At 40.3% G+C, this 72,089-nt stretch overlaps 2 protein-coding genes across 2 annotated transcripts in view; both read right to left on the bottom strand.

Moving 5' to 3' along the window:
* ptger3 (prostaglandin E receptor 3 (subtype EP3)) overlaps nucleotides 1-9,913 on the bottom strand; it is a 13,526-nt gene extending 3,613 nt beyond the window's left edge. The window contains exons 1-2 of the mRNA XM_059984345.1: nucleotides 8,991-9,913; nucleotides 1-7 (exon numbers count right to left, since the gene is read on the bottom strand). The exon at nucleotides 1-7 is cut by the window's left edge and continues 3,613 nt beyond it. Coding sequence (XP_059840328.1) covers nucleotides 1-7; nucleotides 8,991-9,785 — 802 coding nt within the window. The 5' untranslated portion in view covers nucleotides 9,786-9,913. The remainder of the gene's footprint in view (nucleotides 8-8,990) is intronic.
* Nucleotides 9,914-35,898: 25,985 nt separating this feature from the next.
* On the bottom strand, nucleotides 35,899-71,818 carry zranb2 (zinc finger, RAN-binding domain containing 2). The gene is made up of 10 exons (XM_059984344.1): nucleotides 71,488-71,818; nucleotides 63,452-63,504; nucleotides 61,826-61,934; nucleotides 61,402-61,484; nucleotides 59,964-60,040; nucleotides 53,288-53,419; nucleotides 45,702-45,856; nucleotides 43,905-43,991; nucleotides 38,542-38,709; nucleotides 35,899-38,301 (listed from the first exon to the last, which is right to left on the bottom strand). Exons 1-10 carry the CDS (start codon nucleotides 71,556-71,558, stop codon nucleotides 38,238-38,240), a joined length of 999 nt encoding a protein of 332 aa, XP_059840327.1. The 5' UTR covers nucleotides 71,559-71,818; the 3' UTR covers nucleotides 35,899-38,237.
* Nucleotides 71,819-72,089: the final 271 nt, after the last annotated feature.

Below are 72,089 nucleotides of genomic sequence, written 5' to 3'. Positions count from 1 at the left end.
TCAATATCTGAGGAAGATATGATTAAAGGATATCAATCAAAAGCAAAAGTTTGTGATACAAAACATTATATACATAGATATTTATATATAGAGTGCCTTGACAAAGTATTCAGTTTCCCCAACAATTTTCACATTTTACTGCCTCATTTTCTAAATTTAAAATACATTGAAGTTGGATTTTTGAGCTAATCTACAAAACATGTCAGATCAAAAGAAAAATTCCAAAACCTGTCAACCATTTACTAAGAATTAAAAACCAAAATTGTGAGGCAAAGAACATATTCATTCCTATGTTAACTTTCCTCAGGTGCAATATACTGTATCACCTTACCAACTCACCCAACTTGTTGATGTAGAAAACTGGAGGATCACCTGCTTTCAATGAATTCATAAGAATAAATACGTCCTCTCTCTGTAAGGTCCAACAATATGGTAGATTTTCAACAGACCAAACCAAAATGAAGACAAAAGAACATTCAGGACAAGTCAGGGAAATGATAATAGAGAAGTAGAAATTTGGGGAAGGATACAAGACCATCTCAAAGGCACTGAACATATGCTGGAGCTCAGTGCAGTCCATAGTGAAAACGCGGAAAGAATATTAAACCACAGACATGTTATCTAGGTCAGGTTGCCCTTCTAAACTTAATTGCCAGAGAAGAATGGCACTTGTAAGAGAGGCTACTGTGACACCAACAGTCACTGAATGAACTGTAGAAGTCAATAGCTGCAACTGGAGATGAGGTTCATGACTCCACAATCTCTGAAGGTTTGCAAAACAATGCTGTTTTAAGGAAGAGTGGCAAGGAAGAACCCCTGGCTAAAAATAAAACATATCCTTGCCTGTAAAGACTTCCCATACTGTAAAGACGAGACTACAGTGGAACTTTTTGGCCTCAACGCTAAGCAGTACATGTGGCGTAAATAATACTGTGCATCAGCCAGATAACCCTAACACTACTTACTGTAAAAGATGACGGAGATTGCATCATGCTCTGGGAATGCTTTTCAGCAGCTGGAACTGGAAATATGGTCAGAATTGGTGGGAAAATGAATGTTGCTAAATACGGAGATATCCTGAATAAAAGCCTGCCAGCCTCTGCCAGAAAGCTTAAACTGGGGAGGAAATTTTCAGCTGCACAATGACCCAAAACACAATGCACACTGCCAGAGCAACTATGGAGTGGCTTCAAGTGAAGAAAATTGATGTCCTTGAGTGGCCCAGTCAGAGTTTTGACCTTAACCCGGTCGAATAGCTCCGGTAAGACCTCAAGATTGCAGTCCACTGCCACTCCCCAACTAACCTGGCACAGTTTCAGCAATTTTGCAAGAATGGGCAAATCTTGCTCCAAAATGTTGTGTAAAGCTAATAACGACTTATCCAAAAAGCTGTTATAGCTGCGAGAGGAGGTTCTAATAAGTAGTGAGCAAAGAAGGAGGAATACTTTTGAAGTGCTGACATGTTAGTTTAGGATTTTTAGTTTTTCCTGCTTTACAATCGTTCCTCTTTTTTGGAGCCTACTGTGGAAAAAAAGGCGCAAGTGAATAAAAATTCTCAGTTAAATTGATCAAAATCCTTGACTGTAATACTCATGTATGTGAACAAAGGGTTGGGAGTTGAATACTTTTGCAAGGCACAGCATAGCTTCAAATATTTCCTGAATAATCTACTGATCTGAGTGTGATTTGTGACGAGGATAATGTCTCTACCGTATTTTACAACATCACTGTAAGAATCTCAAACTTCCCACCAATGGCTGTATATTTCAGGAATGAAGAAAGTATATAGAAACAAGTTTCTGCAAAGCATTTTAAGCTCATCTAAATAAACTGATATTCAAAAGAGATAAAGTTTAGTGTCTGGAGCATCTTTAAAGTTAGATTTGGCTGCATTGCTCGGAGAAAGAAGCAGCTGGGTGTAAGTATCATTATTGATCATACTGATTGAACTCCCAGCGATGAGTTTCACTTTATACTAAATGAGTTTCATTAAGACAGGAATTAGTTAGTGAAGAAACATATAAATGTGGATGACATTCTGTGAAATTAGTTTTGGGTGGTGGAGTGATGTTGAGGGTAGTACAGTTGTCTCAGTTTCACAATCCAGACTTGACCTACTTCAGGTGCTGTCTGTGTTCAGTTGCACATTCTCCTGTGACTGCTTGGTTGCTCCAGTTTCCTCCTGTCTCCTAAAGATGTGCTGACTATTAGGTTAGTTGGTCACTGTAAGTTGCCCCTTATGTTAGTGGCCTACAAGCTACTCTCCCTCACATGCCCACTGACATCCCCCGGTTCTCCAACTTCAGTGGGATGTTAGTGGGCATGCAAGGGAAAGTAGGTTAAAGGGAAATAAGTGGAGAATTCAGATTGATTGGATTGTACTGACATGAAGAATAGATTCAAAGCTCTTTTTCTATATTATTATAAGGGAGTACAAGTAAGAGGACCTGAGTGCAGTGAAATAAGCCAGGCTCACTCTACCATTTGGGAATGACACAATAACTCAGCTAGTGGAACTGCTGCCTTGTAGCTCGAATAACCTGGTTTCAAACCTGACAACCAATGATATCTGTGTAATTTCCCTAGTCCTCCAGTTTTCTCCCCCATTCCAGAGATATACAGGTTGATATGCTAATTAACCCAAATGGTAGATCTGGGGGAGTTGATGGGAAAGTGGGGAGAAGAATGGGATTAGTGTTAGATAAGTCAAATGGCTAATTGATAGTTGGCGCAGACTTGGTAGACCAAATGGCCCGTGTCTGTTCTGCATGAATTAATGCCCTCCATTGGCTTTCACAATGAACCACTGTGAGATGATGTAGCTCATTTTAGTCTTTCCATTCAAGAGTATTTTGCATTTCCACCACAGCAATAGTAGGATACATCCTTAAAAATGTACTTTCTTCTACACCACTCCACTCTAAATGTTAATGTTTTGCATGGAAATGTAGACCCCAAGCTGTAATGTTATGTTTCGTGATTTTGTATCTACGGCCATTTGCTCTCTTTTAAGTTAAAACCAATATTCACCAATAAAGTTAACAGTAGTCTATATACCCTAACTATCAAATGTCCCCTTAGCAGAATAAATAACAAGTGTTCCTTCAGCTTTTTCTTGAACTGTGACTTCTCCAAGAGGTTAAAATTCCCACAATATCAATTAGTGTCTAAGATTGGGCACAGCATTTGAGATTTGAAAACTGTCCACTCTGATCATGATGTCTTGGGATATCTTCTATTTTAGTTATGTCTTTCAATATTCAATAGACTTTCTTGATTGCTATTTTGCAATAATTGGATATGTTCAGTGAACTTCTACCAGGATTCACAAGTCATTCTGTGCTTATCCAAAGTTGTATCAGCACCATTCATAAACTTTGTTCATGGCTTTTATTTCCTTTCCTACATCCAGTTATTTGCAATTTAGTGCATTAATTTTTTTCTACCAATTATTGGCCTACATATTTATTTTGTTATTCTCAATATAGTTTTAAGATGCTTGTTCCATCCTCACGACATTTTTGCGCTATTTGCTCTGTGTTTCCAAACTTATTACTTTAAGCCTGTTGGCATTCCAGGGACAGAGGATAATGAATCATCTTGGCAAAGTGAAAATATTACACACCCAACTGGGCAGACCGATTTATTTATTTTGAGCTACACAAAATCAATAAGAGAAGCCATTTCCCAGAAAGCTTATCCTTCAGATGGGAAGAAATAAGTACGTTATCAAAAAGCAATTATAATCATACAAAAAGGCCTCACTGATATTATAAAGGTCAAGATAAAGTGGAAGATAATTTAAACAGAATATAGCATCAAAAGTATTTTCAAGTTCTCTTGAACCAATGATGGACAAGCAGCATCCCGAAAAGACCAATTTTCTAATTATTCATTCATAACCAGGAGGAAGGCTTCCAGCTGAGGATTCTTAATAAATAAATGAGCTAAAAACAAAATTAGAAATCTTCTGAGGCTCAAAATAGACTAACAAAATCAATAGGACAATTCAATGTGTGACTCCCAATCAAAACATAATTTACCAGAAGCCAGAAATGACAACCATATATTCTCTACAAAGCTGCTGACTTTTTCTTTGGCATACATACAAAATGCTGGAGGAACTCAGCAGGCCAGGCAGCATCTATGGAAAAGAGTAAACAGTCGATGTTTCGGGCTGAGACCCTTCATTGGGACTGGAGGTAAAAGATGAGATGGGAGTAGGCAGGTGGGGGAGGGAAGAACAGGGTACAAGGTAGTAGGTGGTAGGTGAAACTGGGAGGGTGAGAGATGAAGTAAAGAGCTGGTAAGTCTACTATTAAAGAGATAAAGGGATGGAGAAGGAGAATCTGATAGGAGAGGAAAGACAGCCATGGAATAAAGGGAAGGAGGAGGAGCATCAGAGGGAGGTAATGGACAGGTAAAGCAGAGGGGTGTGGGGCAATTACCAGAAGTTCAAGAAATCAATGCTCATGCCAGCAGGTTGGAGACTACCCAGACGGAATATAAGATGTTGCTCCTCCACCTGAGTGTGGCCTCATCGCAACAGCAGAGGAGGCCATGGACTAACTTGTCTGAATGGGAACGGGAAGTAGAATTAAAATGGTGGCCACCGGGGATCATCCTTTTTCTGGCAGATGGAGTGTAGGTGCTCGGTGAAGCAATCTCCCAATCTATGTCGTGTCCTATTGATATAAAAGAGGCCACACTGGGAGCACCGGATACACTAGGTAATCCCAACAGAACTGTTGCCTCTCTTGGAAGGACTATCTGGGACCCTGAATGGTAGTGAGGGAGGAGGTGTAGGAGCAGGTGTAGTTTTTTTCTTTGTGCTTTTTCTTTCTCTGCTTTTTTGTCTTCATTGGGATTAAAATAAACCACTATTGGGTGTTTATTATCACCTGCATGTGACATGAAATTTGTTAACTGAGCTGGAGCAGTTCAATGCAATACATAATCTAGCAGAGAGAGAGAAAATAATAATAAATTGAAGCATAATAAACAAGTAAATAAATTACGTATATTGAATAGATTTTAAAATGTTCAAAAACAGAAATACTGTATACTGTATTAAAAAAAGTGAGGTCGTGTCCAAAGATTCAAAGTCCATTTAGGAATCGGATGGCAGATGGGAAGAAGCTGTTCCTGAATCGCTGTGTGTGAGCCTTCAGGCTTCTGTACCTCCTACCTGATGGTAACGGTTTGAAAAGGGCATGCGCTGGGTGCCAGAGGTACTTAATAATGGACACTGTCTTTCACCACTCCCTAAAGCTGTCCTGGGTACTGCATAGGCTAGTGCCCAAGATGGAGCTGACTGGATTTATAACCTTCTGCAGCTTCTTTTGGTCCTGTGCAGTAGCCCCTCCATACCAGACAGTGATGCAGCCTGTCAGAATGCTCTCCACGGTACAGTTATAGAAGTTTTTGAATGTATCTGTTGACATGCCAAATCTCTTCAAACTCCTAATAAGTTATAACAGCTGTCTTGCCTTCTTGATAACTACATCAATATGTTGGGACCAGGTTAGATCCTCAGAGATCCTGACACCCAGGAACTTGAAGCTGCTCTTAGATACCCCATCCCAAAGATTTCTCTTCTGGAAACTTAATGTTACACAAGAACTAGTGAATGATTGTTTAGATTTGTATAGACGAATCTCTAGGGAGGGAATTAGAAGTTGCAACCTTCAATTGTGAAGAGTGCTACGAACTGACCCATGAAAGAAAGTAAAAATAAATTATTTGTGCTCTGAGTTGGTCAGGTGTGTAAAGTGTTAATTCCCATGGATATCTAATGGATTCACAGCTTTTCTGTATTTCCATCATTAGCTTGGCTTAAAAAGTAGAGAGTTAATAATCTAAGCGTACAAATGGCATAAAATAATCATTAATATACTGTATTTAGGAAGATACAAAGGGACACAGGAGGACAAAATGGTGCCTGAAACAATAGAAAATTGAGTTCAAAATGGAGGTTTAACCTTTTTCTAATCTAAGTTAGAGAAAGATAGTTTAGAAAAATTCATTTTCAGTAAAATATGCAGCATGTTGGAATTTCAATTTAGAAATTCAGATCAGAATCAGGCTTGCCATTGTTTTCTTACTGTATATGGTGTGAAATTTGTTGTTTTGTGACAATTGCACATGAATACAAAAAAATGACTCTAAATTACCGAATAAATAGTACAAAAAATGTTATAAAGTAGTGTTTGTGAGTTCATGGACCATTCAGAAGTCTGATGACAGAGGTGAAGAAGCTGTTAATGAATCATTGTGCATGGGTCTTCAGGCTCTTGTGTCTCACACTGAAGGTAGTGTTGAGAAGAGGACATTGCAAGTTGATCATAAAAATGGCATCAAAGATTTATCATATCAGTACTTACTCTTTCAACATCAACAAGGTATAACATCAAATTATAGATTTCACACAATTACATAGTCACACACCACTGCATGAAAAACAAAGTAACTATGCAATTAGCAAAATACTTGATTTAGTGAGATGAAGGTTAATTTGCATCTAATTCCAACCATCACTAAACCCTTTGCCAGCAAAATATATTGATATTAATTGGTTTTGACTTTAAAGTTACACTTTCTTGACCAAGCCATATGAAGTTAATTAATCTCAGTCAAATCAACCTTCTCATCTGGAAAAGCCAAGGCCAGTTTTTGTAATTGCTCAACCTAATAGATGAAATCCTGATAATATGTGGTGAGTCTGCATATATTCAATGCCAATATGTCCCAAGATAGTCTTAGAAATTACAATATCTCAAGCATATATAATTTCATTCGCTTTTGATCTAGCCCTGCAATACTTTTATTAATTTATGGACCTAATCACATCTACATTAATCAGCAAACACATTTACTTGAGGAACATACCAAGAGCTTTGGTATCGTGTCTTCTTCACCAGACCACAGATCGGTTTACACGAAGTTTTCGTTTGAATAAGAACGATAGCCAGAAAAAGGCAGACGACAGGCATCTATTTCAAAGGGTCGCCCACACCAACCTACTACCTTGAGTGACGGCCCATCTCCTTGCCCACCCGCCCTGCTTCTTCTCGGTGCGAAAGGTCGCAGATTCCGGTCACTCCCGCCTGCACAGCTCGATTTTTACAGATAACCGATAAGGGGCTGTGACAGAACGTATGGAGACTTGCCGGCAGCATCGGGTGGTGCGCTGGGCTGTCGAAACTTGCCTGAATAACTACTCAAAAGAATGAATTTTTAAACAAAACTATTTGAATCTCATCTACAATCTTAACGCCGAACAAATAACTTTAAACAGTAAATAAAATAAAATAAGGGAAGTATTCATCTGTAAGCGACCTGATTTAAGTGCGAATATCTGGAAGCCCAAGACGTCCAGGACCGAGCACTGGCCGGCCGACATATGGCCACAGCTATTCGCCTTGTAAATTGCCTTTCCCTTCCCAAATTACGCCCGACTTGCTGAGCAGCTCCCGCATCTGAAATCTAAAGCTTCCTTTTAGATTAACTTAGCAAAGCGTCTGCGAACAAAATAACACTGTAAAATATCCTTACATCCACGTTATCTAACTATCCTCAGAACTATCCTTGTTGGTCTAATTTTGACTTCGATCCATCTAATTCAAGGTGCCGTAACTAATCCTTGCGGGAGCACATGACAGGTTCTAGGGTAAATAATTTGCTCCTGAATCCCCTCTATCTTGCATTCGTCTCTATCTTGAAGAAATATCCCCTGTCTTTTCTATCAAGTCCTTTCAAAATCTTAATATTTTGTAGCTCACGACTCATCTATTCGTTGTTAGATGACAGAGCAGCCCTCCGTGCCCCTCTACAGACAGGCACAGCCTGGTAGCTCCAGTAACTTCCAGAACAATTCGAGTAATTGTTGGATTCGAGTTGGATCTGCATGTACCCAAAGGGGACACATACACTCCGTACCTAATAAAGTGGCCCCTGACTGTATGTTCGTGTCTTCTGCTGCTCCAGCCCATCCGCCTTAAGTTTCAGCACGTCATGCGTACAGAGATGCTCCGCTGGTGCAGCGCGTTTGAGCTCCTGTCACCTTCCCGCCAGCTTGAACCACTGACAAGGTGTTTTCGCCCCCAGAACTGCAGCTCACTGGACTTCTATTTTGTTTTTCGAACCATTCTCTGTAAACTCTAAGAGACTGTTAAGTGTCAAAATCCCAGGAGATCAGTCGTTTCTGAGGTACCCTAACCACCCAGTCTGGCACCAACGGTCAAAATCACTTGGGTTACATTTCTTCCCAGCCGTGAGGCTTGGTAACAACAGCTGAACCTGTCGTTGTTTGCTACTTTTACGCATGGAGTTACTGCCACGTGATTGGCTGATTAAATATTTGCATTAATGAACAGGTGCACAGATGCACCTAATACAGTAGCCACTGAGCTTATTTAGGAGCGTAAATCACATCAACGTGACAAGTCTGAAGATGATGAAGATAATACACTTCAATGGGTGTTTATCGATTGTGCGCTTTTGATGACTTGATATTTACAAGGCTGTTATCATCCCTCCCGCCCAACACACACACACACACACACACACACACATCAACATTTTATGTTCGCGTGCTTCATTTATTCAAAGTCTTCAGTCTAATCTTGCTGATGTGCGGATGGGACAAAAGTTCGTTTCTGTACCGCACATGCCGCCACAATAACGTCGCATCCAAAATGACCTACCGAGAAGAACTGAAATGCAAACTTCCTTTTGATAACCGGCGAATAACTAAGCTGAAAAATATCACTTCCTTTCAAGACCACATTATCTACAAAGGACATTCCGCAAAAGTGAATTTGGTTGATATTAAGACACAGAATGGGCCAACTGGCCCAATCCTGCTCCTTTGATCTTAAGGGTGGCAATCCCGGCAGCCGGTGTTGGCTGGACCTCGCCCACTTCTGAACACTGATAAAAATTGTTCTGATTACTGTAAGATATTTTCAACGAGGGTTCAATTTACTCACCAGGAGAGGGGACCAGCACACAGTGAGCACGCACATGATCCCCAACAGCTGGATCAGAGTCTCCACTGCGATCCTTTCCCACTGCGTATTGGAGGACGGCACCTTCCTCCTGCAGCGAACGACCAGACCCCGGATCGTGGCGACATTGCAGGCCAGTGTGGCCAGCAAGGAAATGATGCCCAGCACGGTGAACGCCGAAGCAAAGAAGTTGATGCCCGAGGCAGGCTTTCCAATATTGATGAAACACCAAGTACCCGGCCATTGTAGGGAGTATTTCCCAACGCCGACGACCGGCAGCATGGCAAAGAACACCACGGCGACCCAGATGGAAAGCACCACCAGCTTGGTGAGCCTGGTGGACACGTGGTTGGAATAATAGTGGGGTGCATAGATGGCCAACGTCCTCTCAATCGCCATAGCATTAGCTAAAAGTAAGGGGCAAAGCCCAAACATAGTCATGCATGCGCCGAAGTAAGCGCACAAATTACCCGATGAGTCCACTCTGTCCCACTGCCGGTTGGCTAGATACACTGAAATGACGACGGGACTAGTGAGAAGTTTGCCGGTCAGGTCGGTTAGAGCCAGAGCTCCAATAATTATCAAGAAGGACTTCTTCTTCTTGTTCCCCTGCTTGTGATAGGAACTGTACGCTAGGAGCAAGGCAAGCGTGTTGCCCACGATGCCGGTGACCATCATGGTGACCGGGAAGGCGATAGACACCGAAGTACATTGTTCGGCCCCTGTCACGGAATCGTTGCTGCGCTCACCGGAGCTGAGGGTAGTGTTGCTCCACATCCCGGGCTCCCCACAGGTCCACTGGCTGCGATGAGTACAGATGTGCGGGGCAAGGCAAGATCATCACCGCGTGGAGGGGCTGAGCACACGAGACATTTTCATAGTCTGCTTTATTCCTGTCGGCGAGCAGTAAGGTTTAAGTCTGGCAGTTCCCCAACCAATGAATTTAGTATTTGTTTCAGGGTTGCTTACGGCGAAGGGGCGTGTTCACCAACCACGCCAATCGTGTCTCGATCGATCTGAGATCTCTAGTTGGAGGAGTTGGGGGAAGGGAGGGCTGGGTTAGATCAAAATAGTATATATACATATTTATTATATAAATATACACACATATATTACACGCACATCAGTTTCGAAGTGTGAAGAGCTTCGAAATTATTTCTTTAAAATGCATTTACGAGTTTAAAATCAGAATAATCATAAACAGTAACACGCTGTGTAAACCCCGGTAGATGGTTCTGTAACATTCCTGACGCATCTCGCTTTTGGTTATTATAATATCTGATGCTTTCTGATACAGTAGTCCTTTGGCGCATAGTTTGCGATTCTAAGCATGGAGATGATTGCTTGGGTCCCGCTGTTATGATTGCAGTACCACAATGCACTGATTTAAGAAGGAAAAAATGCCCAAAGGACTTTTTAGATTTTGTCCAATATAGACGAAAGCGGAACGTGCGGCATTTACTTCGGTGAAAAGTCGAGGTCGGTCGATGATGCTCGTTCTTTTATCAGATAAAACTGACCCCAAAATTTTGGTAAATTGTTTTATTATTGTTACATCTACCGAGATACAGCGCAAAAAAAAACTTCTCTTGCATACCGTTCATCCTGATCAATGCAATACGAGGTGCATTGAGGTAGAGCGAAGTAAAATAATAATAGAGAATTAAGTGCTACAGTACTGTACAGTGAAGTGTAAAGTCACAACTAAGCAGACTGTGGGATAAGAGCTCATCCTCATGTTCTTGGGAATCTTCAATAGTCTTACAGCAGCGGGATGGAAGCTGTCTTTGATCCTCGTGCACGTGCTTTCCGCCATTTGTATCTTCTGCCGAATGGGAGTGGAAAGAGGTGAGGAACAAGAGAGAAACTACAGGTGCTGGAAATCGAAGCAACGCACAGGCAGAGTGCCGGGGGAGTTCAGCAGGCCAGGCGAGTACAGTCGAGGTTCCGAGCCGAGACCCTTTATCAGGACAGAATGTCCCGGGTGGATGGGGGCATGTTGGCTGCTTGACTGAAGTAGTGAGATGAGTAGGCAGAGTACAGGTAGGGGAGGCTGGTTTCCCCGCCGTGCTGAGCTCTGACCACAACTCTACCGTTTCTTGAAGTCGCAACCCGTGATACACCCGAAAGCCTTTTATGCTGCCATTGACAAAAAAAAACCCGATGAGGCCAGAGAGAACATGCCAAATGTCTTTAGCCTCGGAGGAAGTAGTCAATGGTGAGGTTTCTTGGCCATAGCGACAGTGGGGAAAATTAATGCAATGTTAGCATTCATTTTGAGAGAACTAGAATACAAAAGCAAGGGTGTAATGCCGAGGCTTTATATGGCATTGATTAGCCCACACTTGGAGTATTGTGAGCAATTTTGTGCCCCATATCTAAGAAAGGATGCGCCTGCATTGGGGAGGGTCCAGAGGAGAATTAACCCAGGAATGAAAGGGTTAACATTTGAGGAGCATTGATGGTTCTGGGCCTTTCTTCGTTGGGGTTTAGAATAATGAAGGGGGCTCTCTTTGAAACTTATCAAATATAGTAAAGCCATTATAGAGTGGACATGGAGAGGATGTTTCCAATAGTAGGGGAGTTTGGTACTGGAAGGCACAGCCTCAAAATACAAGGAAGTTCCTTTAAAACAGAGATGAGAAATGTCTTCAGCTAGAGGTAGTGAATCTGTGGAATTCATTGCCAAGATGGCTGTAGAGGTCAAGTCATTGGGTATATTTAAAGTGGAAGATGATAAGATCATGATTAAGCAGGGCATCAAAGCATATGTTGAGAAGGCAGGAGAATATGGTTGAGAGGGTTAATAAATCAGCCATGATGAATGGTGGAGCAGGCCTGATGGGTCAAATGGCTTAATCCTGCTCCTCTATCTTATAGTGGCTGGACCAGGGCAGACTATGTATGATGTTCATTCTTAAGAACTTGAAACTCTCAATCTTCTTGACTTAAGGATGGTTAACATGCTAATATGAACATAGTCCTGAAGTCATTGCTTGGCTCTTTGCTGACATTAAAGATAGATTGTTGTTAGGACACCATGCCACTAGGCTCTCTGATCTCCTTCCTGTACTCAAACTTATGTTATTTGAGGTTTTCACCCATTATGGTGGTGTATAAGGAGTAGAGTAAGGGGTTATTGGTACAGTCTTGTGGGGCTGCCTATCTCTATGGTGGCATGTTGGTCAGGGAGTCAAGGATCTAATTTCAGGGAAGTAAGGGGTCTAATAGTTTGGGGATGAGATTGTTTGAAGTTGAAGGCAGAGCTGTGGTTACTAATCATTAGTCTAAATACTGTAGGTGTCTTTACTAAGCCTGTGCTACAGAGATGAGAGTTGAGCCAGGGAAGCAGCATTAACCACAGACCAGTTTTTGCAGAAGGTGAATTGCTGTGGGTTGAGGGTGTCTGTGAGACTGGAGTTAATGCACATTATGATCCGTCTCTGAAAGCACCTCATAATGATGCATGGCAGAGCCACTGGATGGTAGTCATTAAGGCACATTATCTTGGTATCCAGATGATTGTGGTCTTCTTAAAGCAGGTGGGATGTCTGTACACATCCGTGCTAGCTGATCTAGGACACAGGATCTAAGTACATGACCAGAGACACCACCTGGGCCAAATGCTTGCCACAGGTTCACACTCTGAAGACTGATATTGCATTCACAATACCGACTGTGGGCTCATGTACATTGGAGACTGTCAATTTGGATAATGTTATTTTAATCTTTTCCTGTTCAAAATGTACATGGAATGCATTAAGCTCACCGAGAAGGGAAGTCTGTTCTGCCCTTCTTCATTTTGCAGTCTTTTACATCATCTGAACCCTGCCACAATGGGGGGGGGGGGGGGGGGGCTGCTGATCCAGGACTCTATAGTGGACTGGTATTGTCTTTTGGCATCCCTGCTAGAGTTTGAGGTCATATCTTGATTTCTCACAAGCATCAGCATATTCTGATTTGAAGGCTGCAACCCTAGACATTAGTAGGTAGTGAATCACCTGATTCATTCATTGTTTCTGACTTGAAAACTCTCACTTTGCCCTCTTTGGTACACAGTCCTCAACATACTTGCTAAAAAAAGTCCATGATGATGGTGACATATTCATCTCAACTGGCTGCTGAGTCTTTGAACATGAACCAGTCTATCAACTCAAAGCAGTCATGTAGAATCTCGTCCATTTCCTCAGAGCTGCACTGTATGGCTCTCTGTACTGAGAGTGCATATGCAGTGGCATGGAGCATAGCCTGGTAGTCTGACTAACTTGGTGGACAGGGGTAGAAGGGTGCATTGGTGACTTGCAAGACACCTTTGATGATCCTCATCCAAGGAAATGTGTGCTGGCACTGGCATTGGATAGAGTCCAGAGGTGATTTATGAAAATGATCCTGAGAATGAAAAGCTTAATGCTTGAGGAGTGTTTGTTGGCTTTGGGCTGTACTCACCGGAGTTTAGAGCAATAACAAGGAATCTCATTGAATCCTCTCAAATATTGAAAGGTCTATATCGACTGGACATAAGAAGATATTTCCAATAGCAGGGAGTTCAGGACATGAGAGTGCAGCCTCAGATTACAAGGATGTCCCTTTAGAACATCTGCATTTTCTTCACTTCCACACAACTAGAATTTCCTGTTCAGGTCACAATCAATTAGTTTGAATGCAAGCCCATCAGAAGTAGGAACAGGAGTAGGCCACTCTGTCGTTCTATAAGATTGCATCTGATCCAAAGTTCTTCAACTCCATTTTCCTGCCCTACCCCTACAATCCTTAATTCTCCTACCAATTGGAAATTTTCTTCAGCCATAAATATACACAAGCACTGTGCTCCCACTGCACTCTTGTGACAGTAAGTTCTGAAGCTTCAACTGCTGAGAGAATAAATTCTTTTTCAAGTCAATCTTAAATGGGTACCGACTAACTCTGGTACCCCATCCACTGGTTCTGGGCTTTCTGATTAGACGAAACATGCTTTCAGACTTACCCTATCTAGCCCACCAAGAATCTTGTACGTTTCAGCAAGGTCACCTCATATTCTTCTAAACTCCAATGAACAGGGCCCAAACTTGTTTACTTATCCCTCAAAGGATAACCCCTCACTATCTGGGACCATCCGAGTGAAACTTCTCAAAATCATGCCCAGTGGAATAATATCATTCCTTAAACATTGGCACAATATTGTTCACAATATTCTAGATGTAGACTCACACTTGTATAGCTGCAGTAAGATATTTTACTTTTATACTCCCACTTCCCTTGAAATAGGGTAAGGGTTCCATTAGCTTTCCCTATTAAATATTGCACTTGTGGTCTAGCTTTCTGTGTTGCATACACAAAGACCCACCAATCCCTTTAGTTGCAGTTTCCTGCAATCTCTATTTCAGTTACACGGTTCTTATATTCTTCCATTTAATATACACAACTTGATAATTTCCCACATTATTTTCCTTCATTCATTTAATCTACAATTGTTTATTCACCTCAGTTTAATCTTTTCACACATTCTGCCTATTTTGATGAGTCGGAACAGCATGCTCTTTTTATTTGGAACTGCAATGTTTCCTATTAGTTCCAGCATGTATTTTCCTTTTTTCTTGATTGCCCATTTAATCTGTCATTGAAAGTTTAGTGTCACCTAGACAACCTTGGACTCCATTGTACACAAATTAGATCTTCGTTCTTTCCAATCCTTTTTCTGCAACTTAACGCATTTGTTTTCTCATGTTTCTGGTTCTAATAAAGGGTCTTTGAACCACATTAACTTTTATTTCAAGCTCTATACAAATGCTGCCTCACTGTTGAGTATTTCCAGTACTTTACATAGATATCTAAATATGTTGACACAATATTTAGTTCACTTTGGGAGCACAACACCAGAATTAAGAGCAGGAGTAGACTATTTGAACCTGCTTTCTAGATCAGTTCTCTGGCCCTGCATTACCCCTATATCACTCAAATTCTTTTAATACTGTATCCAGAAATTTATTGGTCCTTAAAATGAATTAACTCAACGGCTGTGTCTCTCAAGACAGAATGTTACAATAACTCAGGATGCAGAGTGAAAAATTCTTCCCATTTCAAATGTAAATAGTCTACTCCTTTTTCTGAGATTTCTGGCTTGAGGCTTTTCAGCCAAGAGAAGCATGCTCCCTGGATCCATCCTGTAGTGCTCTGCCAGAATTTTGTACATTTCAGTGAGATTACCTCTCATTCTTCTAAACACCCAAGAATATAGATCCACTGTACTCAATATATATCCATAGAGGAAACCCACCATATCTAGAACATGTATAATACACATTTGTTTCACTCTCTGCATGATGCGCATCCTTTTTGTTGTAAAGAGGTCATATTTCCACCAGGTGTTCGCTCATCAAGACCCAATATAATTACAGCAAGATATTGTTACTTCTAAACTACAGGGCAGCATAGTAGTGTAGCATTTAGCATAAGACTTTACAGCGCCAGCAACATGAGTTAAATTCCCACTGCTCTTTGTACGGTCACATTCTCTCTGTGACCACATACACTTCCTCCAGACATTCTGGTTTCCTTCCACATTTAAAAGACATATGGTTTAGAGTTACTAAGTTGTGGGCAAGCTATGATGGCATTTTTGCTGACTGAGTTTGTTGTTGATGGGGTGTTTGAATATGTTAGCTGCTTTACTAAGGCAGCAAGGAGAGTAGACAGAGGCCATGGAAGGGAGGGGAGGGAGGCGGGCAGACTGGTTTCCCTGCTGTGCTGAGCTGTGTCTGTCACAACACTCCGTAGTTTCTTGCAATCATAGGCTTTCTATGGTGCATCAATAAAAATTGATGAGGCTTGAAGGGAACATGCTAAATTTCTTAGGCTGCTGAGGAGTTACAGGTAAGTTTTCTTGGCCGTGACATACAAGTCATTCGAGCCAGACAAATTATTGGTGATGTTCGCTCTTAGGAACCTGAAGCTCTCAATCCGCTCAAACTCGATGTAAACTGTCCTCTCCTGGATCAGCTGTTTTTGTCTCCTCCTTGTACTCATCGTTATTTGTGATCTGACCTTCTACAGTGGTGTCATCTGTAAACTTGTAGATGGAGTTTGAGCAGAATATGGCCACACAGTCACAAATCTGTAGGGAGTAAAGTTAGGGCTGAAGACGCAGGATTGTGGGGCACTAGAGTAGAAGAAAGTCATGGGAAAGGTGTTGCTGCCACCCAAGAAGTCAAGAATCCTGGTGTAAAAGGAGGGGTAGGGTTCTAGATCTAGGAGTTTCTACAATATTCAGTAATGCAAGGACATTTGACCACAAGAGCTAATATGAACCTTATGTTGCCTTTGCCCGAGTAATAAGCCAAGTACAGGGAGGAGTGTTTCTCAGATGACAGGACTGAGGAGAACCGATAGAAGACATTATTACCTGTGCTTGAGGGGCTTTAGAGACCAGCAGCAGCACACGGCTTGGCACACATTAAACCACTGCGGCAAAATGCACCGGCTCCACCCAAGAACTGGTTTTGAGTCGGCTGGCCATGGGAGGCAATGCAGGTGCTCAACTCTAAGGTACCCCTTGCTGCTGCAGTGTTTGTGACCATTGCTGGGGACTGATAGGTGCTGGTCCATGTGCTGATTAACACACACAAAATGCTGGAGGAACTCAGCATCTGTGAAAGGAGATAAGCAATCAACATTTCAGGCTGGGACACTAAAATGTTTATATTCCTTCATAGATGCTGCCTCACTTGCTGAGTTCCTCCAGCATTCTGCATATGGGGCATGCCCTGGTCCCCAGAAATGTTTTGCTCAAGATTTCTAGCATGTGGAGATTCTCTTGTCCCTCCATACATTGACTAATCGCTTGGATCATTTCTTCTCTGCCATCACCTCCCACTTCTGTTTGGTTGGACAGCTCAAGCCAGACTAGAAATATCTCTATGGTAACAAGTGTATTGGATGATGAGCTTGTTAGCACATGCTTGGGATACAGAAAGCTGATGCAACTATTGGGAACCTGACTGATGCTTCAAACGTGGAGATGCTGCATTAGATGGCAAGCACTTTTTTGCAGCTCCTGAGTAAGATGAAACTGCAATTTGAACTGCAAATCCTCGATCACAAATGGAGCAGCTACTCCAAATAAAAAGTCTTCCCAATCTGATGTTTGAATTGAATTAGATTTCATGAAGTCATGATTTTGTGGAGATATGCAGCACAGAAATAGGCCCCCCACCTTTCCATGTATATGCTGATATTTTTGTCCATGTACAGTAACTCTAATTGCCCACACTACTTTTATATCCTTCTTTTACTTACCTATCTGAATGTCTCTTAAGCATAGTGCTTGAATCCGATTCCATCACCTACTCTGGCAGCAACTACTCTCTGTAAAAAAAATCATTTCCCTGAAATCCCTTTAAAACCTCTTCCTTTCATCTTAAACCTACGCCTTCTTGTCACCTAACCAGTATTTTATAAAGTTGTACAATAAACAACATTCATGAACATCATATTCTCTGCCCCAGCTACAGCCTATATATCTTCTTCATAACATTATCTGTTTGTGCTGCCACTTTCAGGAATCCTTGTACTTCTACATGCAAATTCCTGTCTCTCAAGTCTCACAAGGGTCCCACTGTTCATTGTGGATGCCATATCCTTTTAAGTTTCTCCCACCACCGATTTTTATTGATGTATCATAGAAAGCATTCTATTTGGATGCATCGTGGCTTGGGTTATCAACTACTCCACCCACGATCACAAGCAATTGCAGTGTCATGGACACAGCTCAGCACAGCATAAGTTTCTCCCACCACCGATTGTTATTGATGTATCATAGAAAGCATTCTATTTGGATGCATGGTGGCTTGGGTTATCAACTACTCCACCCACGATCACAAGCAACTGCAGCGTCATGGACACAGCTCAGCACATCATGGAACCCAGTCACTCCTCACTGCCTCGGTAAAGCAGGTCAAGGTGGTCGAAGTCCCTACCCACCCAGACATTCTCTCACCAATTTCCCACAAACCCCCACACAAGCAGAAGATACAGATGCATTCTGGCAGGATGGTTTCTAATCCACTGTTATAAGACCATTGATTGGATTGCTGATAAAATTAGATGGACTTTTGACTGCTTAACACATCTTATTGTGACCTTGCACTTCAACACTTTGCACACTTACTGTTCTACCTAGAGCTACGTTGCAATGGATCCATCTATATGGGCAGCAGGCAAAACAAGTTTTGCACTCTAAACACAAGACATTCTACAGCTACTGGAAATCTAAAGCAACGCACACAAAATGCTGGGAGAACTCAGAAGATCAGGCATTATCTTTGGAAATGAACATTAGCATCTGCTGACTTCCTCGTGTTTAAAATGAACAAACAGTTAATATTTTGGTCTGAGACTTCTCTTCAGGATAGGAGAGGACAGAGGAAGATGCCAGAATAAACAGGTGGGTGTGTCAGTGGGGGCAGAATATCTAGGTGATAGGTGAAGCCAGGTTGGGTGGGGAAGGCAAAGGGCTGGAAATGAAGGTATCTGAAAGGAGAGCAGAGTGGACCATAGGAGAAAGGGAAGGAGGAGGGACATCAAGCAAAGGTGACAGGTAGGTCAGAAGAGGTAAACCAGTGGGGAATAGAAGGAGGAGAGGGAGGAAAGGGAAAGATATTTTTACCGGTAGGAGAAAGTGATATTCATGCCATCAGGTTGGAGGCTACCTAGAGGGAATACAAGCCGCTGCTCCTCCATCCTGAGAGTGGCCTCATTGTGGCAAGAGAGGAAGCCATGGACACATATGTGGGAATGGGATCAGAAATAAAATGTTGGTCCACTTTTGCTGGGTAAAGCAGAGGTTCTCTATGAAGTGGCCCACAGTTTATAACAGGTATCACCAAATAGAGGCTGCATCAGGAGTACCGGATACAATAGACAACTCCAGCAGATTCACAGGTGAAGTGGTGCCTCAGCTGGAAGCACCATTAGGGGTCCTGAATAAGGTGAATGGGAAGATGTAGCAGTTTGGTTGCTTGCAGAGATAAGTGCCAGCAGGGAGATTAATGGGGAAGGAGTGATCCCTGTGGAAAGCAGAGAGTGGGGGAGGGGTTGGAAGAGGTAAAGATATGCTTGGTGGTAAGATTCCTTTGGAGATGGTGGAGGTTGCGGAGAATGATGTGTTGGATACAGAGGCTTATATGGTGGTAAGTAAGGTCAAGAGAACGCCATCACTATTAAGACAGTGGGAAGATGAGGTGAGCGCAGATGTCTGTGAAATAGAGGAGACATGGGTGAGGACAGCATCAATGGTGGAGAGAGGAAACCCTGTTCTTTGAAGGAGAATGACATCTGATGTCCTGGAAAGATGCAGTAAAGATGAAGGAACTGAAAAAAGGGAACAGCATTTTTACAGGAGACAGGGTGGGAAGAGATATAGCTAAGATAGCTGTGTGAATCAGTAGTTATATAAAAGATGTCAATCGATAGTTCATGTCCAGAGATGGAGACAGAGAGATTGGGAAAGGGGAGGGAGGTGTCAGAAATGGACCAAGTGAATTTAAGGGCAGGGTGGAAGTTGGAGGCAAAATTGATGAAAACTATCAAATTCAGTATGGGTGCATGAAGCAGCAGCAATCACCAATGTAGCAGAGAAAGAGTTGTGTAGCATTACTGGGGAAGGCTTGGAACATGAACTGTTCTACATAGCCGACAGAAAAAGCAGGCATAGCTGGAGCCCATGGCTACCTCTCGAAAGTGGAGAAAGTGCGAGGAGCTGAAGGAGAAATTCTTCAGGGTGAGACCAGTTCTGCCAGATGGAGGAGGGTGGTGGTGGAGGGAAACTGGTCGATTCTTTTATTAAGAAAGAAGCAGAGAGTTTTAAGGCCTTATTATTGGGTAACAGAAGTGAATAGGCCCTGGGGTTTCATGATGAAAATGAGATGGTCAAAGCCAGGGAATTGAAAGCTAGTAAAGAGACCAAAAGCATGCAAGGTGGTGCAAAAGTAGGTGGGAAGGAACTGAAACAAGGGGGATAGAATGGAGTCGATATATGAGGAGATGTGTTCAGTGGGGCAGAAACATGCAGAGACAATGGGCTTTCCCAGACAATCAGGTTTGTGGAACCTGGCTAGGAGGTTGAAGCCACCAATGTGGGGTAAGGGAACTATGAGATTGATGGCAGTGGATAGGAGTTCTCGAGTTGATGAGGTCAGTGATGGTGTTGGACACAGTTTTATGATGATCCATAGTGTGGACCTCTTCAAGAAAGAATGAAGTATGAGGAAATGCCTGCGAGTTGCCATATGACTTCAGCAAGGTAGGGGTCAGTCCCCCACACTACAACAGCAACCCCTTTGTGGGTTTGATGGTAAGCTTGTGATTGGTGTAGAGAGAGTGGAGGGCAGAGTGTTACAAAAGGGCAAGGTTCAAGGAGGACAGAGCAGTGCAGAAGTTGAGCCGGTTGATGTCTCGTCGGCAATTAGAGATGAATCAAGTTTTGTGCTGTACCTTATTACATGTGATAATAAAACAATTTAAATTTATCATAAGGTTATCTCTGGACTGCAGAAAACTATTGCAAATTATGAGAATAATGACTCATGCTTTAAAGATGGAAATGCTGCATTAAACAGTAAAGCTTTACTACAGCTCAGCTAGTTAAAGTGCATTATCCTCAATCTCAAAAGGCAAAGGTACACTACCAAATAGTAAATTTTCCTAAACTGATATTGAATTGAACTAAATTTCATAGTCAAGTAGTCATGGAGATATACGGCACAGAAACAGGCCCTTTGGCCCATGACATCCATTCTGATCATATTATCCTTGTACAGTAATTCTATTTTCCCAGACTATGTTCATATCCTTCTTCACCTCACCTATTGGAATACCTGTGGAACTGTCCCTTACACACAGTGACTGTATCTGACTCCACCACCTTCTCTGGCAGCAAGTTCAAGATATCATCTGCTGTGCAAAAAATCTATTTACCCTCAAACCTGCTTTAATTCTTCCTTTCACCTTAAGCTTACACCATGTTGTCTTACGTACGTATACCACAGGGAAAGATGGCTACTATCTACCCATTCAATGCTTCCATACCTTTATCAGGTTGCCTCTCTGCCTTCCTTTGCTCCATAGAAGCAAGCTTATCTAACTTTTCTCAAGGCAACATCCTGATGAATCTCCTCCGCACCTTTGCCAAAGTAATCACATCTTTCCTGTAATATGACAATCAGAAATGTAGCTGTGGTCTAACCAATGTTCTCCAAAATTGTATTCTTTGTCCCACCTGAAGGTGGTTACATTCTGTCTTCTTCATGACATTGATTATCTGTTTGTGCTGCCACCTTTAGGAATCCTTTGGCTTCTACATCCATATTCCTCTGTTACCCAATTCTTAAAAGACCTCAGCATTTATTGTGCATGTCATATCGTTTAGCTGCTTCCACAGGGCATTATCTCACACCTTTCAGGATTAAGTTCAATCAGTCTTTGTTCTGTCCATTTTAACAATTGATCAGAATTACTCTGTAGTGCACGATTACCCTTCTATCAGGATAATCATACACTACAGAACAACACAATTAATTTTTGTGTCACCTACAAACCTTTTTATTTATGGAATAGTTATAAAATTGTAAATCATGAGCTCCGCTGAACATTGATGGCTCCTCCGTTGAGATCGTCAAGAGCACCAAATTTCTTGGTGCTCACCAGGCGGAGAATCTCACCTGGTCCCTCAGCACTAGCGCCACAGCCAAGAAAGCCCAGCAGCGTCTCTACTTTCTGCAAAGGCTGAGAAAAGTTCATCTCCCACTCCCACCCCCAATCCTCACCACATTCTACACATGATGTATCGAGAGCATCCTGAGCAGCTGCAACACTGCCTGGTTCAGGAATTGCACCATCTTGGATCACAAGACCTTGCAGTGTATAGTGAGGTCAGCTGAGAAGATCATCAGGGTCTCTTTTCCCACCATTACACCCCTCATACAAACTCTTCTCCCTCCTGCCATCTGGCAAAAGGTACCGAAGCATTCGGGCTCTCACACCAGACTGTGCAACAGTTTCTTCCCCCAAGCCATCAGACTCCTCAATACCCAGAGTCTGGACTGACATCTACATCATTTATTATTACATTGAAATTTGTCCTCTACTGAGGCTATTATCTTGTCTATTATTAATTATTGTGCTGCCCTGCACTGTTTTGTGCACTTTATGTAGTCCTGTGTAGGTCTGTAGTCTAGTGTAGTTTTTGTGTTATTTTACATAGTCTAGTGTAGCCTTCAGTTGTCTCACATAGTCTAGTGTAGTTTTGTGTTGTTTCATGTAGCACCATGGTCCTAGAGGAACGTTGTTTCGTTTTTACTGTGTACAGCAGCTTATGGTTGAAATGACAATAAAAAGCCACTTGACTTGAAACTTGATTTAGATGAAAGATTAGAGTAATGTACAGCTAATGTGCAAGTTATGCATATGGTGTTATTTCTGTCTACTATGATAATGATCTTGATTCTGAGGAAATGCTGCAGAACAAAAATGACATGCAAATAGCTCTTTGTAACAAGTGTATTTTTCTGTGCAATGACTTTTGGTTTGAACAGATATTTGTTTTATATTTGGGGAGATACATAGGGAGAAGGCAACTAGATCAAATCTGTATGGGAGATTTAATTGACATTGGCACGGACAGATGAACAAAGGCAAGTTTGGAGACATGCCTGAAGGATGGGGATAGAACTGATGTGTGTATGATCTGTGAAAAGAGATAACTGTAAGCAATGACCAAACTGTCCTTTCTAAAACATCACTTAAAACAGCACATAAAAACAGCTAAAACATCACTTCTGGCAGTAACCACTGTAACAATGAGAATGTGGGATCTGTTAAAGACTGTATGTGTATGTTGATTGAATGGGGTTTTGTTAGAACAAAGCTAAGCAGATGGAGGAAAGATTCAGAGAATTGAGTGTGCATGGGAAGACAGGAAAGACAACAAACTGAAGATAAACTCAACTCTGTTCAAGGTCCTCCGGAGACCAAGGGCTGTTAATTACTTGTCAATTATTTTCCATTATAGTTTCATAAATATGCAAATTGGTTTATTATTGCCACATGCACCACACGATGCATCTGAATTGCTAACTAAATCTGCACCCAGCTTTGAACATACAATATAGTACTGTAGTACAGAACAGGAACAGGCCCTTCAATCTACAATGTCATGCTCAACTAATTAGAAATCAAATACACAACCAAATGAGTCCCTTCTGCCTACACAATGCTCATATCCCTCTATTTCTTGCATGTTCATGTGCCCAAAGAGTTCTTCAGGACCCTTGTCACCTCCTTGAAAAACTTAATTGTTAGTAAGGCATGACTTGGCCTGTTTCAAACTTCTGTAATTCAAATAGGAAACAAGGCACACATTAGAAAGGTCAAGGATTGGACAGGCAACCTTGAATGAAGCTTAACCAGATAATCTAGAATTTGAATTTCACCTGTTGTTGGTATAGAACATAACATTACAGCACAGGCCTTTTGGCCCAGTGTTGTGCCAAACTTTCAACCAACTTCAGGATCAATCTAACTCTTCCATCCTACATAGCCTTCCATTTTACAATCATCCATGTGTCTCTAAGAGTTTAGAATTTATTTGCCCTGACAACCACCCTAGTAGGGTGTCTCCTACACCTACCACACTTAAAAGAAACCACTCTAACAGCTCTGACACCCACTCTATGCTTTCCTGCAATCATATTAAAATTATGCCCTCTTGTATTAGCAATTTCCATTCTGGGAAAAAATATTTGGTTATCAACTTGATCTATGTCTCATATCATCTTGTACGCCTCTATCAAGTCACCTCCCATCCTCTTTCACTCCAAAGAGAAAAGACAATAGCCCCACCCTATTTATATATGGTCATCCAGTGAGGAAGGGGGCATGAGGGATGAGGATGTCCTCGTCAACTTGGTCCTGGGGCTGGTGAAAACAGCCATCCGTGGGTCTTGGAAACGGTTGGCGGGAGGATCTGCCCAGGTAGGCTGCCTGGCCATGTTTAGGGGGTATGATCATGCCCGGGTAAATATTGAGAAGGACCACGTGCAGTCCAGGACAGTTGGGCTCTATGGGGGAGCAGGGGGGCGTGTAATTGCCATCACTGACAGATATGGAAGTATTTTGGTTTAATGTGTATTGTCTATTTGTAGTGAAGTAATTGTGTTAGTCACTGTTTTGTATATATAGCACTGAATTTGTAATAAAGGTATTTTGTATTAAAAAAAGAGAAAAGAGCAGAATTAGGCCATTCGTCCCATCAAGTCTGCTCTGCCATTTGATCATGGCTGATCCATAATCTCTCATGCCCTGACTTACCAAGAATCAATCTCTGCCTTAAATACACTCAAAGGCCTGGCCTCCACAGCTGCCTGTGACAACAAATTCCACAAATTCACTACCACCAGGCTACAGAAATTCATACTCATCTGCATTCTACATGGATGAACCCCCATTCTGAGGAATTGTCCTCTGGTTCTGGACTCCATCCTCTTCATATCCACTATTTAGGTCTTCGACATTCAATAGGTTTAAATGAGATCACCACTCTTCATCCCCCCCCCCCCACTCTAAATGTCTGCAAGAATGAGCCCAGAGCAATCAAATGCTGCTTATATAATAAGATTACAATCTCGGAATCATATTTGAGAACTGCCTTTGAATTTTATTCAGCGTCAGCATATCCTTTCTTAGATAAGGGGTCTAAAACTGGTCACAATACTCCAAGCAAGGCCACATTAGCGCCTAAAGCCTCAGCTTTTATATTCTGGTCATCTCAAAATAAATACTTACATTGCATTTGCCTTCCTCACCACCAACTCAACCTAGAGGTTAACCTTGAGGGGATTCTGGATGAGCTCTCCCAAGTCCTTTAGCAACTCAGATTTTAAAATCTTCTCTCCACTTAGAAAATAGTCCACGGTTTTATTCCTTCTAGCATAAGATATGACCATACAATCTATCACAATGTATTCCATCTGCCACTTTGTCCATTCTCCTAACCCAAGCTCTTCTCCATCCTCCCCACTTCCTCAGCATGACCTGACCGTCCATTTATTTTCATATCATCTGCAAACTAGTCCACAAAGCTATCAATTCCGTATTCCAAAGCCTTGATATAAAATGTGAAAAGTGGTCCCAACACCAACCCTTGCAGAACTCCACTAGTCATTGACACCCAATCAGGAGGTGCTCTTTATTCACACTCTTTGCCGCCTGCTACTCAGCCATTGCTCCTTCCAAGCTGATAACAAGATAAGAGCCCATGGAAAGGTAAGAGCACAAGAAATAGGAGCAGGAGTAGGCTCTGCTCCATCATTCAATGAGATCATGGCTGATTCGACCATGGACTCATCTCCACCTACCTGCCTTATCCCCATAAACCTTAATTCCCCTTCAATGCAAAATCTATCCAACCTCATCTTAAATATATTTACTGAGGCAGCCACCATTTGGCCGAGAATTCCACAGATTTACCTCTATGGGAAAAGTAGTTCTTCCTCTTCTCTGTCCTAAATTTACTCCCCCGAATCTTGAGGCTATAACCCCAGGTTCTAGTCTCACTTACCGGTGGAAACAAGTTTGCTGTCTCTATCTTATCTATCCTTTTCATAATTTTATATGTTTCTATAAGATCTCCTCTCATCCTTCCAAATTCCATTGAGTACAGTCTCAGGTGATTCAATTTCTCTCTCATACCTGGAATCAACCTGGTGAATCTCCTCTGCACTGCCTCCAAAGCTAGTATATCCTTCCTCAAGTAAGGAGACCAGAACTGCACACAGGTGCGGCCTCGCCAGTACCTTGTATAGTTACAGCATAATCTCCCTGCTCTTAAATTCAATCCCTCTAATAATAAAGGCCAACATTGCACTTGCCTTCTTCATAGCCTGCTACAGCTGCAAACCAACCTTTTGTATTCATGCAGGAACACTGCCAAGTCCTTTTGCACAGCAGCATGCTGCATTCTTTTACCACTTCAATAATAATCTGATCTTCCATTTTTCCTTCCAAAGTGGAGACCTTGCATTTACCAGCATTGTACTCCATCTGTCAGACCCTTGCCCACTCACTTAACCTGTCTATATCACCCTGCAGACTCTCCATATTCTCTGCACAATTTGCTTTTCCACTCAATTTAGTGTCATCAGCAAACTTAAACTACACTTGGTCCCCTCTTCCAGATCATTGATATATTTTGTGAACAGTTGTGGGCCCAGCACCAACCCTTGAGGCACACCACTCATCAGTGATTGGCAACCAGAGAAATACCCATGTATCCAAACTCTCTGCTTTCTATTGGTTAACCAATTCTCTATACATGCTAATACATCAGCCCAACTCTATGCATCCTTATCTAATAGTTAAGTTTTTTTTGCATGGCACCTTTTTGAATGCCTTTGGGAAATCCAAGTAAACAACATCTATCTGTTCCCCTTCATCTACTGAGCTTGTTACATCCTCAAAGAACTCCAGCAAGTCTGTCAAACAGGACCTGGCTTTGCTGAATAAATGCTGTGTCTGCATGTTGGATTTTTTTTTCCAGATCCCTCACTATTTCTTTAATGATAGCTTCATGCATTTTCCCAACTACACATGTTAAAGTAACTGGCTTATAGTTAACTCCTATTGCCTATTCTTTTTTTGAACACTGGGTGAAATTCATCTTCTTCCAATCTGCCGGGACTTACCCAGTGTCCAGAGAATTTTGGTAAATTATCACCAAAGCATCAACTACAACCTCCGCCATTTCTTTCGGTACCCAGGGGACTTGTCTATCTTTAGGCTCACAATTTTACTTAGCACTACCTGTTTAGTTATAGCTATTGTGTTGTGGTCCTGTCCTCCCACCACATCCGCATCATCTCTCTTCAGCATGTTAGACATGTCCTCCACCGTGAAGACCAACACAAAATCATCATTCAAAGCCTTGGCCATTTCCTCATTACCCAATATAGATTCCCCTGCTCATCCTTCAAGGGACCCATGTTCACTTTTGCCACCTTTTTCTGCTTTACATAATTAAAACTTGTATTATCTGTTTTATATTTTGTGCTAGTTTATTTTCATACTTTACCTTCCCTTTCTTTATTGCTTGCTTAGTGGCTCTTTGCTGCTTTTTAAAGTTTTTCCAGTCTTCCAGCTTCCCACTACTATTGGTGACTTTGTTCGCACAAGCTTTTAGCTTGATGCTTTCTTTTACCTCCTTAGTTAACACATGGCTGGCTCTCACCACCCCTGTACTCTCCCTGTTTTTAATTGTAATTTACTTTTGTTGAGCACTGAGAAATCTCTTTGAAAGTATTCCAGTATTCCTCAACCGTCCCACCAATAGCCTGTGTTCCCAGTCTACCCTTCCTCATCCTGTTGTTGTCTCTCGTTTAGTCTTAATAAACTGCAGCCTCATCTATGGCACCATGCCAATGGTCTCTGAAAATCCAAATACACACATTCACTGATTCCTCTCCCCCTTTAGTCTTCATATATCTGAGAAAACTATCATTTTTTGTTATTGGCTAGCTTACTTTCACGTTTCATCTTTTCCTTCCATATGGTTTTTTAAAAATAATGTTTCCATCTGTTGGTTTTTGAAAGCTTCGTAATCAAAATTCCCACTAATTTTTGCTCTATTGCCTTGGTTGGTTTTGACTTTGTCAGCTAGAGCCGTGCCATCCTGTTTTTAAAATAGTTTTTCTTTGGGATGCATCTATCCTGTATGTTTCAAATTGCTCCCTGAAACTCCAGCCATTTCTTCTCTGCCATCATCCCTACTGGTGTCCCATTCCAATTGACTTTGTCCAGCTCTTTCCTCATGGCTCTGTAATTCCCTTTAATGCACTCACATCTAACTTTAGCTGCTACTCCTCACATTGCAGGATGAATTCTACCATATTACGATCACTGCCTCTGAAGGATTCCTTTATTTTAAGTCTCTGATTCAAATCCAATTACACAACACCAATCCAGAATTGCCTTTCCCTTAGTGGGCTCAACCACAAGCTCCTCTAAAAAAGCCATCTCATAGGCACTCTACAAATTCTCTTAGGATTTAGCACTAACCCAATTTTCCCAATCGACCCACATATTGAAATCCTCCATGACTATCATAACATTGCCACTTGGACATACATTTTCTATCTCCCATTGTAATTTGTGGCCCACATCTTGGTGACTGCTCTGAGCCTTTATATAACTCCCATCAGTGACTTTTAACTCTTGCAGCTCCTTAACTCTACCCATAATAACTCTACATTTTCCAATCTTTTGTCACCTCTTTCTAAGGATTTGATTTCATTTTTTACCAAGTCACTGCAACCCCTCTGCCTACCTGCCTATCCTTTCTATACAATGTGTCCTTGCATGTTAAGCTTCCAACTATAAACTTCTTTCAGCTACGACTCAGTGATGCCCACAATGTTATAACTGTCAATCTCTAACTGCACTACAAGCTCACCTACCTTATTCTGTATACTGCATGCATTCAAATAAAATGTCTTTGGATTGTATTCATCACCCTATTTAGTTTTCTTCTGCTCTGTTAGACTGCAATTCATGTAATGGGGCACGGAGGACTGTTTCTCCTGACAGTCTCACTACATGCTGCCTATGCTTGTATACCAACTTCCCCATCCTGTTTCCTATCCCCCTGCCAAACTAGCTTAAATACACCCCAACATTTCTAGCAAGGATACTGATCCACCTTGGATTCAGGGTGAAACCTCTTCATACAGATCATACCTTCCTTAGAAGAGATCCCAATCATATAGAAATCTGAAACTCTGCCACTGCACCAGTTCCGCAGCCACACATTCATCTGCTGAAATCATCCTATTCTTACCCTCATTGCCATGTGGCACAGGTAACATCCAGACATTACTACCTTGAGGGTCCTGCTTTTCAGCTTTCTACTCTTCAAGACCTCGTCCCTTTTCTTACTCATGCCAATGGTGCCAATATGTTCAAGACTTCTGGCCGCTCACTCTCCCCCTTTAGAATGCCATGGCTCTGATCAGGAACATCCCTAACCCTGGCACCTGGGAGGCAACATATTAACTGGGTGTCCCTAATCCACAGAATCTTTTGTCTATTCTTAACTATAGAATACCCTATCACCACTGCAGTCCTCTTCACCCTCCCCACCTCTGAATCAGAGTGCCAGACACTTCCCCCGATAGGCCACTGCCCCCCATGGTACCCAAAGCCGTAAACTTATTGTTGAGGGGAATGGCCACAGGGGTGCTCTTTCCCTCCCCTGACAGTCACCCAGGTACCTGCCTCTGGCAAGTTAGGGATGACCACCCATCTGTGTCTCCTATATATTACTATATCACCTCCTCTATTTTCCATATGAGCCAAAGGTCATCGAGCTGCTTCTTCACCTCCTTAATACGTTCTGAAGAACTGCAGCTTGGTGCATCTGGTGCAGATGTGGTTATTCGGGAGGCTGTAGGTCTACCAGAATTCCCGTATCTCACACAAAAACAACACACCTCTGGAGTAATCCTCACTGTTCTAACAAGGAACGAAGGATGAACAATGAAGAAACTTACCAGATACTTACTTTATCCAAGCATCCCACTCCACTTCAACTCCAGTCCACTAACACAATGGCCGCCTTGCTTGTCCCCATATTATTTTACGTGGGTTGCGAATGAATCCTGATTTGATTGGACCAACAGAAATGCTTAAAACCCACAAACTCTCCTCTTTAAAATCTCACTCAGAAACCTGTGAGTTGCTTCCTCTCTCATTCCCAATTTGATTGAGCTGCCAGAAAAAAAATGCCAAAAGGCTGCAAACACTCCTTTTCAAATCTCACTCATGGACCTGTGAGTTGCCTTTCCCCAGCCCGCTCCTGATTTGGCTGCAATGCTGGAAAAATGCTGAAAGTCTGCGAATGTCTCCTTTTAAATTTTACTTTTGGACTTGAGCTGTCTCCTCTCTTGCTCCTGATTTTACTGGGCCAGCCAAAAACAGTCCTAAGCTCATTCAACCCATCCTCATAAGACATCTCTCTAGTCGTCATCGTTCTGGTAAATCTCCTTTGCATCCTTTTTAAAGATTCCACATCCTTCCTATGATGAGGTGCCCAGAACTGAACACAATATTCCAACATTACGTCACAGCTTTTGAACACTATCCCCCAATTAATGAAGGCCAACACACCATATCCCTTCTTAACAAGCAGCAACAGAGGGATCTATGGATGTGGACTCCCTTCTGTTCTTCCACACTAAGAATCCCACCATTAAGCATGTATTTTTCCTTCAAACTCAACCTTCCAAAGTTAATTATTTCACACTTTTCTGAACTGAACTCTATCTGCCACTTCTCAGCGTAGTTCTTCACCCTGTCAATGTCCCACTTCAACCTTCATGTCAATCTTAATACCAGAGAGTAGTAAAACATTATTGTATTGATTTTATCACTTACGTCCTTCATACACTGGGTGTAAAAATCTTTCCGCCTCATGTGATTGAAGGATGCAAGTAATAAAAGTCAATTCAATTTAGTTGCATATTTAAACGAAGGTGTAGACCTTTAGTAATTTATAATATTATGTACAACAGGATAGTCAATATAACATAGAAATACAGTTGCATCAGCATGAATTAATCAGTCTGATGGCCTGCTGGAAGAAGCTGTCTCGGAGCTTGTTGGTCCTGGCTTTTATGCTGTGGTACTGTTTCCTAGATGATAGCAGCTGGAACAGTTTGTGGTTGGGGTGACTCAGGTCTCCAATGATCCTTCAGGCCCTTTTTACACACATCTTTGTAAAAGTCCTGAATAAAGGGAAGTTCACATCTACAGATGCGCTGGGCTGTCCGCACCACTCCCTGCAGAATTCTGCAATCAAAGGAAGTACAGTTCCCATACCAGGCAGTGATGCAGCCAGTCTGGATGCTCTCTAATGCTAAAGTTCTTAGGATTTGAGGGCCCATACCAATCTTCTTCAACTGTCTGAGGTGAAAGAGATGCTGTTGTGCCTTTTTCACCACAGTACGTACAGAGCACGAAATCCTCAGTGCTGTTTATGCCGAGGAACTTAAAGCTGTTCACCCTCTCAATCCCATATCCATTGATGTCTGTAGGGGTTAGCCCATCTCCATTCCTCCTGTAATCCACAACCAGCTCATTGAGGGAGAGTTTGTTTTCTTGACACCACTGTGTCAGGGTGATGTCTTCTTCTCGTTATTATTTGAGACTAGGCTAATCAGTGTAGTGTCCTCAGCAAATTAGAAGATTGGAGCTGTGCATGGCAACAGTCATGGGTATACAGACAGTAAATGAGTGCACTCTTACTACCTACCGGTGATCTGACAGGAAGTCCAGGATCCAGTTACACAAGGCAGGATGAAGGCAGAGGTCTCTGAGCTTCTTGTCAAGCCTGGAGGGAATTAAGGTGTTGAATGCTGAACGGCAGTCCAAGAACAGCAATCTCACATAATCATCCCTCTTCTCCAGATGTGCAAGGATGTGACTATTGTGTTGTCTGTTGATTGGTTGTGTTGGTAGGCAAACTGTAGGGGGTTCAGTGAGGGTGGCAACATGCTGCAGATGTAGTCCTTGACCAGCCTCTCAAAGCATTTGCTTATTATTGAGGTGAGTGCGACAGGATGCCAATTGCTCAGATATATTACCTTGGTCTTTTTAGGATCTGGAACAATGCTATTATTGTGTACTGCAAATGCTAAATCTGATATCCCTAAAGATAAAATGTGCAAAAATGCCCAGATATACAAAATGATTAGCGTGTTTTCCGTGGGGTGGGGGTGGGGGAAGAAAGAGGCCTTAAAACTTGACTAGGGTAATTTCAATGTAGCTGCCAACAATTTGCTCAGCAGAAATCAGAGAAAGGCATCAGAAAAGCACCCAACCCGTGGCAGCTGAACTGTAGCAAAATACACTGACCGGCATGGAAAGGGGTGAAAGGGAAAAGGTCACAAATTTACTCAGAGCAAGACTGAAGGAAACAAGTACCAGGCAAACCACCTGGGTGTTGTTATTAAACAACCTTGTCAGAAAGGGCCTGGAATTGTTTTAGCCAGAAATGTGAAGTTGCTCCTTCCTACTAACTTTTTCACCTTGAATCCCCAACCTTCCACTTACACTCTTCCATCTCCAGTTTCAACTTATTTCCAATCCACCAGAAATACAAGAACACAAAATAGGGACAGGAGTAGGCCACAAGCCTCCTTAAAGCCAAGCTGCCTTCAAAATATTAATGGTTGATCTATAGTGCCCTCAATTCCTCTGAGAAAGTTGGACTGTAAAGTTCACTTTCAAGGCCAATAGAAGTTGTACACTACCAAGAGACTATGGGCTCTAGTCTGGAGGCTATAGCAATTCTTTGCAAGGATGTCAACAATTCCTAGAAATGGTGCTTACAGGCGTTGGTGACACACAACTGTGGATGTATGAACAGAAGTCACAGACTTTTCTCTGCTTCAGTGTATTCCCAGCATGATGCAGTAGGAATCTTGTCTCTATTGCACAGAATCTGCTTATATTTCCTATATTGCTTTGACATTTCTGTGGAAATTATCTATCTACATTATATGCTGAGTTTTTCCTTTCTCCATTAGTACTACCTGATCTGCAGAACACATCTCATAGCCCTATTCATACAAAATGCTGGAGAAACTCAGTCCTAATGAAGGGTTTCAGCCCAAAACCTCGATTATTCCTTTCTATAGATATTGCCTGACCTGTTGAGTTCCTCCAGCATTTTCTGTGTGTAACTGAATTTCCAGATCAGCAGAATCTCGTGTTTATCTCACCGTTACTAGCAACACAAAGATCTAATCACTCGCACTTTACTACCCAAATGACTTCAAACTTTTTCAGTCATTTCCTTTGTCCTTTTCCCCAGTATATTCAAACTATCTTTTCCATTTCCCCTGCAACTTCAAACTGTCTTTTTACCCATTGCCCAGTTCTTACAGGGTATCCAACTTTGTAACTTTTAACCCTGATTCTCCTTCCCCAGATACTAACTGACCTACTGAGCATTTTCTAGTTTTATATTCCATGACCTCTATCCCCCTCCCAGAGGGAATACCAAATATCACCCATAAGGACTCACATCTGTTGCAGAATACTGTTCAAAAAAAAATTACAGCTGAGTTGCAGCCAAATTGTGCAAAGAGGAATATTAAATTGTTATTAATAATGGGACTTACAAAAAAAAATCACTTTGCATATTTTTTTTGAGGGCTGTAACAGTTTAAAGCACAATGTGAGAACGCTGCTCTTGGGACTACAGTTCAGCATTCAATACCATAGTTCCATCCAGGCTCGACAAAAAGCTTACCCTTGACCTGGCCTTGTGTAGTTGGATCCTGGACTTACTGTCAGATTGCCAGCAGGTTGTAAGATTGAGTTCCCTCACCTCCAACCCTCTGACTCTCAATACAGGAGACCCTCAGGGCTGCGCACTGAGTCCCCTCCTTTATTCCCTGTATACCCATGGCTGTATTGCCACCCAGAGCTCAAAACTGCTAATTAAATTTGCTGACAACACTACATTGATTGGGCTTATCTCAAACGATAATGAAGTGGCCTACAGGGAAGAAGTCATCTCTCTGACACAGTGGCGTCAAGAAAACAACCTCTCCCTCAATGTCACAAAAACAAAGGAGCTGGTTGTGGATTACAGGGGGAATGTAGATGGCTAACCTGTGTTGCCATCAATGGATCTGGGGTTGAGAAAGTAAACAGCTTCAAGTTCCTTGGCATCCACATCACCAAGGACCTCACGTGGTCTGTACATACCGGATGTGTGATGAAAAAGGCACCACAGCGTCTCTTTCACCTCAGACATTTGAGGAAGTTTGGTATGGCCCCCAAATCCTAAGAACTTTCTACAGGGGCACAATTGAGAGCATCCTGTCTGGCTACATCACTGCCTAGTATGGGAACTATACCTCACTTCATCGCAGGACTCTGCAGAGTGGTGTGGACAGCCCAGTGCACCTGTAGTTGCGAACTTCCCATGATTCAGGACATTTACAAGGACAGGTGTGTAAAAAAGGTCTGTAGGATCATTGGGGACCCAAGTCACCCCAACCACAATCTATTCCAGCTGCTACCATCCAGGAAACGGTACCACAGCATAAAAGCCAGGACTAACAGGCTCCGGGACAGCTTCTTCCACCAGGCCATCAGACTGATGAACTCACACTGACTTGAGTGTATTCTATATTACATTGACTGTTCTATTTATTATAAATGACTACGATTGCATATTTGGAGATGCAACATAAAGATTTTTACTTATGTATGTGAAGGATGTAAGAAATAAAGTCAATTCAATTCATACTCTATTATATATATATATATATATTTTATATTAAAAAACCTTTGACTCCTGTTGAGAACCAGCTGCTATCTTTCCTCAACCCTTATTCTTCACAAACAAATGTCCCAAGAGAAAAGAAATATTTTCCTCTCCTCACATCTGGGCTGGACTGGGCAAGGTACAGTCCCGTCTCTCAGCCAGATTCAGGCTAGCGGGGGGAATGGACCTTTGCCAGCAGGGTAGCCCAACTCCCCAAAATTCTCACAGCATACGGTGATAAGAATGATTGCAGCATGGAAATGATAGTCACAGAGGGACAGCCTAAAACAGAATCTGCCAAGTGAGAATTAGGCGCTGTGGCAGAGATAGAACAGTGTCATCTGCAAAATTCAAATACTGAAGACATTTTCTGTTATTCCAATTTCCAATGAACTACCCAAACAATTGCACATATATGACCAGTTTGTTGGCTTATGTTAGCCAGCATGAGACCAAAGAACGCAAATTTGAATGATCTATGGTAAAAACAAAATCACAACTGCTTGCTTTACTAAAGAATGTGGAACTTGCCATGCAGGTTAGATGATTACCGTTACATTCAACAATATAGGCAAGCACATGCAAAAAGTTATGCAGATAATGTTTAAAATATATTTTGGCAACAGCCGCATATACTATAGATAAGTAAACCAAATGGCCTATTCTTCAGTAAATTCACATATGCAAACAGGGCTACAGAATGTATGGAAACCTCAGCTTTATGGTCTCTAGTGTGAAGATATTACAAATGAAATGTCAATTCAGGATTTAAAGGAAAAGCTGGAGATCTAAACTGGAGTCAGCAACGTGCCATTGATAACTACACTCCAATACTTGACCTCCCTAATCCCAGTTTAGAACATATTAATTATGCACATTAAAGACAAGTAGGACACTTTTGCTCTCAAGGTTGCTCTGACATTCAAGCTCATAGCTGTCCTCTCTCAACACCATTATCCTTCTGTATTTCTCATTCCCTTTAATCAGCAGAAATCTGATTGTATTCAAAACATTGATCAATGGTTAAGCCTGCACCCTTGCAAGCAGAGAATTCCAGATTCATCATCTATGGAACAATGTTTTCCTCATTTCAGTTGCAGATGCTTTGTTTACCCTCAGAACTCTGGTTCCAAAGACCTTCATTAAAATGGGGAAAAAAAATGAGGAAACAATGCAGAGTTTCTACTCACATCTAACTTACTGAACCCTCTAAGAATGTTATATTCTCTGCCTGAAAAATCTCTTGTTGCTCTCCATAGTGTTGAATCCTTTGTATGGTACCCAGAAGTGTGCAGCCTACCCAAACACGCAAACAAATCATTATCAGCTCTTCAGTATCTTGAATAATAAAATCATGTTAATCACAAACATTAAAATTATTTTGAGAAATTTTGCCATATAGACTGAAATGGGACAAGTTTTATCAAAATTCTTCAAGATGGGGAGTACTGGTCTCACTTAACAAACTAAAGACCCATCAGTAATGTTACTTCTACAAATTATTTAAAACAAATGAAATTAGATTTAGTTCAAACCACTTATTTCTTTTTATTGGTGCTTGAACAAGACATGTGATAAAGTACCTTTGTAAGTATTTACATACATGGTCTACAAAGGGCTTTTGTTTCCAATGAAACTATTACATAGAGGACTAGATGAATGAGCTGATGACCTTAAGCAAATTAATTGTCACTTTTACCATTTACCAATAGCCAAAACTTACGACTAATAAAATTGTCAAAGCCCTACCCAGATATCCGCAATTAAACCTCAGCTAATTGTTTTTCTAAATACAGCAATACTCCAGGTGGTGAAAATCTGAAGACAGAAAAATTCTAAAGAATTCAGCACTTCACTGGTTTTGATAAAACTACAGTCTTGAAAGTGATGAAAGTCGCCTTATCAATTTACGCCTTTCTGCAAGGTTGCAAATTTAACTAATTTTGCACATTATATGTCACTGTGTAGATCTTGTTGCTCATGAAAGTCATACTGCAAAAGTCTATGCTTAGAGGAATTCTGCAAAAATCAGATCTTCAAATATTTCCACAGCTGAATCCCAAAACACATCAATAGATAGTGGGCACCTGTTCAAGTTGACTTATACGAACTACAAATAGAAATGGTCGTGTAGACTTGCTGGTTCTGAAAGAAGGTGTTAAAGAGATTAAAACTATAAATTTTTACAAAACTAGAACAATAATACCAACAAGGTGCCTTGCTCCAAAATAAACGCAAACCCTTATTTGCCTAACATGTTTGGCTCCTGTAAGATAACAAAACAAAGATTTGGGAGAAAAAAAACATTGTCCACAATTAGACCAGATAGGCAGCTACCTGGTAAACCAAGTACTTGTAGAATTTTTGCTTCCAGGATACTTACCTGTTTCTACTATCTGTGCTGAAGCCAGAGATAAGAAGACCAGAGCTTCTGCACGATGGTGCTAATACCATTTATTTGCAACCAGGTAAAGAATGAAGAGCTATATTAAGCCATAATTCAAGAACAGAAGGCAATTGATCAAAAAGAATATTCTTAATTTTGACTAACATTTTAAAACATTTGAAGAATGAAGGTTCTATGTCTTAATAAATTTAAGCTAACAGCATTTAAAAAAAATATGGCATGTTACTTTTGTTAGTATGCTTTAAAATTATCACCCACTCCCCAGGACGTGTAAAGCCCTGGTTATTACTCTATTCTGCCCCAAAAGGGGATCTAAAACAGTCCTCTCCATTTCTACGGTACTATGGCACATTGCTATAGTTACTATGACAGGCTGAACTTCAGGGCAAAATTATGCTAAGCTGCAAGCTCTTTACAATTTAAAACTATGCTTAATTCTAGAATAGAGTGAAAAATTTCTAATTTCAAGGATCCCCAAATAACCAATGCTGTTGTAGATCTGAGGTTTTAATTATTTGTTTTAAAGATAATTGAACACAAACTAAAACTGAAAAATTTGCTAAGGCTGTAGATCTGAAAAAAATGTTCAGAAGAAAATGGAAAACTTCAATGTCTTTTTGCAACTAACATAAGGCATACAAGGTTTTGAAACGCTTATAGAAACAATTCAGTCTGGGGTAGGGGGTGTGGAGAAGGTGGTGGGATAAAATCCTATTATCATTAAATTCAACACTGTTGTGCTGTCACAATGGTTCCACAAAAAAAGCTGACAAAATGAAGATCATTTTGCACACAACTTTCCCACAAAATGTAGCATGTGACTGGGAGCTGAATAACAAACTGAACTGCAAAAAGTACAAGGATCAATAATGAGCACAGTGAGAATTAACGGCTAAAGACCCCATGTTCTAGCAGGAGAACTGATGTATAACAAATGTGGCAAACATTTGATAGCCGGGAATGCTAGCTTAGTGAGCAAATTAATCTGAACAACAACCTTAAGAGTTCCCATTCCTTGAATATTTCTTTTCATAACAAAAAGCCACCAGCTCTTCCATTATGAGTTACTGGTGGTCTGAAACATGAAGAGAATTTAGAGTGTGGTCTACACTCTAAATCGTTAGACCACACTATTCAATAACTACTTGCCTTCATAGCCTTTTAAAGAGAATGCATCAAAATCAGATGTATAGTTCTTCAAAAACACTATTATGGCTTAATATACTCCTTAAATACACCTGGGTACAATTTCTAACACTCCTTAAAGCAACAAAAAGGTTTAAGATTACATCAGCAAGACTTCATCAGAACACATGTCCAGTTTTTTTTAAATGTTTCACAACATCAGGTTAATTTGCTCAAGACACTAATAACTTTAAAATAAGTCCATGCATTTTCCAGAAATTGTTTTTTTTTAAAAAAAACTGTAGTTGTTAAAATATTATTTCTGCTTAGAACTTGAACGGGAGCCTGAGTGAGAGGATCCAGAAGACGAACCACTGCGCCTGCAAAAGACAAAAATATCAACGAGGTGTGCAAACCTGAGTTTAAGGAAGCTACAGATACATCTTACAAGTAACCCATCTAAAAATACATTGCTTATATTATATAGCTCAAAACCTGTGTGAAAGAACAACCTGAAATATTATCTCTTTAAAAAAGTTGTCTTACAAATTGATAGCTTCTGCAGTCCTATTAAAATCTATTAACCCTGTATGCTAATCTTATTCTACAGATGCCCAAACCTTTCTGCAGACCAAGATCTCGAGTCAGAGCGTCTAGCTTTTTTGCGGCCACTGGAGGATGATGATCTGGAGCGACTTCGTTTTTTCCCTCTTTCAGAGGAAGTTGATGATCGAGAACTTGAGCGCGACCTCTTCCTTGGAGATGATGACCCCCGGCGTGATCTGGAGCTGGATTTTGATTGATTGGAAGAAAGTTAGATCTATACCAAATAACATTCTAAAACATTAAAAGGCTACATTTGTGTTTGTTTTAATTTTACTGGAGACTTCACTGCAAATGTTATACCATTATGATAACCCAAATATCAACAAATAATTTCATTAAGCACTCTAAAAAAGAGAAAGCAAAATTTTGAAGATATTCTGTTGTGCAGACAACAGACAGAATGTTAGCAGTTTAGAGATAATCACATAGATGCAGCTATGTACAATTGTCTCATAAAGCAGAAAGTTCCATATACCTAGCAAGAAGTCAATTTAGCAAAGGAGTAAAAACACTTGGGTTCAGATCAGTTTTCCTGTCCTGGGATATTAAGCAGCACTCTCCCCACCCATTCTATTTCTCCCATTTATTAAGTCTGAGACTTCTGCTTTTAACATTGTTTCCTCACTTAAGATGTTGGAGTCCATTATCAAGGATGAAGTTATGGAGTACTTGGTGACACAAGACAAGATAGGACAAAGTCAGCAAGGTTTCCCTGAGGGAAAATCTTGCCTGACGAACCTATTGGAATTCTTTGAGATTACAAGCAATTTTGGAACCCTCATTAAGAAGAGATAGGCTGGCATTGGAGCGGGTCCAGTGGGTTAGGGTTAGGGTCTAAGACAAGAGGACACAGCCTCAGGATAGAGGGGCATCCATTTAAAACAGCTGTGGAGAAATCTCTTTAGCCAAAGGGTGGTGAATTTGTGTAATTTGTTAACACAGGCAGCTGTGGTGGGCAGGTCGTTGGCTGTATTTAAAAGTGGGGATTGATAGCTTTTGATTGGCCACAGCATCAAAAACTACGTGAGAAGTCTGGGAGTGGGATTGAGGAGGGAAAAAAGAGTATCAGTCATGACTGAATGGTGGCACAAACTGGATGGGCCCAATTCTGTTCCTATGTTTTATGGTCTAAGATAGGCACATGGGATTAGTTAGATTGGCATCATGGTCAGCAAAGACAAGATAGGCTGAGGGACCCATTTCTGTGTTGTTCTAATCTAATAAATCAGACCATTACAACTTCCCAAAGTCCATGAATCAAATGCTGAACAATTTCTTGTTAAGTACAGCAGAGCCACCTACTGAATTTAATATGAAGTAGCAAAGGAGTGCACATTGTAGAACATTAAGTTCTGAGCTCAAGTCCTTTATCAAACTACCACATACTGTACTGAACAGATTTTTTTCCTTATTTCTTATGTTATAGGATAAAGGATTACTGAATATAGTACTTATTATAAATTTATGCAATCAGCTTCAAAAAGGAAGCACCTTTTCCTAGGACTATATTAACCTGGAATATTAACTTTCCCATCTTTATTTTTCTCTTAATGCTACTATTGTGGGAAATAACAAACCGAACCAGATGCTTTCCAATAACAGAACACTGGTACAATTCTAGATTACAAGCAACATTACAAAGAAATCATGTAACAGGCAATATTCTATTGTTAGTATCAGATTTAGTTTATGAAACATGTTGTTAAATGTTGTTACTGAAATGCATTATTTATGGTGCCTATTCATTAGCTTCTCTTATTTGTCCATTTTAGAGTCGCCTCCCTGCAACTCCAGTTGATATTACCCTCCAAAGAGCAGCTTAAGTATTGCACTCATTCCCAATTCCCAACTCTCATTCACCATTACTCATTCCAGCCAATCCATGATCTTCCCTGCTTGTTTCACACCCCCCTCACTATTCAAATTTCCACAGGTTAATATCTGAACATTGATCTCAGTCAATGCTCTATTATTTGGAGATGGAACAGATTGTTTAAAATTGTGAAGGATGAAATGAAATTAATGGGCATCAATTTTACCTTTGAAATATACTTAGTTGAAGGTCTTGAGATGAGCACCTGGCTACCCCCAATGATCAAAGCATTTTATTACTAAGACTTACGAGTGGCAAGCAGATTTCACATGCAAACAGAAACTCAGCTGCTAGTCCATGAATACAAGATCTTACATTAGTTGAAAGACCAAGTACAAAATCAAAGATTTTTCTTAATATGTTTCTCAAAGTTCTGAACAGCCGAATTAACAATACCTAAAGCAGCTCAAAATTAATGACATAAAACTTAGCTTGAAGGTAGAGATGTGCTCCTCCTCAATTTAAGGTCAGAAATTTATGTCACAGGGGTCAGTCAAGTTTTCACATCACTGCCGAACAATTACTTAGACTACTAATACGTCCCGGCTCTTGAGTCTACAGGTTTCCAGTAATCCTTCATGAGTTTTTCCATGCCCAAATTCCTACTAAGCTGTGACAGTTAAAAAAATAATTAAGTTTTAAATGTTTGCCTGACAAAAAAATATCTGGATCTGGAGGAGGATTAGTCCCACAGGACCTTACCATGCTTAGTATGAGAACCCTACGCAAGGAAAATTGCATCAATCTGACCATTTGTCACCCGCAGATCACAGTTTCTATTTAAATAAGGTTTGATGCTAAATTTCTCTCTAGCTTGTGGGAGGAATAGAACAACAAGTTGAGCATATGTTGCACTGGGTCACTCTCCAGCAGGATGCAAGAAACTAAGCAGTGGAAGTCTATGTACAAATAAACAAAATAGTGAAAGCCGAAAAATGATAAAGCACTTTAGAGCTTCATAAAGCTTTGAGGTTCCTTAATGCTATAAAAGGCAGTAGTGGTGAAAGTGCTCATACAGAAACATTTAAATTCTGATGATTATGCCAAATGAGATGATCTTCTGGATGGATACGAGTCTACTGACTGAAGAAACGCAAACTGTGAAGGTCTTTAAAAATGCAACTGTATTTGCACAAATTCAAATGGTGACAAATCCACAAAAAACTGAAATGGTGAATTGCATAGAATCCAACAGTACGTTTTTCCCAAATGTTTCATGATTTCTAAAATCAAACAAACTCAATAAAGGAAGAACAGAAAACATAAAAGATCTCAATAAACCTACTCTTCTTGATGCAAGATCATTTTGTTATTAGTGTTCTGTGGTTCCTTTCATTCTGGAATATGGAGGATAATAATTGAGGAAGAAGAAAGAGACTAAGATTGGAATAATCTGAGAAAATTACATTAAGGCTAACAACATTTTCACGTGATCATTTTGGATCTACTGCCAATAAAGTTTACAAAAATAATTTTAAATTGTTACTTTAACAGTTAAGTCATGCAACTCACCCCTCCCTCTCAAAGAACTGAATTTGAAAGCTAACAAAAAACTAATTTTATAGCCCCTTTATAAAATCCTGCCATGTATGCTACCAACATACGGAATGTAAAGTAACAGTACTCTCAAATAAAATATGGTCCTCTTCCTTAAAGCAAAATTAAAAAGTCTTTTATCTTTAAATGTCTTTAAATGTTATTATTATATAATAACATAAGATATAAGATATATTATCTTTAAATGTCAATGGATGCATTCTTATACAGGACAGGTGCTGCAGGTTAACTGCTTAAATAGGCTTAATTATAACATTTGTTTCAAATGAAATGCTCTACACAATTTAATACACAACTTGACCCTTGTGTAATTGAGAAAAGTACTAATCAAATTAGCTACCTATTTGATTAAGCTGAATGAGTAAAACAGTAACTTGCAATGCTTGGTAAAAGCTTCCAGTTTGCTCATACATGTTGCAATGACACATGATGAAACAAAACTGCTTCAATGACTCAAAATAAACCTCGAAACATACTAGCGCAAAATATTTCTTTAATTCTGCCCTATAATAACTAAGAAATCTTCCAACAAACTAAGAGAATATGTGGCAAATAGCAATTCAAGTAGGTAGATATCGAACTGTACTGTCATTAAAAGTTAAACTAATTTTTGAAGTAAACTTTAGGTAGGTGAATTCCAGTCAAGAGTTCCTGTGGCATTTAATACTGCTCCCATGTCCTGCCAACATTTTCTAAATTACATGGAAGCAGGTTCAGAAAAAGAGAAGAGTATTTTAACAGACTCATCCAAAACACACAAACTATAACAGGTGCTGAAGATTGTCTATTTCATCGTTAAAGTTCTCTATGTATGAAGTGAGGACCAAAGGACAGAATTCGAACATGACAGTGCAAAATATTTAAACAAGTCTCAGAACCTATTTCTTTGATAGACTATGGAATGTCAGCCAAAGATAAATGAGCTGTAAAACAATTTAAATACTGATGCCAAAGAGGAAAGTTAGTGAAAAATGGCATTCTTCTGTCTGTGTTTTCTTAACATCTTTGCACTCTGTATGTAGTTACAACATTTGTTAACAGGATCTTTCAAAAAAAATTATGAAGTCTCATTTTGAACAAAAAAAAATACAATGGTTACAAGGCAGAGTGGATGTTGGGAGGGCAAGTATTTACATAAACAGGACACCCAAGATTTTCTGTAAAAATTATTTTAAAAGCAAATGGAATATTAGTCTTAATCCTCAGAAGTTTTAATTATAAAGGGGATAACACTTTATCACAACTATACATGCCAATTTCATTTGGTGGGGATTTCCAGGAGTTTGAAAAGAACTTACATGGGGTGGGTGGGGAAGTGGAGGAGGGTGAAACTTTTCAGCAGCAGTAAATAAAATCCTGAAAAATTGGGAGAAGTGGGAGTAGAGTCATTACAAATCAGAAGCACGGGTTAATTGCTTTGCTCAAACTTAAGTGACTAAGAGAAATTACGATCACTACTGCCACAATCAAGACCAGCTAAACTATGGAAAAGAGATTAAACCAACAAATGGTGTGGCTTGCATACTTCACCTTAGAATGAGATATTGCACTTATCCAGCAAACACAAAATTTTCATATCTATCTGTCCATTGGAATTAATAAACAATGTACTGTGCAGGCCATAATTCCAAAAGTAAAAAGGGAGTAAAAGTGGGGGAGGGTGAGAACCACAGATTGTTGATCACAGAAGCAGGATTACTTTTAAATTGAAAACAGGATTAAAGTCAATTCATACACAAAATTAAAGTGGTGTGGAACAGTACACCAACACCTGCAGGTTATAAAATACCTTCCGACTAATGCATATCTAGTAGGTTAACATAACTTGTCTGATTTAAATAAAAATGGTGATAGTAATGAAATGAACATGTTAAAAGGAGACGAGGTGGTCTTCCCCCAGAGTACTTTCTAAACTCTCCTAGGAGGAGAGAATGTTACCCCATTCACCTTGACTTTGACCGGGGTGATCTAGATTGACCTCTGGAACTGGAACGCGACCGGGATCTGGAAGTAGAAGAACTTCTGGTCCGGGACCTGCAATAAAATGGTAATAATTTCCAATGGAAGTTTAAAAAGCAAGCAACATTAAAAACTGGAAAGACAAGTTCTTTTCAACTTCAAAGTCTAGTAAGATCAACTTATTGTCGAATGCAACAAGCAAACAGAATTACCAAGCTGACATGGCAATGCATTTTAACTCTCAGATCTTCCTCTGGTTCCATAAACAAATATTTTAACTCAAAACAAGAGTTTATCAGAACATCAATTAAACATCTAAAAAATCTATTACATGCGCAACCTTTAGAGTGGTTATTTAAAAACACATTTAAATGGATCTCAATTTCCTCTACAACAGAAAACACAGCTGAAATTCAAATCAAAGCTAAATTTCCAAAAACACCCAAAATGTTGCTTCTCTTCGACCACATGGGAACAGATACAATAAAGCAATTATATTCTTTGGACAAAAGATGAATAGAAACAGGACAAGAATTTCTCTTAATTTCTTGTTTTCTTCATTTTTTTTTAAATCAGTAATGTTGATGCCTTTAACAAATTTAGACAATTTTTCATAAATAAATTATTTAAGATAAATGCTATCATATGATCAAATAAGTATGGCATTATATGTCGGTTAGTTTATGATAATGAAGCTACTTGTATTCAAAATTAACATTTTAACTTAGTATTTCTTATTTATGTTAATTTGTCAAATATATACATTAAAAATCCAAAGCATTAGTGTCTCGCTGTCTTCTCATGCAAATGGTTAGGAGCAAAGCACACAAATATGTTAACAAGAAAACAATCTTTGTAATAAAGAACAGTATGATTTTTGCATTTTTAAGTAATTTAGATAGCAAGTAATAGATGAAATTTAACATGGGAAACACAGCTGGTATGGGATTCAGTTGCCAAAAGTAATGAACAATTCCTAAATCGGCTGACACAAGATAAATTTATGAAACCTTGAAATTTTGAAAGTCTCTAAGTGGCATTAACTGAATCGTGCACAAGCCCCAAAAAATGAGCAATGCAATCAGATACCTTAAGCACAATTTAGTTTTAATATTCAATTAATAAGAACTTTCACTTTTGTCTGCCTGAATAATTCTGAACACCAAAGATTTAAGTAAAAGCAGAAAAAAAAAATTGTTTGGGTTCAATAGAAATAAAGAAGTCTCAAATATGATCATGTTCAGCATTTTCAGCAGCAGTAGAAGATTTAATATTATCAATTTTGTCAAAAGAATTTCAAAAAGAAGTGGGCTTGTTTTCAAATGGAACATTGAATAAATTATCAGGACAGTATATAAATAGATTCAGAATATAATTGTGAACACCTCTGATTAAAATAAGCAAAAGGGAAGCTTCCTTCCACATATAGGAAGGGAGAGTAGCAAAAATGTGACAGCATTAAATAAGAGCATTATCTCAAAAAAAAACTATTAAGGGGAGGTACAATTTTGATACTCAATCTGAGAACTTTGGAAATTAATAAACTTTTTGGACTCAATTAAAGACTTAAATGCAATGTTTTAGTCCTTATACATAGTATAACATTTGATAATATCTTGAATATTCTAATAGAAGCCATCTAAAAGTCATCTCCTAAAGGAAGGAATGTAACTTTATAGATGCAAGACTTCAAAAATTTGTCACATGAACAATTATTTAAAAGAAAGAAGTTAAAACTGATACTGACATTTTGCCCGGTGTCACCCTTGACCTGTACCCGTTTACCTGGACCTTGAACTGGAATGAGCAGTAGAAGATGATGAAGATCGAGAGGAGCGAGACTTGGAACGACTGCTGCTTTTTGGAGGTTTCTTTTCATCTTCACTTGCATCCAGATTGTATTTTGAGAGATCTCCATCTTCATCATCATCATCATCATCCTAGGAAATATTGAAGGGTTATGCCTATCATATGTATAAATTACATTCGGGTTGGACGGTGATAGGTGATATCAGGTGAGGGTGAAGGTGGGATGAAGTAAGGTGCTGGGAGATGATAGGTAGAAGAGGTAAAATGCTAAAGAAGGAATCTGATAGAAGACAGTGGACCATGGAAAAAATGGAAGGAGGAAGGGCAACAGAAGGAGTTGATGGGCAGGTGAGAAGGGGAGTGATAAGTTACTGTAAGTTATAGAAACCAAACTTCTTCCTCTTTAAGAACCCTAAATATACAAGCATGAAGCAACCTTCTAATGATTAGCCAAGAGTAGCATTCCTTTGCAAAAGATATGGAAAATTTAACTGGTTCACAAGACCCAGTAAAAAAAAATTCACTGACCTAAGTTAAAATTAAAGCTATTTTGGAATAAACAAAGACAGTTGCAGCAGAAGTTAAATTGTTTTAATTCAACTCGACAAAAACTTTGTTCACTCCCTAAAAAAATATGCCAAGAGCCTGAAATTTCTGAGTACAGAGAAACAACAAAAAAGCTGCACTTGTTTTAACCACTAACAGCACAGAAGATAAGCATTTACAATCTTTCATTCCCTTGGTATGCCTGATAACTGATGATCTGGAACTCTTACTGTACGGGGGAAGATCTGGCGTAGTGATAATTACCACTGGAACAGTAATCCAGACACCCAGTTATACGCTGGGGACACAAGTTACAATCTCACCATGGCAGATGGTGAATTTGAATTCAATACAAATACCTGATGACCATGAAACCATGTCGATTGTTGTGAAAACCCAGATGGTTCACTAATGCCATTCTTACCTGGTCTGGCTTATATTTGACTCCAGACCCCCTGAAGTCTCATGGCACCTGGTTAAACATGGGCAAAGAAGCCTGCTGATTACCACATACCATCCTCCCTCAGCTGATTAATCTCTACTTTTCCATGTTGATTAGCACTTGGAGGAGGCATGGACACAGAATGTAGATCTGGGTGGGGGACTTCAATATCCATCACCAAGAGTGGCTCATTAGTACTACAGACAGAGCTGGTCAGGTCCTACTGGACATAGCTACTAGATTGGGACTACAGCAGGTGGTGAGGGAACCCAGAGGGAAAAAACACATGACCTCATTCTCACTAACCTGCCTGCCACAGAAGCATCTGTCCATGACAGCGTTGGTAGAAGTGACCACCACACAGTTTTTGTGGAGACTAAATCCCATTTCAACATTGAAGAAACCCTCCATCGCACTGTGTAGCACTATCACTGTGCTAAATGGGATAGACTTTAAACAGTTCTAGTAGCCCCATCTATGAGGCACTGTGAGCCATCAGCAGCAGCAGAATTGTACTCAACTACCATCTGTAACCTCACGGCCTGGCATATCTCCCACACTAACATTACCACCAGGCCAGAGATCAATCCTGGCTCAAAGAAGAGTGCAGGAGGGCATGCCGAGAAAAACACCAGACATACCTTAATATGTCTGATGAAGCCACAGTACAGGACTACTTGCATGCTAAACACCATAAGCAGCAAGTAATAGACAGAGCTATGTGGTCCCACAACCAACAGATCAGATGTAAGCTCTGTAGTTCTGCCACATCCAGCCATTAATGGTGGTGGACAATCAAACAAGTCACTGGAGGAAGAGGCTCCACAAATATCTACATCCTCAATGTTAGAGGAGTCCAGCACACCTGTGAAAAGATAAGGTTGAGGTATTTGCAACAATCTTCAGTCAGAAGTGCCGAGTGGATGATTCAACTCACCCTCCTGGAGCCCAGATGTCAGTACGAAGCCAATCCCATTCACTCCACGTGATATCAAGAAATGGCTGAAAGCACTGGATACTGCAAAAGCTATGGGCCCAGACAAAATCCTGGCAATAGTCCTGAAGATCCGTGCTCCAGAACTTGCCACGCCACAAGCCAAGCTGTTCTAGTACAGCTACAACACCAACCTGGCAATGTGGAAAATTGCCCAGGTATATCCTGTACACAAGAATTAGGACAAGTCCAACCCAGCCAATTACCACCCTATCAGCCTGCTCTCAATAATCAGCAAAGTAATGTAAGGGGTCATCAACAGTGCTATCATGCAGTATCTACTCAGCAATATCCTGCTTATGGATGCCCAGTTTGGGTTCCATCAAGGCCACTTAGCTCCTGACTGCATCACCTCCTTGGTCCAAATATGGAGGAAAGGGCTAAATACCAGAGGTGAGGTGAGAGTGAGAGCCGTCAACATCAAGGCAGCATTTGACCGAATAGGCATCAAGGTGCCCTAGCTAAAATGGAGTCAATGGGAATTAGGGGAAAAACCCTCCACTGGTTGAAATCATAGCTGATACAAAAGAAGATTGTTGTGGTGGTTGGAGGTCAATCATCTCATCCTCAGGACATCACTGCAAGAGTTTTCCAGGGAAGCTTCAGCTGTTTTATCAATGACCTTCCTTCCATCGTAATGTCCAGAAATGGAGATGTTCACAGATGACTGCACAATGTTTTGCACAATTCGTGACTCCTCAGGTAGTGAAACAGTTCATACCCAAATGCAGCAGGACAAACCTAGGCTTGGGCTGACAAATGGCAAATAAACAAGTGCCAGTCAACGACCATCTCCAACAAGAGAGGATCTAACCAATGTCTCTCGACATTCAGTGACATTACTACTGAATCCCTATCAACCTCGTGAGCATTACCACTGACAAGAAATTGAACTGGTCTGGCCATATAAACACTTTGGCTACCAGAACAAGTCAAAGGCTAGGAATCCTGTGGTGTGTAACTCACCTGACTTCCTAAAGCCTGTCACCATCTACAAGGTTCATGTCATGAGTAATGGAATACTTGCTACTTGCCTGGATGAGTGCAGCTCCATCAACACTTGAGAAGCTTGACACTATTCAGTACAAGGCAGTCCACTTGATTTGTACCCTTTCCACATGCATCCAATCCCTCCACCATAACAAACATTTGCAGCATTTTGCACTATCTACAAGATGCACTGCAACAACAAAAGGTTCCTAAGGTAACACCTTCCAGTCCCACGACCATCACCATCTAGAAGGATGAGAACAGCAGATAGTTGGAAACACCACTAGGAAATCCTCCTCCAAGTCGCTCACCACCCTGACTTGGAAACATATCACAGCTCCTTCACTGTCACTGGGTCAAAATCATGGAACTTCTTCCATAACAGCACTGTGGGTGTACCTATACTTCATGGACTGCAGCAGTTCAAGGCAATAAATGCTGGTGACACCCACATCCCATAAACGAATAAATAAAAAGGTGGCCAACAGATCAGCTGAGGAATTCAAATAAACAAGAATTTAATTTAGTGCAGTCAAATAGGACAATTTATTGTCATTAGATTTTACTGACCAACTCTTACAGAGCTTCTTAAGCAATCATAGTGTTTCATACTTGAAGTCAGCAAATTGATTAATGTTACCATTCATGTTCTCTTCATCCAGGTCCGTTTACAATTTTGTGGAGCAGAGAGCATTAAATATTCTACATCAAATCCACTTGGCAGCTAATCCACCAGTTTGAAGTCAAAATAATAATCTAAATATTGTTCAATTTAAGTTTCACTGCATAATGTAATTATATGCTCCATATTCATATACAAGTTATGCATTAATAATTTTCTTAAGGGAAAAAACACTATTTTAATGGCTTCTGAAGTTTAAGAAACAGTGAGGGAATATCATGTGCTAGCAGGAAAAACACTCGGCTAACATCTCAATAACTCAGTATCCCAAGGCTAGCTTGGAAGTGAGAAATTATTCACAAGAGTGGCACAAATGCCCAAAAAGTGTGAAGCAGAAGTCTCAGGTACACGTAAAAGAAATCCAGTAAAGCTAAGATGCTTTCAAAAATAATGAAATTAGAAGTTTCTAAATATCAAGAGCAGTAAACAGTGAAAAAACTAGATCAAAATTTGGTGTGACCAAAGCCTTTAAAACTGCATCTATTTTCTTAGGTCCACTGATGTGTAGTTTAAAAGAAAATCAGCTGGTAGGTTGTTCCAAGCATTGGAAGCTTGCCACAGTTCTTCTGCAGACTTTGGCCGATTGCTTGCTTCTGCCTCTCCAGGTAATCCACACAGCCTTGATGATGTAGAGATCAAGGCTCTGTGCAGGCCATACCATCTGATGCAGAACTCCCTGTTCTTGTTTTCGCTGAAGATAGCTCTTTATGTCCTTGGCAGTGTGTTTGTGATCATTGTCCTGCTGCAGATAAAACTGGGACCAATCAGACACTTCCATGACGGTATTGCGTGATGATAAGTACCTGCTTGTATTTCTCAGCATTGTTGTTGTTCCTTTCCATGCTTTGTGGTGTATTGGACAGCAACTGTGCCATTTCTTTATAATTTTTATCTATTTCCCCCCCTTTTTTTTTGAGGCTGAATTGCTAGCTTGATGCTCAACCTAGCACGGATGAAAAGCATGCAAGGATCCAGACGGATCTCAACCTGGGATCACTAGCCTTGAAGTTCGTTGCGGATGCCACTACACCAATGGCCAGCTATATTCTCAGTATTGAGGATTCCATTAATTCTGACCAGATCACCAACTCCATTTGTAGAAATGCAGTCCCAAATCTGCAAGGAACTTTGGCCATGCTTCACTGTCAGCTCCAGGCACTCATCTATGTAGCGTTCCAGCTCTTCTATAGACAAACTATCTTCTGTTTAGCTAGAAATTTCTAATTTTGACTCATCAGTCCAGAGCACTTGCTGCCATTGCTCACCACCCCAGTTCTTTTGTTTTTGTGCATAGGTAAAACTCTTGGCTGTTCCCACTTCAGAGGAATGGCGTTTTGTACAACTCTTCTATAAAGTCCACTTCTGACAAGATTCCTCTGGACTGTAGAGGGCTATAATGGGATAGTTCAGAGATGATCGTAGTGCTAGACTTCTTCCTGTAACAAGCTATAGGGTTTCACAGCTAATATAATGGCCTCTCTATAATGTTCACTACTAATGTAATGGTTTCTTTACTAACCCTATAGTCAGATTAAAATTTATAAAGTACAACCGTTTAATTGTATATAGTGTACTGCCTTGATATTTTGCTGTTCGGATTTGTAACTGGGCAACACATCACATGACATCCACACAAATGAGATTTCTCAGAGACTGTCTTCCCCTGGACAAATGCATCCTGGCTGAACCTGAGGGTTACATTTCAATTAGAAGGGACACCAGTTTAATGCATCTCATCTGCTGCACTCAGTTTCTGTAGTTGACCACTGTGTTTCTGATCCTCAACCTTGTCCATTTCTTTGTGTCTTCTTCAGAAGAGCTCGGACAGCACATATTGACATTCCTGTCTGCTCAAAATTTTTGTTTGGGAGAGACATTACTGATGTAGGACAACCTCATTGTGTCTTGTGACTATGTTCACTCTTGCCATGATGTAAGTATTCAAGATTTGACCATTAAACTGTCAAATCTGCCACAGCCTCACCTTTTAGTTTGGTTGGCTTCACCCAGTTTGATTCCTTTTACACCTGTTTCAGTTTTGTTCATTCAACTCATTATTTCACTGATCATTAGCACATTTGTTATCTTTGTTTCAAGATGCAAAAGGGCTATATGTGTACCTACAAAGTTATCAAGTTTTCTTTGAAAAGTGGTCTATTATTTAATATAATAAAATACAAAGATTTCCATTACATTTAAGTTTTTGGAAAATGAATGTTGAGAAATCCAAAATTTGCTCTTTTCTGACACTAATGCAGGGAAAAAAATGAAAATCTAAAACAAAATTTATATTAATAAATTTAGGGTGTCTAAGACATTTGCATAGAATTGTACCAAACAATTTTAAGAGTTTAATAGAAAGTGTTGTAGAGCTACTTTGTAATATTCTTTGAGAAAGAAAGATTTAAATTTCAGGTTATAATGGGTAGTGCATTGAGTAATGAGTAAACTATTAAGAATTATTTAACCTTAAGGACAACCATCATCTTTTTAAAATAGTATGTAACCCCCATGTTTGGCAGGCTGCATCAGTCTAGGGCAGGGGTCGGCAACGTTTACCACTAAAAGAGCCAATATGGACCCATTTCCCACAGAAAAGAAAACACTGGGAGCCACAAAATGAAATAACACTGCATACAACGGGTTTTTTTTTTTGCCTTTATGCTATGTATAAACAAACTATAATGTGTTGCATTTTTGAAATTGATGAACTCCTGCAGAGAAAACGAAATTACATTTCTGCATGCAACAAAAACATTTTGAACTCCGAAAAAAAGACGTTGGGTTGAAGGTTACTCCGTAGGTAGCCTACCTTGGATCGAAGAATTAAAAGAATGCGCGCACTGGCGGGTGTCAGGCATTGGCAGTTGTGATGTATATTAATAGCGATAAAAAACACGTTGTAGCGGTGTAGCGCTACACGCAGCGCTAAAATAAAGACTGCAGTCAAAGGTAACTTTATTCGAACTAAACAGCCTTGCTTTAAAGCCTCCCTCAACCCGTCCCCGTGGGCGCGGATGCTCCAAAAGACACGTACTCACAAACCCCCGTAGGCTATCTCCCTTAGTCGGAACGGTGGCTAATTGTGAGCCGGTTCGGATCTGCCAGGAAACGGTGTCTCCGCAAAGTTTTCATATTGTACAAGATCACCATAATCTTCAAATTTCGAATTACATTTCAAAAGCTAACAAACCACGGGGAGCCGCATCACAGAGATCAAAGAGCCGCATGTGGCTCTGGAGCCGCAGGTTGCCGACCTCTGGTCTAGGGGAAGACAGTCGCTGTCCCCAACAAGCTGGTGAAATCTCGTTTGCTTGGATGCTGCTTGTTACAAATCAGTACAACAAAATAACAAACAATACATCATATGCAAGTAAACCATTGAACTTTATAATTCTTAGTTTTACTATAGGGTTAGTAAAGAAAACAGAGAAAAAAAGGGCCCATTTTAAGGAAACAGTCTAATGCACATGTTGGAGCTCACAATTTTCCTGCCCGTTCTCCATCGAGCTTCACTGGGCATCAACTACTCCTGGCTCCATTCCAAGTCCACTCTGACCTGCAGTCTACGACCTCTCTGTTCTATCATCTTCTCTCTCCATCTTCTGTCAAACAAAAGCCCGCGAATCCCTCGCTCTCGGGCACACAAGAAAGAAAAACCTCCCCTCATTAGACACCACACATTCCAAAGCCCCCATTATCTCTAGTCATAACCTAAACACAACTGCTACAGAGAACCAATTACATTAGCAGTGAAATCTTTCCCAGGGTATTACAAGTATATGACAACTTATCTTCCAGACATGCAGATTCCAAGCACTAAGATAATCGCCTTTGACATGTCAAATGAAAGGCAACGGGATCAATTTCCATATAAAACTCTTGAGCTGGAAAAACAGACTACTCACATCTAGTTTGTATTTGGAGAGATCTCCATCCTCATCATCTTCATCATCATCTTTTTCACTTTCAATTTCTTCCTGAAGTATAGTTTTGGGTCCAACTGGCTTTCCACGAAATTTCTTCTTTTTCCTTCCAAACTAATATTGAAAAATCAATGCAAGAATTAATGTTTAATTTTTGCAAATCCCAACTTGATCTTGGATACTTATAAAAAGATTCAGCTAAATTTTTGAGTGAAGCTCTAGTCTGAAGTAAATGACAAGTCAAAAGATTATTTTAGAATTTATGTGGAGTAGGGGCTTGTTCAGGAGAGCAAGGGATTAGTGAGTTTTGGTGTGGAAATGAACTTCACTTGTAGAATAAAATGGTGTTTCTGCCTGTAACAAAATGGAACCCGTATAGTATCAAAGTATATTACTCTGGACCTTGTCTGGCTGGGGGGAGAGGAGTTGGGCTGGGTTGAAAATGACCTAACAGGAGTCACAGTGGTCAGGTCTCCAGCACAGTTTGCCTCTGAGGCTCAGAAGGCAATTGGGCAGAAGAGAGAATGCTGCGGTGATAGGGGATTCATTAGTTAGGGGATTGGACAAAATGACAATGTCACAATAGCCATGGGGAACTTCAATATGCAGGTAAATTAAGAAAAAAAATCAGGTTGGTGCTGGAATATAGGAGTGGGTAATTTTTAGAGTGCCTACAAGATGTCTTTTTAGAGCAGTTTGTGGTTGAGCCCATAAAGGATCAGCTATTCTGGATCAGGCAATTATTCAATGAACCAGAATTGATTAGCGAACTTAAGGTACAAGAAATCTTAGGGGCAAGTGATCACAATATGATCGAATTCACCCTGAAATTTGAGAAGCTAAAGTCAGATCAATATCAAAAAAATCAGTATTACAGTGGAGTAGAGGGAATTACAGGGGCATGAAAGGGGAGTTGGCCAGAATTGATTGGAAAAGAACACTGGCAGAGCAGCAATGGCTGGAATTTCTAGAAACAATTCAGAAGGCTCAGGATACATACATCCCAACGAGGAAGTAGTAGTCTAAAGATGACAACTGTGGCCAACGAGAGAAGTCAAAGCTAGGACATATGATAGAGCAAAAATTATTGGGAATTTAGAGGACTGGGAAGCTTTCACATACCAATAGAAGGTAATTAGAAAACTCATTAAGGTAAAGATGGGATATGAAAGTAAGCTAGCAAAGAGGACACCAAAAGTTTCTTCAGATACATAAAGTGTAAAAGAGGCAAGAGTGGATATTGGAACTCTGGAAAACAATGCTGGAAAGGTAGCAATGGGGAACAATGAAATGCCAGATGAACAGAGCAAGTATTTTGCAGTCTTCACAATGGAAGACACTAACAGTGTGGGGGAAGCTCCAGGTGTCAGGGGGTACTAAGTGTGTGTGAAGTTACCATAACTAGAGGGAAGGTTCTTAGGAAATTGAAAGGTCTGAAGGTACACAAGTCACCGGGACCAGATGTTGTACACCCCAGAATTGTGAAAGAGGAGGTTGAAAAGACTGTGAGGGCATTATCAATGATCTTTCAAGAATCACTAAATTCTGGAATGGTTCCGGAAGAACGGCAAATTGCAAATGTCACTGCACTCTTCAAGAAGGGAGAGAGGCAAAATAAAGTATAGAACAGTTAGTCTGATCTCAGTGGTTCGGAAGATGTTGGAGTCGATGATCAAGGATGACGTCGCAGGGTACTTGGAGGCACATGATACAATAGGGCATAGTCAAGATTTTCAGAAGGCCTTTGACAAGGTCTCACACATGAGGCTACTTCACAAGCTATGAGCCCATGGTATTACAGGAAAGATTCTAGCATGTATAAAGTAGTGGCTGATTGGAAGGAGGCAAAGAGTGGGAATAACGGGAGTCTTTTTTGATTGGCTGTGGGTGACTAGTGGTATTCCACAGGGGATTGTGTTGGGACCGTTTCACTTTACATGTCAATGATTTGGATGATGGAGCTGATGGTTTTGTTGCAAAGTTTGCAGACGGTATGAAGACAGGCAGTGGGGCGGGCAGTTTTGAGGAAGTAGAGAAGCTACAGAGGACTTAGATTAAGAGAATTGGCAAAGAAATGGCAGATGGGATAGTGTCAGGAAGTGTACAGTCATGCACTTTGGTAGAAAAAATAAAAGGTTAACTACTTTCTAAAGAGAGAAAGTACAAAAAAAACAGAGGGGCAAAGGGACTTGATAGTCCTTGTGCTGGATTCTCTAAAGGTTAGTTTGCAGACTGACTCTGTGGTGAGGAAGGCAAATGCGATGTTAGCATTTGTTTCAAGAGGATCAGAATACAAAAGCAAGGATGTGATGTTAAGACTTTATAAAGCACTGATGAAGCCTTACTTGGAGTATTGAGTAGTTATATTCGGCCCCTTATCTTAGAAAGGATGTGTTGAATCTGGAGAGAGTTCAAAGGAGGTTCACAAAATGATTCCAGAATTGACTGGCATTTGAAGGGCATTTAATTGCTCTGGGCCTGTATTCACTAGAATTCAGAAGAATGAGGGGTGCCCTCATTGAAACCTATTGAATGGTAAAAGGCTTTGGAGACCAAGATTCCTGTGGTGGAAGAGTCTAAGACCAGAAGACACATCCTCAGAATTGAGGGATGTCCTTTTAGAATGGAGCTGGGGAGGAATTTCTTTAGCTGGAGAGTGGTGAATCTGTGGAATTCTTTACCATTCTTGGCCTATGGAGGCCAATTCTTGTCTATATTTAAGGCAGAAGTTGATCAGATTTCTTGATTATCAGGGCATGAAGGGTTATGGGAAGGCAGGAGACTGGGGCCGAGAGGAATATTGGATCAGCTACAATGAAACGGCAGAGCAGACTTCATGGGCCAAATAACCTAATTCTGCATCTATAAACCTTATGGTCTTAAGCGATAAGATATAGAAAGACAAGCAGATGCGTCATTGGAAGAATTCCAAGTGCACTGATTAAGCTAACAGAATGCACCCCGCCCTTGAACTGACACGCAGTAGCCAATACTTGTGTATAAACGAGTGACCATGCGGCCTGGTTTTTGTAAGCTATCATCTGCTCAATGAGTGCTAGCTTACACTTGCTGCAAGTAAAATAACTCATTTATGATTGATCCACACAGTTATTTGTTATGGAATGCAGTGAAAAAGTGGTCGTCAGAACTTGAGGTTCCACTGAGATTGCATGTTTAGGTATGGAAGCAGAGCGAGGGGGATTCTGGTGATGACCTGCTCCCAGGGAAATACCGGCACAGGAGGGATCACCAAAAAAAATAACTTTGCTTTTTGCCGAGTGGCCTTTCCAGGCAAGTAGCAAATACCGAGTCTTGACCAGTTCCCATTTTAAACACTGATCTATGCTGCTATTGAGTGGATCAATTTTTCTGTGATTCCGATGCTTTTTGACATAGTGACCAGAAACACATGGGTATCAATGATTAGATTTAATAGGCAAGAGTGTCAGTGACACCTATGGCCTCAGGGATATTCCTGATTTGATCAGTAAGAGTGTCAGGAACACACTGGTAAAATGAGTAAGAGTGGGATTTGTGGAAACTGGTAAGTTTAATCCCTACAGGATGCTGTAGGTAACAAAATAAAGAAAATATGGTTAGCAGGGTGAGAAAGACTAGAAATTGGACAGGGAATCTACCTGTCCAATAAGGAGACACCAGCATGGTACATGTTTAATTATGGGAAGGGATTGGTGGCAGAATTGGATGGCAGATGATTTACAGGCCATGGCAGAAGAATAGCCAGAACCAGACAGGTTTGGAAAAAGCAATTCAGAAACCTCTGGGCTTTCAAGAACAACCTAACAATCCCAGGCCAGGACCTGCCACCATGCCAAACAAAGACTTTCATAAACATATGTACAATGAGTTACATGCTGCCTTTCCTAAAAAGGCTAAATAGTCTAAGATTATGGCAACATAACAAGGTAGAGGTGTCTCTGTATTAGAATATGTTTCAAAAGGAAGTACAGAAAATGGAATAATATTCAAGACAACCAAAAGTGCAGTTATGGTCCTACAATTGCTATTACTGCAAATAGTTTTTAGCCTGAATTGCATTTTGTCTTTCAGAGAGTACAGCCTATTAATGTTCCAAGATCAGACCCAGGAAAGGTTAGGAGACCCAGATCCTGTGTTTGTAAACTTATGTGGAAGACATTTATTGTGTAAAATGCCAGCTACTATTACCTGCACTCCTGAATGACAATGTGTGTATGTTAGAGAGTCATTGTGGACTATACTATTTCAGTAGTAGTCAACCCATTTTGTCTAAGTGGCATTTACTCACTATCCACTTACCAAGGAGTATGGAACATTTTTATGAGTGTGCCTTGAAAGCCTCTGGAGATTCCTCTAGGTTCTGTTTAGACCCAACTCAGTAAGTGGCACATTTATCTTCACTGTACCGTTTATGACTCGGCTAGAAATGACCATTTAGCACAGCAGAAATTGAACCCTTATATTGGTAAGGAAATTGCTCTATTCACTTCTGAAATATATGTGGGCGATTCTGGTATTGTGGTAGAAGTGCAATTCCCCCATGAGGTTCAGTGGAAGATAAAAGATCAGGGAAACAGGGAATCTTTCTTAAATTCTAGCATTTTCCAGGTGCTAGGTGGCAAGATACCTCAGAGCAATGGTCAAGGGTCTGTGAGGACTGCCATGACACAAGACCCTGGAAACGTATGTGAAGATTGGAAGGAGGCAAGAACTTTCTTTTATTGCTCCTTAATACATTAAGAGTAGAAGCATCCTTTGAATAGGAAGTTACAGGAAAGTTGTTGTTCAATGCTGATCTGGACTTTACTCTCCAAAGACCCATTACAACTTTCAGCCCTCCAGCCAAATGAAATGGACAAGATGCTCACAATTGAGCTGCATACAGTGAAAATCAACCCAAATACTTCACTGCCCTGCAAGGTACAGTACCTTCTTTCCCTGGAGGCTGAAGTGGCTATTGATAAAATCGTACAAATCAAACATGGAATGCCCTGGATTAATCACAAGCTGTACATCAAGTTTATGAACAATGTATGATATGTATTTTACAAAATCCAGGGAAACTAATGAAGCTGGAAAGATCTTATATATTATCCTTTTATGGACCATTCTTGCAATTATAAGATTTTTTTTAAAAAATGGAATTATCTCCATGTGACAGATATCAATATGTATTAGTCGTCATTGATGCATTTTCACGATGGATTGAAGAATTTCCTTTAAGAAAGAATGTTGTAGTTACAATAGCTAAATGTTTATTGAAAGAAATCATCAGGTTTGGAATCCCTGGGAAAGAAAACAAATAGGAGCAGGCGTAGGCCATTTGGCCCATCGAGCCTATTCCACCATTCAATGAGATCACAGCTGATTTGACCATGGACTCATCTCCCCCTACCTGCCTTTTCCTCATAACCCTTAATTCCCCTACTATACAAAAATCTATCCAACCTGGTCTTAAATATACAGTCAGTCCTCCTTATCCGCGAATTCCGCTTGCACAAATTCAACCAACTGCGAATTGCGAGAACCTGGAAGTGCTCTTCCAGCACTTGTTGTTCAAGCATGTAAAGACTTTTTTCTTGTCATTATTCCCTAAACAATGCAGTATAACAACTATTTTACATAGCACTTACATTGTATTAAGTATTGTAAGCAATCTAGAGATGATTTAAAGTATACAGGAGGATGTGGTTAGGTTATCATGGATCGGGATTGAAAAAAATCGGAAGTTCTTACTAAGTAAGTTGGAACTGGTACATCCGGTATTATTTAGCATCAATTAGTCAAATGTTTGTCTTTATATATAGTATATATTTTACCCTTCTATGCTTATAAAACATTTAAGAACATATATTTCAGTGCCGGGCTTGGGAACATAAGTTCCCGAGTTTGACCTAGAGACAGATCGTTCCCGAGTGTGACCTGCACTACGCCGGGTTGATGTGGAGGGTCAAAAACCCAAAATCCAACTTCCATGGTGAAAGAGGAATCCTGCGAATGGGGTTTTGGTGTACACGTACAGGAATAACTCAGGTATGAGTGGAGCTGAACTGAAAGCACCAAACGGTTACAGGACAGACACCGATTGCCATTACAGGTGCTTTAATGGATGGTATGCTCCCCCCAACCCCCAAGCATGACTGGTGAAAGTACAAGAACTAGAGTCACCACATGACTGTCCGGCACAGTGGCCGAGGACATTGATCAGATAACATGTCACTGCAACTGGAAGGGCAAAGGCCCCTATCTGGGGAGCAGTAAAGGTACATGTATGGAACTGACAAATCTCAATCCTCCCCGTCTACTGAATGGCACTTATTGGATATGTGGTTACCAGGCCTACCCCTGGCTGCCAGGCAGGTTCCCAGAGTATGAGGGGAAGTGGAGAGAAAGCCTGGAAGGGCTACTGTTATCTTGCCTACATAGTGCGCCACATGCAACACCTGGCGACTCTACCTCACCACCCTTTGGTCCAGCAGCACCAGAGGTCCATAACAGAGGCAGAGAGATTCTGCCTTTCCGGAATATGGGAATGCAAGACTGTTCTGGGAACTGTTTAATATGGCATCATTTTGGGAGAAAATAGTGAATGAAACTGCATATGCCTTTGACCAAATCCATGTCCACAAATCTATGTTTAAGCTGCAATGTGTCTCACCTCGTCATATTCATCATCAGATTCTTCACGCTCAATATATTCTACATTTTCTCTTTCATTAAATCCACCTCCATATCCTATAGGAAAACAGACATGAAAGCATTTAAATATTCTAATCATAAATAACCAACAGGATTATATTCAGCTTCCCTCTTATGTGTATTATACACATTCTACATCTAATTTCTAATAAGGTCAAACATACAGTTACAAATTAATACATTCCAAATGCAAGATTGTGACAAATACGGAACAAGATAAAATGTTAAAATTGTTGCAAAGCTCATCTCCATTTAGTTTTCAAGTTACATTTGCTACAATACTACTGACAATCCAATTACAAGATCAGTGAACTCATCAAGCAAACAACTACATGTTGTCAAACATGATACACGACTCCAGGTTTTTAGGAGCAAGAATAACTACTTGAGAGAACTGTGATACAGGTGTCCCCTGTTTTTCGTTCGCTTTACCACAACTCGCTGTTAAAAAAGACCTACATTAGTACCTGTTTTAGCTAACCAAAGTGGATTTTCGCTTTTACGAAAAAAAGACGCCCGCTTTATATGTGTGTTTACCCTGAGAAAGACTACAATGACCGTGAAGCCTTGTGCGAGCAGTTGTTTGAGCATGCATTTACGTGTGCATGTGTGTACGTGCATTGACATGTACGTGCTGATTTTTTTCTTCAAATCAATTTTGTTTCGCTGTCTTCCCGAGTTTGATAAGTGAAACTACACCATACATATAATATTTCTACTTTATATAGGGTGTTTATCATATCATTCCTGCTTTTACTATATGTTAGTGTTATTTTAGGTTTTATGCGTTATTTGGTTTGATTTAGTAGGTTTTTTTTGGGTCTGGGAATGCTCAAATATTTTTCCCATATAAATAATTAATTGCTTCTTTGCTTTACAACATTTCAATTTACAAACGGTTTCCTAGGAATGCTCTACCTTCGGACTTGGAGGGGGGGGGGGGGGGGGAGGACCTGTATGTAATATTCTAATAACTGCAAGAGAACATGCAATAAAAATTAAGCCTTACTTCACCAGAAAATGTCTACACCATTTTTATTGCAAAAATCATGTGATGCTCCCCCTAAAGAAGCATATATTAGGAGAAATGATGTGGATTTCAAATAGTGATACAAAAATTCAGAGAGGAGCATCATTCAATAGGGCACTACTGATTGATGTGCATGCAAAAAAAAAATCAGATTTGCAAGTAGTACACAGAATGCCTTCTAAAAACTTGAATTTCAAGTTAAATCTAATTACAATCCGAGCAAAAAAAGGCTACAGCCAAACAAAAGTTCATGATATTAATCTAGCCCATCCTTTTTAAAAATTAAACCATTTATAGTTTTGAAAATGGTTGCAGAAAGAAATCCATGAAATGCTTTTAAAAGGTGAATTTACATGACCAATCTTACCAGTCCTTTCTTCTAACTTGGCATACTTTGGAGTGTTGCACATGTTACACTCTGATCTTCTTGCCCAATTCACATTTCCGCAGCTAAAAACAAAATTATCTAATGAGTTATGTCAAAAACACTGAAGTATAGATTTAATGCTTATTTCAGTTGTGAATGTTAGTAAACATGTGAATGTTATTAATGTTAATAAAGAAAGCACTTTTTGAATCAGTTTGAGTTTTTGCTAACACAGCTTGTGCAGCAAAATCAATTGTTTATAAAGCCCTATAAATTTCTTGCCCTTCATAAAATGCCATAATCATTCAGTTTATTTCTATGCAAACAGAATTACAGGGGTCTTGTTTAATTTTAATAATTATACTTCTAATACAAAAAACTACAGTATTTCAAAAATGGTGTATTACACTGCATTAAACCTCACGTTTTACATTGCCAGTCATTAGCACTGAAAAGGCCACGGCTTTTCTCTGCAAGGGTCTTTCCAATTTCAGTTCCTCCAGCCTTCATTAGCTTTGCTTCACATGTTCTTTCTTAAAAAAAAAGAAATTAAAAATTTCCCCAAAGTTGAAATGTTATATTTCAAAATGAATCAACTTTAAGGCTTAGTCATGTAACTACAGACTATCACTCTACCATATGCCATGGAAAATAATAATCCAAGTAAGAGCAATAAACACAATTCACTCATAAAAAGCAATAGACACGATGCATGAAGGTTGATTAAAATAAGTTGCATGGGTGCTACATATTTAGATTTTTGGAAATAATTTGGAATTCAGATCAGTTATAGTTTGAAAAATGGCAACATGTCTTGTGATTTAACAAGCCACCCAAAAGGGCATTTTTAATACTACAACCTTGTTTCCACTGATACTCATTTTCTTATCTTCAAAAGTAGAAATGAGAAATTATCATGGTTCACATAATAAAAGAGCATTTGCCTCGGCAAACTCACTGTACATTCAGAAGCCTTGGTTGAATCACAGCAATGTCCCTCAGTCGCTACTGAAACTCATTTCCAGTTGTTCCAAGCACAGACTGTTCCAGACCAAGCTGTCCAGAGACAAGAACAACTGACCTGCGCACTCAGCTGTGTGGGAAAATTAGCTCAGTGGCCTGCCAAGTTTCTGCCACTTTGATAAGTAGCCTCATCACGTTAGATTATTATTACAAAGGCAAGGCAAGAGTTAGAAGACAGGTATGTATACCATTCATCCTCTGTGGCAGTTACAGAGTAAAGCTGATAAAGGAAGTGCTTGTAACTGTACCAGCTTCTATGTTTACCAAACATATGAATGGTTCATGTAGAGGATAGAGAGATATGGGCCAAATGTATGTTAACTTGGATTAGCATAGCTGGACAAATAGGACAATATGGACAGTTTGGGCCGAAGAGCCGCTTTTTTTGCTATATGACATATAAATCCAATTGTTAAAGTCATGTTTGTTATTGTATTAGGGCTGTGATACCCTTGAACAATTACAAAGTCTGGTTTTGCAAACATGACTACAGATCTGAACAAAGCCCAATCTTGAGCCAAGTGCAAGGGGATGTGCAATGTGAACAGCTCTTAAGGCCATTAATGTGGAATGGCAAGGTATGCAATCTTGCTTGCTGTGCATAATAGCTCTGGAGCACTGAGCATGAGAATTAACCTTTAATAAACTGAATCAATGTTAACTAATCAAATTTATCCCAAATGTCTGTCTGAATGCAAGTACATCTACTCAACATAATACAGGAAGCAATGGAGTTGCTGCAATTAATTATCACAAAAAGAGGCCAACTAGCTGATTGGATGTAGCAGAGTAGTTCCATTCCCCATATCATTTCCCTGTTACCCTATGACTTATTAGCTCACATGACAATCAACCCCCACCCTTTCTGCTACTGACATAAACCAAAAGGTAATTTTCTGTGGCCAACGGGCTTACCAGCACATTTTTGGATTTGAGAAGAAAATTAAAACAACTTAATTCTTCTGCAAACCTCCTTAAACATGTATAAAGCATGATATGGAAATGGACAAAACCTTGCACCACTTACCTTTTCCACATCTGTTACAGTTTGTTCTTCTTGCAAAGTTTACATTTCCACATCTAAGACAAAGTAAAAAGAATGAGCAAATAGTTTGCTTTTTAAATGGATCAATATTTCCACGCAGAATTCTGTAGTTTAAGATTTTTCTTATTTTTTGCTTCAGCTCTTAAAACGTCTAAAGTGCATATTTTCCAGACACAAACATTCACTGTTCTCGAAATATGGTAAGCAACTTTATCACTTTTGTTATTAAGAAGCAATATAAATGGCAACACTGCCAACTATCTCCAAATAAAGACTTCAACCACATATTTTCACAACTTAGCTTTAAATGCCTCAATGCTCTTTTAATCTAACTGATCATGAAATGCATAATTTAAGAAAACAATCCAGGAACTTGGTGTGGTATTTTAACAATATCAAACTGAAAAACTTAAATTTTGAGTGTGGAGAAGAGGTCTTTATGAAACAATGCAGCAAACATAAACGGAAAATAAAGGTACAACATTGAACATACATAAAGAATATAAAATGTATATCAACAAACAAGTTATGAGATTCTGATCAAAAGTGGAATTCAACAGCAATAACCTTTGCAGGCAATATTAAACAGAAGAGAAGACCACACCACAACACTAGAACAGTATCAAATCTTTCTGCATCCCACTTGTACTAGTGGTAACTTACTGCAGCCAATTAACACATCAACAATTTTTTCGGCAAGAACACAAGTAGATGCAGAAATGAGCTACCATTCTCTCAAGCTACCCACAGTTCAATATGATCATGGTTGATCTACACTGGTGCCAATTCCTCTTCTGTGTCTGTTCACCAAACCTGTCCCACCACCAAATCCCTAAGTTCATCTAGCTCCACTTTAAGTACTTTTAATGACCCGGCCTCCACCACCTTTATGAGAAGCAGGGAAGAAATTTTCCCATGCACCCCAGTTTTAATTACTGGTCTCTTATTCAGTAGCATGTCACTTTGTGACTTTCTTCACTGGTAAAAACATCAACACTTACTCTGTCACGTTCCTGGAGGATCTTATGTTTGAACAACACTACTCATTTTAATCTCCAAAGAATATAGACCCAAACTATCAACCTCCATTTGATAGAGCAATTGTCTCATTTCAGGAATTAGCCTAGAGTATCTTCTTTGAACTACCTCCAATGCTACTATATTCTTTGTTTTGTTATTAATTCACCAGTCTCATTCTCTAGAGGCTAACACATTTAACTGAACCACTGTTTTTCCAATTTATATGCCCACAGAAACTTTGTTTTAATATTACACAGATGTTTTCTCTCAAAATCAATCAAGTCTTTTGCTGCTGGATCCAAAACATTTCTGAGCCCTCCAGCCTATTACTAGTTCTTACTACTTTTTTGCATGGCCTGTTTTTCAATACAACACTATTCCTGACCCTCCTTAGTTAACCACAGGTTGGCCTCCATCTCATGGAATTTCTCTTTGACCTGAATAAATTCCTACTGAGCAGCATGAACCAACTTTTTGAATATCTGTTACAGTTCATCTACTGAACTCTAATTTTCCTATTCCATTTTGCACTACTTCACCTGTGCCTACGATCACAGAATGCTGCAGTGCTCTAGCTTTGCACGTTTCACTTTGGTGAGTACACATTGACCCTTGTTAAGAGAGTACTTTCGGTCCTATGATCATTGTCAAAATATATTTGCGATTCTACCATATTATGGTCACTACCTCCTAGGATCTGTTAATCTGTCCTCATTTCATGACCAAATTTAGCTTCTTGCTTAAGATAGCTTGTTTCTGGGTTTGTATCATAGTGCTCTAAGCGGCAATTGCCAATACACTCCACAGATTTTTCCTATGATACCCTTGGCAGTATTATTCATCCAATCAATATGCAGATTAAAATCTGCCTTGAGACTTTAAGTTCCCTTCAAACACACCCCGAATATTTTTCCATATTTCACTCTACCAACAAGTCATATTTTGGGGTCATGTATGGCGAGGAGCATTGAATAGCCAGAGGATTTTTACCAAGGCTGAAATGGTTAACACGAGGGGGCATAGTTTTAAGATGCTTGGAAATAGGTACCGATGAGATGTCAGGGGTAAGTTTTCCCACACAGGGAATGGTGGGTGCGAGGAATGCACTGCTGGCAGCTGTGGTGGAAATGGATTTAATAGGGTCTTTTAAGAACCTCTTAGATAGGTACATGAAGCTTAGAGAAGTAGAGGGCTATGTGCTAGGGAAATTCTAGGGAATTCTAAAAATTTATATGGTTGGCACAATATTGTGGGCTGAAGGGCCTGTAATGCGCGGTAAATTTCTATGTTCTATATCATCTTTCCCATGCTATTCATAATTTTAAACCGAAGTGATTCTGTACCGCTATGTACTGTCTCTATATCAGAACTCAACACCACTCTGATAACACTTGATTAACAATGCTATCCCGCCTCCCCTCCTTTTGACTTGTTTTTTTTTTAACATTGTAATCAGTAATAGTGAGTGCCCTGCTCTGGTCACCCTCAAACTGCATCTCACAATAGCTACTAGATCCTGTTGCTATTAGTCCTGTCATCTATATTAACACAAACCTTATGTGTGCATTCAAATAAAGACTGTTAAACTTTGATTTTTTTTAAAACTAACTCTGGTTTTGTCCTAGGCAATTTCTATTTTCATTTATGCTTATTGCCCTAACATTTTATGTTGATGCTTGAGGTACCTTACATAAAGATTGCAAAGGATGCACAGCTAAAACAAAGTAAGGCATTGCTAGAAATTCAAAACATTCAACTTCATCAGCTACGCAGCATTTGCAGAGACAGAAAGTTAAGTTCAAGTTGACCTCTGGAGAAGGGGAGGTGGCAATACAGCAAGAAATGATGGACCTAAAAGAAACTGTTAAGATGAATAACAGATCTAAGACTTGGAATTGTTTTCCTCAATATTGGATCAGAATATCATTAATGGAGAATAAAGTGCTGTTCTTCAAGTTTCACTTTGAGTCAAATCAGAATGCAAGGAAGTAGTAATGTAGAACTTTCTGTTGGAGGAACTCAACGGGTTGAGTAGCATCTGTGAAGAAAGTAAGTCTTGGGTCGTATACCTGCATCATGGCTGAAAATGGAGATGCAAAATAGTCAGTATAAACAAAATGAAAAGTAGTGAGAGATCAGCACAAGATAATTGCTGAACTGAGAAAGGTTGAAAAAAGATGAGCCAGTTTTACCAGAAGGGCAAGTGGCAAGTAGATCAGTGGTTGCCAACCTGTCGATCATGATCGACTGGTCAATCTTTCAGACTTTCCCAGTAGATCCCAAAAAAACCCGAAAAATAAATACACAAATACTGTTGTAATGTGAGCATTATAAAAATAAGTAATACTAATTAGGATAATGGTAATATAGCAATACTACCGCTACTAAAAGCTATTTGTAAAGAGAGATTGTTTCCGGGTTGCAAGGTTTAGTTCCGTTCTTTCTGCCCAGTGTGCATGTGTGTAGCTCCCCTGCCATGCACCACGGTAGAAAAGACCAGATGTAAGGCCCCAAAACCCCAAAGCAACTTCTCTTTACAAATCGCTTTCCATAGCGGGGGGGGTATTGCTATATTATCATTATCCTAATTTGTATTAACTTATCTTTATAATGTTCACGTTAGAACAATTCTCTCCCTTTAAATTCTAACATTCCCCAAATGTAAATAACTGAGAAACAAAAAACAGTGGTGTCATTATCTTGCGTACCTCTGAAACTTGTGCTAATATCTCAGTAACAGTTTACCAATACAAAACACCTGAAAAACGTGACAGATTCAACATTCAGTCTAACAAAGGAAACTGTCTATTCAAGTATTTAGTCTGTCAGGAGGTTTGCGAGGGTGCTGTGCTGCAACAGATGAAAATTATGAAATCTAAGTACAGGAGCTGTCTTACTGACAGACACCTCACAGACTGTCTCAAACCGGCAGTCTGTAGTTATGAGCCAACTTTCTCATTCCCAGATAAGGGACAAAAGTAGCAGTTAAATATGGGAACCTTATGTTTACCTCAAGACTACCGGCAATACGCATGCGTGTACGTGCCCTTTTTCCCCCCCTACAAATCGGTTTTGGCTTAATCTTCCTGATTCTGTTAAGTGAAACTATACAGTGTACATACATTATTTCTACTTCCGGGTGGCGGAGTTTTACTTCCGGTCTTTTCTCTCTGGTGCGCATGCGTGTGACTAACCAATTTAGTAGGTCGATCTTGCCTTTCACTAAGGTTGAGGTAGGGGATCTTGGGCTTAAAAAGGTTGGTGACCACCAGAGTAAATGATAGGAGATAGACATAACAAAAACCAGATGGAAGTTGGTGAGAGAAGGGGAGCTGAAAGTTGGGCACAGCTGCTGAATGGTGATAAGTAGGAATACAAGTGCTTGTACATGAAAGAAATGATAGTAGTAGCCTTGAGGGGAGAGGTGAATGGCAAGTACCACCAGATCCAGACAGGATAATGGAAAGGTGCTAGCCTATGATTAACTATATGAGTACTGTGTGGATGTGGATTGAAACAAGAAGAGTAAAAAGAACGTGGACAAAATTGGGAGAATTGATGGAAGACGGAAGAAGGAAACAAAAGACAGGAGGGGAATTTACCTAAAGTTGGGTAACTCAATGTTCATGCCATTGAGCTGTAGACTACTCAAGTGGATACGACTTCTTGTTCCTCTAGTTTGCATTGGGTCTCACCCTGTTAATGGAGATAGCCAAGAATAGACAGGGCAATGTAAGAATAGGAAGGGGAATTGAATTAATGTGCAACTGTGAACTTGCTATGGCCACTGCAGAGTGTTGTGGGTCCTTTGCAAAATAGCAAGGGAGAACAATGGGCATGTGGTTAACCAGGAGAGAAAGGACCAGCTGAGAGATGAGGAAGACTTGCTTATGTCAATTGATTTATCTAGAGGTGCAATAAGAGGAGAGAGAAGTAAAAGAGAAAACTATGCTGAAATGGAGATACACTGAGAAACACATCATTAGAATCTTTAAACAAATTCTATCTCCACTGGAGCAAGCAGCATTTGCAGAGAAAGAAGGTGCTAAAGATACAGGCCAATGATCTTTAAGAAGAACAGAAATAAAAAAGTCGGTATCAATAATTTCAGATAACATCCCAAGAACTGTCTTCAATCCTACAGCCAAGATACTGCCTGGTCTCTCAAGCTTGTTGTTAAGCCCACAAGGGGTGTGCTGGATTGGGTGTTGTGCATTGATCCGGAGGTGATAACAGAGCTTAATGTTAAAGAACCCTTAGGGAACAGTGATCACAATATGATCGTGAGTTCACTTTGAAATTTCAATGTGTCTGTATTTCAGTGGTATAAAGGAAATTACAATGGCATGAGAGGGAAACTGGCCATGGCTGACTGGAAAGGGACACTAGCAGGAAGGACAGCAGAGCAGAAATGGCTGGAGTTTCTGTGAAAAAGAGGGAAGTGCAAGACATATATTCCAAACAAAAAGAAATTTTCGAATGGAAGGACACTACAGTGGCTGACAGGTGAAGTCAGAGCCAAAGTAAAAGCAAAAGAGAAAGCGTATAAACAATCCAAAGCTAGTGGCAAATTGGAGGAAGCTGGCAACTAATATCAAAGAAGATACTAAAAGCTTTTTTAAGTATACAAAGGGTAAAAGAGTTGAGGGTTGATAAAGGACCATAGAAAATGATGCCAGAGATATTGTAATAAGAGACGCAGAGATGGCAGAGGAACTGAATGCATATTTTGCATCAGTCTTCACAGTGGAAGACATCTGTGGTATACCAGACATTCAAGAGTATCAGGGAAGTGAAGTATGTGCAGTGAAAATTACGAGTGAGAAGGTGCTCAGGAAGCTTAATGGTCAGAGGGTGGATAAATCTCCTGGACTTGATGGAATGCACCCTTGGGTTCTGAACGAAGTAGCTGGAGAGATTACTGAGGCATTAACAATGATCTTTTAAGAATCGATAGAATCTAGCATTGTACCAGATGAGTGGAAAGTTGCAAATGTTACTCCAACATTTAAGAAGGTTGGGAGGCAGCTGAAAGGAAACTTTTGACCTGTTAGTCTTACATCAGTGGTTGGAAAGTTGTCGGAATCAACAGTTAGGGATGAGATTACGGAGTACCTGGAGGCACATGACAAAATAGACCAAAACCAGCATGGTTTCCTGAAAGGAAAATCCTGCCTGACAAACCTACTGCAATTTTTTTGAGGAAATTACAAGCAGGGTAGACAAAGGAAATGCAATGTACTTGGATTTTCAGAAGGCCTTTGACTACCGAAGGGCCTGTACTATGCTATGTTCAAAAAAAAGTGCCGCACAGGAGGCTACTTAGCAAGATAAGAGCCCATGGAATTACAGGGAAGTTACTAGCATGGGTGGAGCATTGGTCGATCAGCAGAAAGCAGAGAGTGGCAATAAAGGAATCCTATTTTGGCTAGCTGCCGGTTACCAGTGGAGTTTGACAGGGGTCAGTGTTGGACCGCTACTTCTTATGATGTATGTCAATGATGTGGACTATGGAATTAATGGATTTGTGACTAAATTTACTGATGTTACAAAGATAGATGGGGGAAGCTGGTAGTGTTGAGTAAACAGAGAGCCTGCAGAGGGACTTAAACAGTTTAGGAGAATGGGCAAAGAAGTGGCAAAGGAAAGATAGGGAAAGATGTCTTTCCTTTCAGTTAGTCCTGATGAAGGGTCTCGGCCCGAAACGTCGACAGCGCTTCTCCATATAGATGCTGCCTGGCCTGCTGTGTTCCACCAGGATTTTGTGTGCTGTTTAGATATGATAAAGTTATTTCCCATGGTAGGGGAGTCTAGGACAAGAAAGCACGACTTCAGGATTGAAGGACGCCTATTTAGAACAGAGATGTGGGCAAATTACTTTAGTCAGAGGGCAGTAAATCTGTGGAATTTGTTGTCACGAGCGGCTGTGGAGGCCAAGTCATTGATTGCATTTAAAGCAGAGATCGATAGGTTCTTGATTAGCCATGGAATCAAAGGGTATGGGGAAAAGGCAGGGGAGTTGGGATGACTGGAAGAATTGGATCAGCCATGATTGAATGGCGAAACAGACTCGATAGGTTGAATGGCCTACTTCTGCTTCTATATCTTACAGTAGCCAGTGTTCAGCCATTTCTTGATAGCAACTAAAGTGAAGGATTGATTTGAATCGTGGAAGCCTCCAAATATGCTCTCTCAAATAACAGAAATAGATAAGAATTTCTGCAGATGTCAGATCAGCTTTAAAATAGTTACTGCATCATTCAGGAGTGTGTTTTCAGCAAGGACTTTAGAAACTGACTTGCAATAATAAGGTATATGTTAATCCCATACATTATTCGACCAAAATCATTAACAAATTCAACTTAGTGTTAATTCATCATTTTAGTACTCCCCCCCCCCCCAATTTGCTGGTAAAAAAGTAGGGGGAAATAGCTCACCCTGCAATCGTTTGTTAAACTAAAGAGGGGTGTTACTAGCTTCAATCAGCAGATTGTACGAATTGGAATAACAACTCCAGAATTCGAACAACGCGGCAGATGGTAAACGACCTAGGTCGAATTTGCAGGTAGATAACTAGATGTGGTAAAGAAAAAAGGTCCGAATTAAGAAAGAAAACACACACGCTAATAGTAATTACACCACAGCCTTTCAAAAAAGCTTTGGAAACGCAATCTACAAGAGGACGTTACGATCCTAAAAGATGAACAGTTATGGCCCGGAGATGTAAAGCACATCCTATTGAAATAAAAAAAGCGCTGTTTCGATAAACAGTAGTATAATCGCTAATAAAATAAAGCGCAAACTTTTCAAATTTGCTGATCATATGTTTGAGCTAGGAATCGTTTATGGTCAGTTTGCTGCACACGGGCCCACGACGCAGGTTCTTTATTCCGCCAATTCCCGTGACTGTAAGGCCGCCTTCCCCGTCCACACACCTCACCCTGGGCCCGCTGTACTGCAGACCAGCCCGCCACCCTTTCCGCGTTTACACTTCTTACTTCTTATCGGGGCAGATCCAGTCGCCGTCGCTAACGCGAAAGCTCTTCGCCGACATCTTTTCCGCTTCCATTGAAGAGGCGGAGATCAGGAGGTTGCGGCCGACTCGCTCGAAAGCGCAAGGAGCTTTCACACTTTCACGGACCCACCGAGCCCAAGATCTCGCAAGCCGCTTCTCTAGTATCCGGGGAAGAAAGACATTACCCTCCTCCCGAATTTACCGCGCGATTTCTTTCGCCCACAAGCACGGGCAGATAGTTAGCTTTCAGCAGGCGGCTCAAGCAAAAAAGGCCTGATCGTAGCAGCACAAAGCTTCCCGGGATACAGGAGGACTCCCAGTCTCGGGACTTGATTGGCGGAGTCTCCCACAACCGACTCCAGAAGATAGCTAGGCTTAAAGGTACAATGATTTAGAAAATCAAAGTTGACATTCTTCTAAAGAGGCAAATTTCCTTTGTTTATAATTAGCAGTATTATAATTTCAAAACTGTGCAGATTTTCTGCCAGCTAACCTGAAGAGGAAATTTGAAATTTTCTTCAGACATATTAATTGTAAATAGGGTTGAGGGCCAACAAGGCAGATGAAGGGGCAAGGCAGAAACAT

This window comes from Hypanus sabinus, chromosome 11, assembly GCF_030144855.1.
Source record: "Hypanus sabinus isolate sHypSab1 chromosome 11, sHypSab1.hap1, whole genome shotgun sequence".
In the NCBI taxonomy this organism is placed as follows: Eukaryota; Metazoa; Chordata; class Chondrichthyes; order Myliobatiformes; family Dasyatidae; genus Hypanus; species Hypanus sabinus.
Note: the sequence above shows the minus strand (reverse complement) of the source record. Positions and strands in the feature narration are given on the sequence as shown.

Bases quoted from the DNA above. Each gene is read 5' to 3' on its own strand.
- zranb2 (XM_059984344.1), bottom strand. From the start codon at position 71,558: ATGGAAGCGGAAAAGATGTCGGCGAAGAGCTTTCGCGTTAGCGACGGC. The intron at 61,485-61,825 runs GTGAGGTTTAAT...TTTTGTTTTTAG, and splicing joins AATGACTGGCAATGTAAAAC to CTGCGGAAATGTGAATTGGG. The intron at 38,710-43,904 runs GTGAATGGGGTA...ATCAAAATCCAG, and splicing joins TCACCCCGGTCAAAGTCAAG to CTCCAGATCACGCCGGGGGT.